The sequence below is a fragment of the Centrocercus urophasianus genome, unplaced genomic scaffold, assembly GCF_019232065.1.
Source record: "Centrocercus urophasianus isolate 14NV4802_14NV808 unplaced genomic scaffold, USGS_Curo_1.0 seq_58, whole genome shotgun sequence".
Taxonomy (NCBI): Eukaryota; Metazoa; Chordata; class Aves; order Galliformes; family Phasianidae; genus Centrocercus; species Centrocercus urophasianus.
This window is the reverse complement of record NW_024885177.1, coordinates 224,544-293,392: the sequence shown is the minus strand read 5'-3', so window position 1 is coordinate 293,392 and position 68,849 is coordinate 224,544. Positions and strand designations below refer to the sequence as shown.

The 68,849-nt window shown below is 45.3% G+C and overlaps 5 protein-coding genes across 6 annotated transcripts in view; 2 read left to right on the top strand and 3 right to left on the bottom strand.

The window, feature by feature from the left end:
- Nucleotides 1–2,141: 2,141 nt before the first annotated feature.
- On the bottom strand, nt 2,142–5,454 carry PCNA (proliferating cell nuclear antigen). Its single transcript, XM_042836140.1, has 6 exons — nt 4,891–5,454; nt 4,234–4,331; nt 3,805–3,872; nt 3,492–3,686; nt 3,075–3,198; nt 2,142–2,690 (listed from the first exon to the last, which is right to left on the bottom strand). The coding sequence occupies exons 1-6, from the start codon at nt 5,109–5,111 to the stop codon at nt 2,608–2,610; spliced, it is 789 nt and encodes a 262-aa protein (XP_042692074.1). The 5' UTR covers nt 5,112–5,454; the 3' UTR covers nt 2,142–2,607.
- Nucleotides 5,455–5,721: 267 nt separating this feature from the next.
- Nucleotides 5,722–25,227, top strand: CDS2 (CDP-diacylglycerol synthase 2). The gene is made up of 13 exons (XM_042836139.1): nt 5,722–5,824; nt 13,593–13,735; nt 14,652–14,748; nt 14,867–14,964; nt 15,641–15,780; nt 16,129–16,187; nt 16,907–16,989; nt 18,199–18,286; nt 18,487–18,555; nt 19,289–19,441; nt 19,737–19,856; nt 20,504–20,607; nt 21,231–25,227. The coding sequence occupies exons 1-13, from the start codon at nt 5,774–5,776 to the stop codon at nt 21,358–21,360; spliced, it is 1,335 nt and encodes a 444-aa protein (XP_042692073.1). The 5' UTR covers nt 5,722–5,773; the 3' UTR covers nt 21,361–25,227.
- Nucleotides 25,228–27,183: 1,956 nt separating this feature from the next.
- ARHGAP25 (Rho GTPase activating protein 25) lies at nt 27,184–44,726 on the top strand. 2 transcript variants are annotated; one of them, XM_042836138.1, is made up of 11 exons: nt 27,184–27,582; nt 31,242–31,435; nt 33,591–33,660; nt 34,032–34,151; nt 35,197–35,404; nt 36,924–37,056; nt 37,491–37,564; nt 38,088–38,209; nt 38,439–38,644; nt 39,273–39,853; nt 40,609–44,726. In XM_042836138.1, the coding sequence occupies exons 1-11, from the start codon at nt 27,522–27,524 to the stop codon at nt 40,817–40,819; spliced, it is 1,980 nt and encodes a 659-aa protein (XP_042692072.1). In that variant the 5' UTR covers nt 27,184–27,521; the 3' UTR covers nt 40,820–44,726. The 2 variants fall into 2 exon arrangements, with proteins under 2 accessions (XP_042692072.1, XP_042692071.1); XM_042836137.1 differs by having other exon boundaries at nt 27,185–27,582; nt 33,573–33,660.
- Nucleotides 44,727–51,172: 6,446 nt separating this feature from the next.
- BMP10 (bone morphogenetic protein 10) lies at nt 51,173–57,099 on the bottom strand. Its single transcript, XM_042836225.1, has 2 exons — nt 56,656–57,099; nt 51,173–53,324 (listed from the first exon to the last, which is right to left on the bottom strand). The coding sequence occupies exons 1-2, from the start codon at nt 56,987–56,989 to the stop codon at nt 52,381–52,383; spliced, it is 1,278 nt and encodes a 425-aa protein (XP_042692159.1). The 5' UTR covers nt 56,990–57,099; the 3' UTR covers nt 51,173–52,380.
- Nucleotides 57,100–68,196: 11,097 nt separating this feature from the next.
- GKN2 (gastrokine 2) overlaps nt 68,197–68,849 on the bottom strand; it is a 3,496-nt gene continuing 2,843 nt past the window's right edge. Inside the window, exon 6 of the mRNA XM_042836201.1 lies at nt 68,197–68,446. Within this exon, the coding sequence (XP_042692135.1) occupies nt 68,358–68,446 (89 nt within the window). The 3' untranslated portion in view covers nt 68,197–68,357. The remainder of the gene's footprint in view (nt 68,447–68,849) is intronic.

The following is a 68,849-nucleotide window of genomic DNA, read 5'->3' as shown; positions in this document are numbered from 1 at the left end:
CTGGCGCTGAGGGGCGGCAGCAGGAGGGCTGAGGGAGCTGTGGGCAGGCAGTGCGGGCACATCTGCTCCATGCAATCCGCTGTGCGTTGCCCTGCGCGTAAAAGGAAGCACTGGGTATCGCTGAGCTGCAGACAGCACAGCCCTCAGTCACTCAGACACATCTAACAGGCAAACCAGAGCCAAACGGTATTAAAAGCACCTGTATTAATTGGGAGGAATCACAGCTGGGATTCACTCCATCCAACTGCTCCCAGAAAAGCAGCCGAGGGTGGTTGCAATTCCTGCAAGTCAACACAACATGCACTGATCTGCCACCCGAAAATTGATTTCTCCTGAAATTGCCAAGGATCCTCCATCTCCTACTTTTCCTCAATCAGACATTTTTGCAAACAAAGGCCTCAAAAGTTTCCCTCTTCCAACAGAGAGAAACAAACAGCATTTTACTGCACCTCCCCATTTATTTTTAAGAGGGAGCAGCTGTTGGTTTTTCAGCACTGTTGTGGCAACGGCAACGTGAATATTCATACATTAAGCTGATGCAAGGGTTTAGCAGAAGGCACAGCCACAACTCAGAAGTGCACAGATGATGCTGAAAGGTGTTTCCTACTATGAGAAACAACTCAATCTCATTGCTACAGCAATAAGTAATGAAACCATGTGGCTTATTTTTATTTATGGGTAGAACAGCAGACATAGGAGGTCAGTGACCCCCACTGCAGCAGGAGGCGGCACAAGAAGCTATTTGCTTCTAATGCAGCACATCACTGACATTGAATCCTCCTGACTGCCATCGTGGGTGTTTAATTCCCCTCTGAAGCACTTAATTGCACTTGGTAGTACAACAGTAACCCAGTGTGAGCAGCATTACATTTGGGGTTAAAAAACCCATCCCTCCTATGGACAATTCCCATGCACAACTGAGCTGCTGCTGCAGTTTTGGGCCAGCTGTTGCTGTCAGGCGTTTCCTGAAGGTCAGCAACATCAACACTAAGAGAATAAAAGTGGCGCACTCAGATACGAGGAAGCTCAATATGAGATCTAAGACACTGTCCACAGAAAAAGATGTGCTGCCGAAAGCTTAGAATGAAAGGCACGAGGAATTCCCACCAGCAGCCTGTGAGCAGGAGCTGCTCTGTGAGCAGCCCTGTCATTCTGACACAGCAGAACTGGTTTCCTGATCAGCACTGCCACCCTGCAAAGGTCTTCTGCTCCACCAGCGTTACCCAGCTGCCCTGCTTGGGGCACTTTGCACACAGGACATTGTGGATGATCACTGGAAACAAGCACCTTCTATAAGAACAATGAACACAGTATTAAGACTGCAAGTACTCAATACTGATCAAGCCAACAAATTGCTCCTGTGTTTATCTTCATTTGTGGTGGAGTCACTGAGGATGAAGGGCAAGGATTTAGGTGGATAGTAGCAACGTAGTTACTGAATAAAAACACTTTACTCAGAACTTCTCAAACCCAACTTCCACCATCAAACCACAAAGCACACTGCAAACTTGGCATCTCCATGAACGGTAACTTAAGTAAAACATTCTCCACGTAGGTGACTGCAGCACATTTGCCACACGTGGGGCAGACACAAGAACAGAACTCATGCAGAGCTGCTGAGGAATGGCTTAACATCAAGAGAGCACTAACAGCAGAGCCGAAAGCAAGACTTTCCAGCCCAGGTTTAAGGCACTATGGCACCACAGCATTTGTCTTCATACTGACTTCATTGAAAGCACGGGTGGCAGCCCCAGGATCAGTCCATGCTGGAACAGCTGAGTCTCCAATATGCAAATCTTGTTTACTTTAAGGAAAACATTTCACAAATCTGTTCCACTGGAACAGGTTGCCCAAGGAGGCTGTGATGCCCCATCCCTGCAGGCATTCGAGGCCAGGCTGGATGTGGCTCTGGGCAGCCTGGGCTGCTGGTTGGCGACCTGCACACAGCAGGGGGTTGGAAATGGATGAGCGCTGTGCTCCTTTGCAACCCAGGGCATTCTGTGACTCTAAACCTCACTAGCTTAAAGCAGCATCACCGATGAATTAGTTAACTGAGGTTTCCTATCTCCTTCAATTCAATGCTTTAACAGAGGGACTGTACACCAGCACCTTTTGACAAAGCAGTGATTGATCTGCTCACACTGAAGTAGGATAAAACCATGAAGTCATTTTTTATTTCCACATTTTAGTTAGAATACCAGCTTCAAAAATAAATGAAGGGGAAAATAAACTTGTGGCATACTTAAACAGCAACCCTAACCAACTACAGTTCCACAGGTGAAAATCTAGGAACCATCTTTACTGAAATTAAATATTGCACTCCTTTAACACACGTTAAGAGGAGTATTTCACCTAAAGACAGCATCTAAAAAATTATTGCAAGTATAGGCATAGGCTAGAAAAAAAATTCCTATTTCAAATGACATCAGTATAGCAAAACAAGTTGAAAAATATTTACAGAGATATCTACAGAACATCCTTAACAGTGCTGACTCGATGCTGCAATGCACTGACATTTCTAGTAACGTGGAAGACAGCAGACTTCCTTCTCCAAGCTGGTTGTGCACCCCAAGAGCTGAGCAGATCTCCCCCTCAGTCCCAGTGCAGTTAAGAGCCTTCTTGCTGGTCTTCAATCTTTGGAGCCAGGTAGTATTTTAAATGTCCCATATCAGCGATCTTGTACTCCACAACTGGCAAAGACAAAAGGGCATTCAGAAGTTCTACATAAAAGCAGTTAAATACATTCCTAATAGAGTCTGGATAGTGGCAGGACCAGGGGGAATGGTTTTAAACTGAGACACGGGAGGTTGAGGTTGGATATCAGGAGGAAGTTTTTCACACAGGTGGTGAGGCACTGGAACAGGTTGCCCAAGGAGGCTGTGGATGCCCCATCCCTGCAGGCATTCGAGGCCAGGCTGGATGTGGCTCTGGGCAGCCTGGGCTGCTGGTTGGCGACCTGCACACAGCAGGGGTTGGGACCAGATGAGCACTGTGGGCCTTTGCAATCCAGTCCATTCTATGATTCTAAGGGAGATTCTTTTACAAGGTTTTCAAGAAGAGCTGCTTCTACTTACCCAGAGGAACATCTGCAGACATGCTGAGTGTTACTGTAGGTGACAGGGGGGTGGCTTTGGTAAAAAAGTTCAAATACCTCAGAGCAAAAGTCAACTGGACTGGCTCATTCATTTCTATTGTAACCTGGAACAACATCAGCCAGATCAAAGTTTGGTAAACGCAAGTTGCAGTGAGTTTCCCCAAACTTCTCAAATCAGCATCACAGACCTGGACACCTCATGCACAGTTCTAGTCTCCGCTCTGCTCCATGCAGGGCTGCTTCAAACCCCACAGCTAAGAAAGTGCCAGCAATGATTCACTGACTCTGTTCTATACATCAGAGAAATACTGGATCCAGTGATCTACTTTAGCCCCAGTCACATCAGTAGAAACCTCAGCACAGAAGACACCACAGTAACCATTAACATTCAACTTACAGCTTCTTCCTCTTTGTCCACGTTACTGGTCTGTGACAGCTTGATGTTTCCATTTCCTAACTCTCCATTAGCTGAAAATTTCACACCGTCTTTTGCACAGGAGATGACAACAGCATCACCAATGTGGCTGAGGTCTCTACAGATGCGTGCAAATTCAGCAGAAGGCATTTTCACAACACAACTGTATTCTTGTTCCTGGAAAAGTAGTGATAAACTTATACCAAGGAGCTTTAAAACTTTTGAATTCTAGGTTTGTACATGAGGAAAGCATGCTGTCCTAAGAGTGTGTGCAGTCATTCAAACAACTACTTACTGGAATTCCAAGCTGTTCCACATCGAGATCCATAAGCTTCATCTCATAATCAGAAACCTTTTCCTGATCTAAGGAAACAAAGCAGTTTTGACCAAGTGTTTCAGAGAAGTTATCACCTCGAGTTTAAATTTTGCCCAGTTTTTCTTCCAAAAGAACAAGGCCTTAATTATGACAACAGGATTCACCTTACTTGGTGACCTAAAGAGCCTTCTGGATGCTACTAAAGGAACGCAGGCTGCCAAGATGAACCTGTAAGCACTTTTACATAGCTCAGGGATGAGTATTAGGTAGATTTCTATACCTCCAAAGCATTTTAAGTATTTATATACCATGCAATTCCTCCCACTCTTCACAACAACCATGCACTGCTTGGTCTATGAAGATTGCCTTTGTTTTCTGGTAGCACACAGTGTCACAAATACCACTCACTTGGTGCTTCAAACACGAGAGCCAACGTATCCGCATTGTCTTCTGCCCTAAGAGTTATGATGTCTTCATTTCCAGCACACTTCAGTATTTTAGACATGCTAGGGGACAAAAGGCAAACCACTACAGATTACAGAGCACGAACACCCTCCCATAACCTACCAGCGTTAAAACACACCTAACGTATCTGAAATCACAGAACTTGCATGTTTTCCGTTATTCCTACACGTTACCACTAAACCCTTCTAGGTGCCCGCTGCCTCCAAGCTCTGCGCCTGCTGCACAGACTTTAGCATTGAGTAGAAGCTGCAGACAGGTAAAAGGAGCCGGGCCGGGGCGTGCAGTGAGCGCCGGGGGGGGGCGGGGCGGCAGCGCCATTTTTCCCCGCCAAACTTTCCCGCCACAGCGCGGCGCGCGCCCAGAGCCGGCAGTGACGTCACGGCTGCCGGCGGGCGCCGCGAAAAACGGCGCGAGAGCTGTGAGGAGAAAGGGGGAGGGGCGGGGGGGCCTGGAAGCGGAGCCGAGCACAAAAAAACCGCTTCCACACCGCGTGAGGCCCAAACCGCACATCTTCCCCTTATATCCCCCCGCCCCAGTAGGGCTCGCTCCCTTCAATGCTTGAGGCCGGGTCCGGCCCCTGCGCGGTCCCACCGCCATTACCTGTTGAGGTTGACGCCCATGGCGATGTTACGGTCGCAGCGGTAGGTGTCGAAGCCCTCAGAACGCAGCGTGAGCTGCACCAAAGAAACGTGCGAGGAGTCCATGCTCTGCAGGCTGATGCCGCCTGATCCTAGGTCCCAGCACGCCTCGGTGATGAGGTCTTTCAGGGCCTCCAGCACCCGCTTGAGCACCGAGCCCTGCACAAGCCGCGCCTCAAACATCCTGGCGGCAGCAGCGAAAACAACCACGACACAGAGCAGGACACGGCCGCCAACTGCAGTAGCCCGCCAAAGTCACCCTTATATAACCTACGCCCCGCCCACCGCCGCACCGAAGTCAATCGCAGCTCTCCCCTCTCGCTCTGCGATGCCCTACCCACGCTCATGTGACAGATGCTCACCTCTCCGGCCAATCGCGACGCCGTTTCTACACCTTAATCCCGCTTCCTAACGCCAATGGAACCAATCAACACACGTGTTATACAGCACCGCCCCCAGCACCGCCCCGCCTCGCCGTGAAGCTATGGCGGTGGGGCCTGCGAGGCCTGACAGGAACTCCGAGCCTGAGCGAACACCGAGAGGAATTCCCTCTCTGAAACAAAATCGACACGACTCAGGCAGCGCCCATGCAAGGCGCTCTCCGGCCTGCTCCTCCCACCCTGCGCTCAGGGCCGTTTTCCCTGCTCCACCACCAGCTGCGCACCCGCGCCCACCCATCACAGCGGCGGCCGCCTCGCATCCGGGTACACATGGGCGTGGCTTAGTCCCGCCCCCCGTGGCCATTCTGCGGCTGTGATTGGCGGGCTGCTCCCGGTCCTTTCCCTGTCGCTGGCTGCGGAGGGCGCGCAGCGGCGGCGGTGCGCGGAGCAGAGCTGCGGGTCGGGATGAGCGAGCTGCGGCAGCGGCTGTGCGGGGAGCGGGAGCCCGAGGAGAAGGTGGGTAACGGCTGTGGCATGGCGAAGCCTTCTGCTGAGGCGTGGCGATGCAGCGGGCCGGGCCTCGGTTCTGGGGGCTGAGTGGGAACCCCTGGGGCGGCCGGCGGGAAGCGGAGGCCCGGGTCGGGTGCAGCTCCTCGGGGGCAGTTCCTCGGGTGCAGGGCGATTCCACGCTCGGCAGCATTTCGTAGAGCATCCCGAGCTGCAACGGCCCGCGGGGCTACTCCTTCAGCAGAAATAGCAGTGGTTTAATGGGATTTAACGGCGATGGTTTGCTGAGGATCGGCCGTGGAGGGGAAATCTGATGGTTTTCCTGTAGCGTCCGCTCTGCTTCGGCCACAAACGCGATGCTCGGAACTTGGCATCGCCCACAGGAGCTGCGATGTCCCATCACGGAGGTGCCCGAGGCTGGTGGGGGGCACCCAGCACACTGGAGGGAGCTCTCAGGTCCCTTCCAGCCCAACCGTGCTGTGATTCCGTGGTTCTGCGATCTTTAAGGACCTTTCCAACTCAAACCTACATTATCCCATGGCTGTTTGATCTTTCAGGACCTCCCCAGCCCACTCCATGTTTTTTTGATCTTTAAATATCCTTCCAACCCAAACCCAAGCCCTGTGATCTTTAAGGAGAGTTCTGACCTGAACCATTTCAGTTTTAGAGCCTTTAAGCTCCCTTCCCACCCCAGCCATGCTGTGATCCTCTGCTTTGCTCATGTCTTACTCAAGTGTAAAGGAACAAGAGGAATAAGCAGTCCAAAAAAAGTTTCTCTATGCAGATTATAACCACAAAATCACAACTGGAGGAAAAAGTAGTTCTTTGCTGCTTTCCGGTTCAATGCAGGTGTTTTGGGGCAGCCCAATGCTTGCCCTTAGCAGCACTGTGTTGACATGATTCCTCTGCTGATGCATGAAGTATTCAGAGAAGCAAGAAATCCTCATGCAAAAGTCTCTTCTTCAATCAAAATGTTACATTTAATGTTGCTAAATATTACATTTAACACTGTTTTAAATGCCAGGCTAACACCTGTTGGGAGTTGTGTTTGAGTAAACTTGCTGGTTCCGATGTGCTTAGAGTGGGTGTTGGAATGGAGAGTACAGGCAGCATCAAGAATGGATTTCCTTCACGTAGATCTGAGGCTTTGCCTTTTTTTGGCTCTAACAGCTATCCAACATCCAGATCTCCATAAAATCCCTATTTCATTGCTGTGCCCAGAGCAAAACTTAACCTCTGGGTAAGTGCATTTGTATCCCTCAGAAGTGACTTTGCAGCAGAAAATCTTCAGGGACTTTTATATTCCAGAACTTTGGTGGGAGTTGGAAGGTGTCCCTCAGAAGCCTGAGAGTACAGTGCTGCTTCACTGGCATGCAAACAAACTCCCTCAGCCAAGCTGCGATCTCTTTAGCTGCTTGTGATGTGTTCCTAAGGAAGGTCAGAGGGCCGCTATTTTGAGTACAATCCTGTTTTCTTCAGGCAAGTACGCTTTTTAAACACATTGAGCCTCCTAAAGGGCTTCCTAATATTGCCTTGGAGTTGATAACTTGAAGTGTCCTTAGGAGGGAGCGTAATATCTGTGTCATGCTGCTCAGCTTAAAGGAGTTGCAAGGGAAAAAAAAAAAGATGTTTTCAGCTAGTGAAGAGCAGCTCCTTGGAGGTGCTGAGCATGATGTCTCCTAACAATAGCAGGCAGCTGCAGGAGGCAGAGAATTTCCCCAAACCGCTACAGCAAGCCTGGTAGGAGGTTACCTGGTAACAGCAGTACTGTATTAGAAATACTGTACAGCACTGCACTTCCTATGGCAGTATGCTTCCATGGCAGGCTTGTCTTCCATGACATCAAACTGCTGCGTTTTAGAGCTTGGTAATGTCTGGCAGAGGCTGGGAATAATGGTGGATATAAAGCCAACACAGCAGAATTTCGTGTGCTTTGTGTGCCCAATGCTGGTATTGCTGTCAGGAGAGGAGATCCCTGTTTCTGCTTTGTCATTCTGTTGGCATTGCCACAGAAACTAATTCAGCCATGCATATTGTATTGTACAGAAACCTATCCGCTGAAAAGAACTCTCAGCTTCTTGATAGGAACAAGTTAAAAGGAGATGTAAATGTCCAGGCTGGTTTGAAGAGTAGACTTGGAAAGTTGTGTTTTCGACTCGTTTTCACTTTGCGCCGTTTTGATCACGGAAAGGAGGAGGGTGGTTTCACTTTCTGGTCCCATAACCCTTGCACAGTGTCACAGCTTTGATGCTGTCCTCCCCTTTGATGCGGCACAATGCGTGTAGCTGGAAGTGCTGCTGCGGTTGAGACTGTCATGCAAGAACGTTTTAAAATCAGTTTTGTAGAGCTGTTGTGCAGTCTTTGTTTCAATACAAACAAGGCAAACCTCTGTTTGATGAGTGAACTCCATCTGATCTCTCCAGTTAAAAAAGCAGGGAAACTTGTGCTTGGTGCCCATTCTTTTTGCACAAACAGGTGCTGTTAACTGTTGCCATTAATGTTGTTGGGAGATGATTGATACAAGTTCTGTTTCTTGTTACTAGATAAACACTTTGCAGACGGGTTCCTTTGCATGGCAGACCCATGCTTTGTGTAAAACTGAAGTTCGGAGCCTTCTCTGCTGTGTTGTGCACATCCCATGAAATCACATTTCTATCTTCCAATTTTCAGATTGAATTGCGAAGGTGTAAAAGAAAATTGTTTCTTTTCAATTCATTCAAATGCACGAATGGAGCCCCAAACACTTCTGCCCTTCTGATGGCATTCTAAGATCACTCTTCAGCAGTGACTTGGGAACAGAAGGTTTTCCCATTCCTTTTTTTCTCTTCTTGTGATAGGACGTGGCAGTGGTGGCTGCCTGAAATCCAGAGAGGATCTCGACATCATTCCCATGGAAGAGCAGAGGGCAGGGCTATTTAGAGGCAGGCTTATCTGGGCTGCAGCTCACACCCTTACGTCACTTCTGGTTGTGTTTACCCACCTCTTTGTCACAGGCAGTGGCAGTGTCTTGCTGGAAAATGCTGTCTCTTTTCAGAGGGTGGGAGCTGCAAAAGGCAATCAGTGCAGAAGCGTTTTTCTGTACTGGTCCATGCAGGTGGATTTCTTGGGCAGTGTTTGGATACGGTGTTCCACCCACAGCTGCCAGGGATGCTCATTTCTTGTAAAATAGTGAGTGCAAGGAGTGTTGCTTTGATGGCACAAGGCCTTGAGGAGCAAGAGCAAAAGGTTTCCCTACTTAGGAAAAGGTTCAATGAAGAGGACTTTTGTTCTTTTTCATGGCTCAACCCAGCAGTGGACTGATGAGGTGACTTCTTGTCTGGCTACATCTGTTTTGTGTTATGAAAGGCAATGGGCTCTGCTGTCCAAGCCTGGTGATTGTTGCACTTCCAGGCATTTTGCAAGCTTTCCCTTGTGGTCAAAAGTGTTCTAAAGATGCTGAGCGTTGGAATGCCAGTGCTGAGGGTGAGGGGCTGTGTGCTGGGAGGGCTGCAGGAGCTCCGGGTTTGGCTCAGGGCGGGGTGCAGGATGCAGAGAAACAGCGGTGCAGGAGCCCTGCTGCATTATGGTAGCCATGTCTTCAGAAGTCTGTTAATTTACGTTTGTTGGAATTACACTTAAGTAGACTGGGCTGAGTCCTGCCTTTGATTGCTTCAAATAAAGCCAGCAGGAGTGATGGGTAGAGGATGAGTAGAGGAATGGGAACAAGATGGCATCACAGGCAGCAAATTAACTGAACTGGTAAGATGTTTTTCGGGTTAGGTCTTGGAAAAACATGTCTAACTCTGAAGGAATTGAGGGTCAGAAGCCATCAGCCATTGCAGGCTCTCATTTCGGAGGACAAAAATAGACTTTTCCTGTACTAACCTTCTGATGCAAATAGAGTGCGTGTTGGTGCAGAGCTGTTTGTTCTCTCTCTCATTTCTCACAGCTCTTCCAAATAAGAGATCAAAATGTTTGTGTGCAGACGTGGCTCCGAGGTGGGGCAGAGCTGCTTTCAGACAACGGATCCCAGAGGTGTTTGGGAGATTTATGTCTTGTTTCTGTCTCTGCAGGGATGGTGAGGGCTCAATGAATGCCGTGATAGGAGAGTGATGTCACGTAGAGCCAGGAGAACCCAGCACTGAAGCCTCCAAAACACCCCTTCAAGTGTTACAAGGGAGGAGGCAGGTTGTGTTCTTAACAGTAGGAAGTTCTGGGGGAATGCCAGAAGTAACAACCTATTTTTGTGCTCTTTTGTATACAGTAGCTTCTCCAAAGGACACAAAGCCTGCTGCATTTACCTTTCTTGATTTCCTGGAATATACAGAGCCCAGAGTGTGTGCTGAGCTGGGGACCAGGCAGAGGATTAGCCAGATGAGTCACAGGGATGTGCAACTCTACATCAATCATATTCGCTGACACTGAGCTCAGGTTCTTCTGTCAGACAGCTGTTCTGCTAAATGCAAACTATGCATACCTCTGATCACATCCCGCTGGCAAGCTGAGCTTGCTTGTGTTCAAAATAAAGTGAGTGGCTTTGGGAACATGAGATGGCAGGGGGTGTTTTCTTACTTCTTTCAGCCTCTGTGCAAACATTTACCCTTTTTTGATGTTATCTGCTACTGGTCTCAGCGTATAAGCATGCCCTAATTTCTGTGCGTGCTTTCCACTGGAGCTTGTTTTTTTGGGGGGATGGGGAAGGGAGTCCCATATCAACATAGATGAAAACTGACCTTCATCACTGAGTTTTGTTTTGGTTTTGGGACAAGATCCAGCAGGCACCAACTTGGTGGGTGTTTTGATGGAGGAACGTGAGAAACTTGGATTTAATTGCTCTGAGGACAAGTGCACAGCATGACAATTCAAGCACGTTCCTGGACCTGCCCAGGACGTGAGATGCTTTGTGCCCCAGCCAGTATTCTTTTCTCTCATGGTGTACTGGCACTTTCCATCACTGTGTTTTGTTAGCATGGCGGAAAGTCTAAATAAAGCAGTGCTTTGCTTCAAGGAAGGTGCACAAAGAATAGAATTTCTTCAACTAATTTAATCTACCAGCACTGAATACTGAACTGTATCTCTGTACTGGGCAGAAAATGTTTGGCAGGGAGATAGCTCACTTGTTTCTATGGCAACTGAGATCATGTCACGGATACTTGGGGGGGAAAAAAAAGTGCTGCTGCATGAAAACCCTTTGGAAATGTGAACACAAATTTCATATCTCTTGCTTACAGGAGTTAAGCTGTTTAAGGCAAATTATGACAACTCACTTCTCCACGATTCTTATCTTTAGGGTGGTAAAATATTTGTCCACAAACGTTTTATCCCTGCATTATTTATTCTCCTGTTTCTTAAGGAACTTTTCAGTGTCTGAGTTGATGAATTGAATGAGTGCTGGGCTTGTCTGTGGTGCTGGCCAAGCAGATCTGCACCTAAGAGGTCTCTTAAAGGTTCAAGGAGAGAGCACAGGCCAGTGGTTATGGAAGGAGATGTCAGGATGTCTGGGTTAACTCACTCCAAGTAGGCTTGTGTTTCAGTTGCAGAAATAGGAGAGAACAGCACAGAAGAGGCATCAGGAACATGACAGGAAACCATCTATTAGACACAGCTTCCCTGAAGCGCTGGTTGTGCCAGCATTACTGCACTCTTTGTTTGCAGTCTATGGCTTGAAGCAGCCCAGACCCACTCCTCGCAGTCACAACCTCTTCATGGAAGCATCAACTCTGTAATGAGCTTAAATTTTCGCTCTGCCCATCCTAACAGCTGCTAGCTTGGCTCTTTGCAGTGTCCCATTCTTCTGTCCCTTGAGCTATGCAGTTGCTTTTATCCTTCCTATTCTTGGCCAGGAGTGAAAGAGAAAAAGGCATCCGTGCTCTTTCCCTTTCTTTTGGTCCCTGAGCACGTTGTGAAACTTTTGATCCTCTGCACCACAGACAAGGAACAATTTGCCTGCAGTGCTAGTGCTTTGGGAATAAGATGCAGGAATGTTGGCTTGGGTCTGCATTCTCATTTCAGCATTTAGTTCTTTTATCGCATTGCCATTGACTTGTGCAATTTGGTAAATACTTGGACTGCATTAGGATTCTACTTAAGATTTTTGATTTTAGCTTGCACAGATAATGGCTGTTCCTCTAAGTACCTAAGCACTTCCATACTCATTTAAATGGAATCGGTCACTTCATTTTTCTTTCCTAGATCCCTATTCCTAAAGGTAATTTAGAAGTCCAGAAGGAGAAACTGAACTAAAGCCAAGCTGTATTTCCTCATCCCCTCACGAGGGCAGGGAGAAGTGTTTGTTTTAGCTCTCCTCCTTGTCCTCAGCCCATGGGAATGGGAAGCTGCAAGCACAGAGCCCAGCAAGGAGGAGGCACAGCGGGATGTGATGGGTGCAGTGCTGGCTCTTCGCATGCCCGCGGAAGCACCATTGTATTTTTAGCTGCCTCCATCTGACAGCCTGTAGCTGTCCTGTCTGTTCTAAGAACCTGGCCTGCAGCCACTGCTACCTTACAGCTGGGGAGCAATTATCCTTTCCTGCCTTAACTAAGAGAAATGCCACTCAAGTCTCATTGCTCCGGTGAACTACAAATACTCTCTTGATTTGGATACAGCAAACCACTCCCAGCATTTATTTTGGTGGGGTCTCTGCTTTCTGATTATGGGAGAGCCCAGAGGGCTGCAGCATTCCAAAAGGATGAGGTTGTGTTGTTTGCAGAACCCCCAGCACTTGGCTTCCTCCTGTTTTTTTCCTCCTCTTTTTCCAGGAGTTTAAAGTAGGTCTGAAGCCAAATGCCCTGGACTCCACCTGCTCATTGCTCCCCAGGGCTTGGCATTTTCCTTCCTTGCTTCAAGGAGCAGAATGCTGAAGTGAGGGGCAAAACATGCCTTTTTGGGTCTGTCCTCTGTTCCTGATCTGGGCTAGAGGATAAACTGCTCGGGAGGGGGAGGTTGCTTGTAATCTTTTTTCTACCACTGGTCTTCAGTAACCTCTTGCCTCACCTTTATTTGTTTACCCTCATATGCAGGACTTTGTGCTGGGCTCTGGAGCAATAATACAGGGTGCAGGGGCAGCAGGTGCTGCCTCTTTCCTCTACACGTTTCTCCTGTGGCCAGAGAGGATGGCTGGGCCTGAGTGATAAGCCATGTTCTTCCTCTTCAACTTTCTGAGGATGGGCTTGGAGTTATTTTTAGTGTCCATGTATTAAGTTAGCACTTGAAAAGTCTGTCTGGAAGCCTTGAGCCTGTCTACTTGGAGGCCTTTCTTTCTGTCTAATTTGGGCAATGCTGCATTCTTGGAGATGTGCCTGGGGATTGAGAGACCTTGTAAAAATTCCTGCTAACAAGCTCATGTCGCTTGTGCACTTGCTGTATTTGAGATGCTTCTTAATCAACTGCAAAGCGTTTTTAACTGTTCAGAGGAAATGGATCCTTTCCTGTAGTCACTGCTGAGGATGCCAAAGAGTAAAGTGCATTGTGGAATCACCTAAAATGTGTAATGTTCATGCTTTAGGTGACTGTTTTCCTGTCCTCTTCCTCCCCTGTTTGCAGAAGCAGAATGGCACTAGGCATTGCATCCTGGGGACTGCTGAGTTTCTTCACTCACACAGTCATGGGTTTGGAAGGGATCTTGCAGCTCCCCACCTTTCTTGTGGGATGGTTGCCCCCACCAGTTCAGGCTGCCCCAGGTTCCATCCAGCCTGGCCTTGGGCATCTCCAGGGATGGGGCACCCATAGCTCCTTCTGTGGGCCAAATTCATCGTTGTCACTGTACCTAGCAAAGCTTTTCTCTCTCTTTAAATTGCAGGAATCAGAATCTGAGAACAAGCTGGATGGAGAGACCGCATCAGACAGCGAAAGCAAGTCTGAATTTGGAGGATCGCCCCCTGTGCCAACATCAGATGACACTCCAGAGGTCCTGAACAGGGCTCTCTCCAACCTGTCCTCAAGGTAGCCCCCACTCAGCATTGTTCTGCTCTGCTGCCAGTGCCCCTGCATTTACCATGTGGCTTTCCAAGCCCTGGAAGTGTGGTGATGGCTGCAGGAAGCTGAATGAGCAGCTCCTGGTAGTGCTGCTTTCTCCCTCTCTCACATGCAAACAGGAAGGTGTCTCTGAGGCCACAGGCAGCAGAAAGTGATGGTAACATTAGCAAGGCTAGCAGAGTGCAGTGCTCAGGGCTGCTCTGTGTGGGATCAGGGCAGAGGAGCGCTGCAGGAGGACAGCATCACTGCCTGCTTGGTCTTGACAGGTGAAGGTGAGGAGGCTTTGGTGAGGCTGACGACATTGTGTTCAGCTTTGACATCACTCTCAGCACTCAGCTGTGATGGCTTTTAACCACTAGTGTGACCTACTTGTGTAGGAGTGCATGGGGAAAAATGTGCTGGTAAGGACAAGATTTGAGAAGAAGCTGGGAATATATTCTGCAGGCTGCTTTGGGGCACAGGAAAAAGCATCTCTCTCAGGTGTTCTCAGAGAATGGGAGATGCTCAAGGCAAGATTTGTTCGACAGTAACAAGGGTACAACATGCCAAAGCCTGTGCTTCTGGAAAAAGATCTGCAGGGTTTGGTAATGATTCCTAGCTTGTCTAGGGTGTGGGAAACCTGCAGTAGAACAGGAACAGATGCCCTGCCTCTTTCAGTGTCTTTTGACTAATATTTTCTACATTTAGTGGTTTTCAGTCTTCCCTGCTAAGAACTAAGCTGTAACCTTGCAGCTGTTGCAGCCAGGCTTTGATCAGTAGAACAAGGTCTGAGGTTTCCAGGGCTCAGTGTCCTGCTTTCATGATATGCAGAGAACAGAAGTGCCATCCTGCTTCCTTACTTTGTTTTGGCTTTCTCTAACTTCTTTCTTTCTCTGTGACCTAGATGGAAGAATTGGTGGGTAAGAGGCATCCTCACCCTGGCAATGATCACCTTCTTCTTCATCATCATCTACTTGGGACCCATGGTCTTAATGACAATAGTAAGTGTTCACAGCAACAGAGGAGAAAGTTGCTGACTCCTATTGTGGAAAATATTTTCTATTTTTGAGGAAGGAGGTGTTTCAACCTCTTACATCTTGCTGCTGTCTCGTTGTGCAGGTGATGTGTGTCCAGATCAAATGTTTCCACGAGATTATCACTATTGGCTATAATGTGTATCACTCATATGACCTGCCTTGGTTCAGGACACTCAGCTGGTGAGTAGGGAGACTACTCCTCTCCCAGTGTTTGTGTGCAGCTTTACCCCATTGCAGACAGGTAGCTCCAAACTGGAGACCAGGGGATTGCCGTGTTGGCCAGTGTAATATGTTAGCAGCACTTGTAAGGGAAAAGCCTTCTCTAAATTGTGATCTATTTTGGTAGAACTTGTGCTGATAAAATTTATCCCATTGTTTGTGAAGCATGAATGTTTGACAGTCACCACTAAGTGACAGACATGGTTGCTGGGATGGGTGTTTGTAGGTGATTGTGAAGCAGGGCTGAACGTTGAGAAGCTCTGGCTGCCAGAGGGAAGCTGGGGAGAGAGCAGGAGCAGTGCTTTTAGGGTGCATGGGTGGTGCTTTTGGCATGCAGGAGTTCACAGAGGCCTGTTGAGGAGTGCCACCTAAAGGCAGGTGCTCTTTGTGCATCAGAAGGCCAATACAATCAAACCATAAAATCCATTGCAGAGTGGAGCTGAGTGATGCTGCCACTACTTTATTTCTCACCATTTAGAAATGTCACCTTCATTTAAAGTTCTGCCCATCGCTTGCATGGTGATGGCTCTTTGCAGTGTATAAGAGCAATGTAAAGACTTTGGAAATGCAGAGCCACCTTCTGTGTTCTCTGGGAGCTTTTTAGGGTCCTGCTAACAAGCATCTGCCTTCTCCACAGGTACTTCTTACTCTGTGTTAACTACTTTTTCTATGGTGAGACTGTGACAGATTATTTCTTCACCCTGGTTCAGAGGGAGGAGCCCCTGCGAATCCTCAGCAAATACCACCGCTTCATTTCTTTCGCCCTCTACTTAACAGGTAGAGACCACATTTTCTGCTTTTAAACCTGACTGGGCTGGAACTGTGAAATCTGCTTGAACTACTCTTGCCCTGAGCATTGTATACAACTCAATATCTATAGCAAATTATTTCTGTTCTTAGTGACGCTGTAACTTGACTGCTTAGTGACGTTGTAACCACAGGGTGACAAGTCCCTTAAATGAGGCTCTGTAGAATAAAACTCCCTAAACTCTATGAGACAGTTAGGCTTGATGTTTAACTATACAAGTATAATTTGTAGGTAACTGTGCCATCTCTTTGGGGGGGGGAAATACTTATTGTTGAAGAAATGTTTCCTCCATTCACTCTTTTTCTGTCTTTCACCAGGTTTCTGCATGTTTGTCTTGAGCCTGGTAAAGAAGCACTATCGCCTCCAGTTTTACATGGTATGGTTAAACAGGGGTTGGCTGCCCCCACTTGGAGGCAGAATGGAAACTGACTGCTTGAAAATGTTATGTAGATAAATACTTGCTTCTGTGCTGGCTGTGTGCTGTAATGCTGCCCCAAAGGAAAGTTGCTGTGAGCAGAATGTAGATTTGGGGAGATAATCTGACAAGATTTCCCTCCAGTCGTGAATTCTCTCTACACTGAAGGATGCTCTTAAGAAACTTTCTGCAAGCTGAGATGACAGCATTTGACTCTTGTGTTGAGGGTAGATTGCCACTGGGGTTGACTGGCTATGTTTCCCTTTTCCCAGATATCAAAGAAATCGCTCCTTTTGGCCATCATTGTGGTTAATTTTGCTTTCCAGTTTAATCAGCACACAGAGAAAGAGCTTGGATATCTATCAACCTTTTGCTTCTCAGCTAGTCAGAAGGCTGAGTGAGATATATGGGAGAGGAAAGGGCTAAAGAGCACTTGGTCTGGCAGAACTCTACCCAATGAAGTTCAGCTCTGGGCTTGAGATGAAGATGCCATAAATCTCTAGGGGTGGCTGTTCCCTGTTCCTCATGCCTCTTGGTGTTTCTTATGGTGAAGGTGCATGCTAGCACATGTGCATGAGCTGTTCTCAGTCTGAGAGGTAGCTAACAGCATCTGATTTCTGCCAGCGGTGTGTGAGCAGTGTCTCAAGGCAGGCTGGACTGCATGCTGTCTTCTCTTCCAGTTTGGATGGACCCATGTGACCTTGCTAATTGTTGTTACCCAGTCGCACCTCATCATTCACAACCTGTTTGAAGGAATGATATGGTGAGTTGCTGTGTGTTCTAAGTTGCTTTGACTTCTGCAGCCTCATATAGATTATCACAGAATCATGGAATGATTTGGGTTGGAAGGGACCCTTAAAGATCATCTTGTTCCAACCCCTCTGCTGTGAATGGGAACATCTTTCCCTAGATCAGGTTGCTTAAAATGCTGTCCAAACATTTGAACACTTCCAATGACAAGGCACCCATAAGTTCTCTGAGCAACCTGTTCTGATGTCTCACCATCCTCATGTAAAATATTTCCTCCATACATCTACTCTTACTCAGTTAAAAATTTTGTCCTGTCACTATAAGCCCTGGTAAAAAGTTTTTCTCCATCTTTCTTGTAAGCCCCTTTATATACTGTGAGGCCATAATAAGGTCTTTCTGGAACTTCTTACCACATTTTGAGTTAAAAACTTGTATTATTATTATGTTTCTTAACAAATGACCAAGGACGAAGTGCTTCCTGTTCAGAATAGAAAAACAAAATATTGAGCAATTCCTCGGGTACTTAGGACTTGCTTTGTGCAGAGAGCTGTATGAAAGCATCTGCAAATTGTGGTGCATGGACATCTCAGGCAGTGCTTGGCCCATTTCGGTGCCTTCTCTGCCCACTCATATTTAGCAAATGGACAGGAGAGTGCTGCTAAGCACTTGGTTGTGGGCAGCGCTGCCAGAATAGTGCTAAAAGCATCAATGTGAAAGAAAGGAGATTGCAACCTGCTGCCTTTCCCAGCTTACTCCAGCTGCTGTGCAGATGGGAAGCCCTGTTCAGGATGGGGCTCTCTCTCTCTATCTTCCCCAGACCAGCAGTGCCAGGAACTAATTTTGGCTGCTCTGAAGATTGCATGTTCCTATGCGCTCCTCAGCCAGCCCAGAGTGCTTTGTGAGCAGCCTGCTTACAGCTGAAGTGCAGCCTTTCTGGGGGAAAAGAAGGCAGCTACCTAACAGCATGCCACGTGTGACAAAAGAAAATGTGCTTAAAGCAATCTGTTCTGGGTACACAATGCGCTCTTGAGTCCAGAGCACTGGAGTAACCTCTGAGATTGTCCTGAGAGCTTCAAGTCATTGCTCCTAACGTGTGAGATTGGATAGGGAGGAATTCATGTAATAGTCCTGCAAAACAATTTAAGAGGCAGCTGCCTGCTTAGTTAAGCCTTGGACGTGTCTGGTTTGACACTTCAAATGGATTTGCTCTTCCCCCATGTAGGTTCATCGTCCCGATTTCCTGTGTGATCTGCAATGACATCATGGCATACATGTTTGGGTTCTTCTTTGGCCGCACCCCGCTAATCAAGGTTTGTAATTCTTTGGTGAACAAAAGATGCGTTTTAGCTTCTTCAGATATTAATCCTGTGTTCCCTGATCTCCAGTTTTATGGCTTTTTAGAAGTCTGAAGCAAGCCTCCAAATGAAACTTGGTGTGTGCCCCAGTCTGTGTTGCCGTGAGCATAGGTGCACAGGTTGTAATGATCCCCTTCTTTCTCTCCCTCTGGCAGCTGTCCCCGAAGAAGACCTGGGAGGGTTTTATTGGAGGGTTTTTTGCCACCGTTTTGTTTGGATTACTGGTAAGTAGCAATCATGCTGCTTGTTTCTTTGGCTTCCATATGTAAGGTGACAGAGTTTTGGCTAAAAAGTGCACACAAACTTTAAACTCTACTGGCTCTTCTCAGAAAATTTACCTTTTTCCTACTGACCTGGATTTGAGCTGGTCTATGGTTCTGTATTGCACTGTGTGCAGATCCTGCTGGTGGAGCAGGACGCTGCAGGAAGTTTTCAGTCCCCATCAGACCCTGTGACACATCCATTTCTTTAGTTATCCTAGAAACATTCTCTCTTGTATCTTGAAGGGGAGAGACTACAGCATTTCCACAGATGCTGTACACATTTGGGTACAGCCAAAGCATCGGGGGCTGCTGTTGGATAAATGCCTGTTTCAAAGGCTGTGTGGGGAACTCGCTGCTCTTGGAATATTTGTACCTGGTTTTGTGTCGATCTGTGTGTGTGGTTGCATCCCTCTGCTCAGCCAAATAGTGCTACCTGTCTCAGTTTGTTTGAGAAGGGCTCTGATTACTGGTTGTTGAACGGAGGCGGTTACTACACAGAAATGCTTACCAACTCTGCCTTCAGCCCATTACTGTTCTCGGGAAAGTAATCTTCTTAGCGAAGCTGGCAGCGCAGCTCTCTCCTCACCATGTCTCCTTGAGTGGCCTTTTCCCTTAAGAGCCCCTCTGCCTCATTGCTGAGGAAGATGTTAATCATAATTTCTCATACTGCATCTTTATTTCTCTCCTTTTCAAGCTGTCCTATGTGATGTCTGGGTATCGGTGCTTCACTTGTCCAGTGGAGTTCAACAATGACACCAACAGCTTCACAGTGGACTGTGAGCCATCAGAGCTGTTCCAGCTACAGGAGTACAACATCCCCTTGGTGCTGCAGTCTGTGGTGGGATGGGTAGGACTCTATTTATTGAGGCCTTAGGAACGTGAGGAACATGAGAAAAAGAAATTAGGGCTTTATTTTGGTGCAATTCAAGGGATGGTGGTACATCCAGAAAATGGGGGGAATTCAGTGGTGCTCCATTTGGATTGAAAACCCAATGCAACTATTCCAAGTCTGGTGGGACGTGAATGCATTTGAAAAGCAGCTGGCCTAGAGCATGGTGAAGAGAGAAAGATGGGAGCAAGTGAGCAGTGCTATTCTTAGGTGGAAATCCTTCTCTGACATGTTGGCTTTTATTCCCTTGCAGAAGACAGTCCGGATGTACCCCTTCCAAATCCACAGCATTGCACTGTCTACTTTTGCCTCCCTTATTGGGCCATTTGGAGGCTTCTTTGCTAGCGGATTTAAGAGAGCCTTCAAAATCAAGGTGAGGATATGCACTGTCATTTGCAGTAGATAATGTAAAGACTGAACAGTTACTGCCACTCTAAACAGTCTCTCCATGAAGGCAAGTAGGGAGCTTTGGGAAGGGAGAGAATGTTTATTCAGTAACAAACAGAGCAGTGGGGCATGATTCAGTTTTATGGTTTTTTTGTTTGTTTGTTTTAATTTTATTAAATGGATGTGGGGAGAGACCTTAAAATTTCAACTGCAATATTCTAGACACTGCTTTGGTGCTGAACTGGAGGTAGATGAATAAAGCATCCTGACTCAGTCAGGATATTTCGCAGTCTGAGGCTTGCCTTGATGTCTTGCAGGCTGGTTTTAGATACAATCAGTCTCTGTGCAGCTAAGATAAAGGCAGGACACATTTGCAAATGATAAAGATTGGCCTTCCTTGACCTCTGAGTGACGGATCTGAGTTAAGCCTTGATGTTGTCAGGCACTGATGGCTTTCATAAAGGAGAAACTTTTAGAACCAGGGGAGAGATCAAGCAAAATTTCTTCTTAGTCTGACTTTTGCCTTCTGGGAAGAATTAGAAGAGGGGTATGAGAGTGGCACATAAATATACTTAAATAAATACAGGTAATGGACATCTGAAACTTTAATGTAATTCTTTCTGCTTTGCGCAGGACTTTGCCAACACAATTCCAGGGCATGGAGGTATCATGGATCGCTTTGACTGTCAGTATCTGATGGCTACCTTTGTGAACGTGTACATTGCAAGCTTTATCAGGTATTTATTGCTGTCCAGTGAAGTCTGGGGACCTACTCAAACTCAAGTGACATGCAGTACAGGTTTGCAATATGAGACCATTGATATTCCTGTGAGATAAATATCTAAAAATACAAGACAAAGAAAGAGAAGGAAGAGGAGCTTGAAAAGGGAAGCATCTTCCAAAACAATCACATCGAGCTGAAAACACAATCAGTTTCCTAAGCTCTGTTACTCCAGTCCTCTTGCATGTCCCTTCTGCATTCCTGTGAATCTTGAGCAGGGTTTCCCCTGAGCTGATCAAGCAGCAAAATTCTAGTTCTGCTGCAGTATACAGATGTTCCAGAATAGAAGAAAGCCCAGGGATGCACAGAAACTGTACTGAAGGAGATGAGGAACTGAGTTCACGTGAGTGTTTTTATTCTAGAGGAGGAGCATCTATTAGTAGCACAAAATCCAGCGCCCTATTGAAACAGATTAGGTTTGGTTGTTGTTGGTTTTGTTTACAGCTCAGCATGCTGTCTCTTTTGAATCCGTTTCCCCATCTCCAAATTGGATTTCCTGGGCAAAAATATTGTGAATGAATAGGCATTTGGGTTCCCAGAGCACTGAGACTCACTGATAACGATGCTTTTGTGTTTCAGAGGTCCTAACCCGAGCAAACTGATCCAGCAGTTCTTAACCTTGAGGCCAGACCAGCAGCTGCACATCTTCAACACGCTAAAAGCACACCTGGTTGACAAGGGAGTGTTAGTTGGCTCAGAGGATGCATAGACAGCCATGTGATTTGGAACAGGACTGAGAACAGACAAGCCTCCCCATGGAAATTCCTGGCTTGCCTGATTTAAGACAATAACAAGGCCTCATTTCACTGTAACTTTTCTTCCTTTCTTGGTAAATATTTGCATTTGTGTTGTTGTTTTTTTTAAATACATAATAATATATTTATATAGCTTTGGTTCAAATGAGCAAATCTGAATTTGTAGCTGGAAAGGAATGAAGACTTGGAAGAGTTGGTGAAGTAAGAGGGTACAGCTGTCCTTGTGGTCAGTTCTTAATCATCGATGCAGACGTGGGCAGAGCTTTTCGTGAGAGTGGTTTTATGCAGGAATACAGTGTAGTGTCCATACAGCCAGCTCTGCCAGCGGGGAAAGATGAAGCCATACAGCTCCCCTGGGTGCTGTGCCAGGCTGTGTTTGTGATGGCAGCTCTGGAGACCTTAACTTTCTCCAGTGGTGACTGTGAATGTTCATTTTCCTAGAAGGTCACATACACACATGCCTATGTGCAGCCCCTTGGAGATTCTGCACAGCAAGCACAAGGCTCAATTGGTTGGAAGAGGACCTTGTACTAATCCAGCAATAGTTCCTCTGCCCAGTCTGGCATGTGTCTCCCTTGTCACTTGCTGTTTCTGCCAGTGCTTCTCACATTCTCCTCTTCTAGCTGATATTTTGGCTAATAAGATCTTTTTTAACCTATTAAATTGGAAATTAACTGGGGGTAAGGAATTAAGAAGCTGGTAGTTGCTCATGGGAATGTGGGAGGTTCAGATTGCTTCAAAACTGCATTGAGTAAAAAGGTTTTAAAGAACATCTAAGCTTTCATTGAGTAAATCTTGCCAAGTAAAAACAACCTTGTAAATAACTTGGTTTGTTTTTCCTCACAACTTTAAGAAACATCAAACCACACTTTTTTTTTTCTTTTTTTTTTTTCTTTCCATTTCTTGATGGTTGGAAACGCTACACTGGGACATTTTACCCAACTTGGTTTTGTTTCTGAAACGTGCAGGTTGGGCTCCAGCATCACACAGGTGCTGCCAGCTGGATATTTCATTTTTCTTTCAGGGATCATGGCTGTTTGTTACTTGAGTTCTAGATGTTGTGCTGCTGAGCTTTACCATGGTCTGTGTTGCATTTCAGCCTGGGCTCATTTACCTGCAGGCTTCTGTCCTGCTTCGCTTAATGCATCTTGTCTTCAACAGGTTGCACTCAACAGTTGGAGGTTTTATCAAACTATTTTCCTTTATTTTGTCACACGCTTTAATTATTTTAAAGAGCCTAAAAATTGTAAAACTCATTTTCTCTTTTTGTGACCAGATAGTGAAAATATCCCCGACTTATTCTAGGTCTTATGCAGTGTTCTCATGGAGAAGGTGACTGATTTTACTTTCATAATTTGTGCACAAGAGAGAGAAACTTTTCCTTATTTTAACCCAGAGAGCAAGTGTCAGGTAAAGATAATACAGAAGTACGTTGTTTTTTTCAAATAATTGCTGTCATAAACCTTACACAGAGACACTCCCCCCATGTGGATGACTTGTACGTGCTGCAAACCAGCAAGGCATCAGCAGGAAGTAAAACAGCTGCAGCTTTCATGCTCGTGTCATATTCTGATTCTGCTCTTGCTTTCGATCGCCCTGAAAGAGTGGGCAGGAGAGCACAGATGTGCTCCTGTAAATACATGAGTAGGACCCAGTCTCTCTCTTACTTCTGTACAACTCTGCGTTGTAAATTCTGCTTCATCTCCCTAAACAGGAGCTGTGGGGCAGAGGCTTGTGCCCATTGCACTGCAAATACAGGTGTTGATCAAGAGCGTGCGCTGTGGAGAAGGAAGGACTGTTTCCACAGCAGTGCTGGCAAAGCTGCCATCTTCTGGCAGGGTCAGGGCTGATGTTTGGGGTCAGTTCAGGATTGTGTTTCATTAACGCCAACAGCAAAGATGCTTCCCTAGATCAGCTGTGGAGCCTGATCTGATCCAGCCTCAATCAGGCAGGGATTTATTTTGTGTTGACTTGGAAGATGTTGTTCCAGCATCTAAAGCCCTGCATTAGAAAATCAGAGGAGAGAATCAAAGTGCTTCCATCTTGCTTTGCACAGAGAGTAAATTTGGGCTGCATTTTGCTATGATTTATGTGAAATTAGGGAGACCAGGTGAGGGCATTTGAATTGGGAATAGGTGTGGAAGCCACAGGGTGTTGCACAGTCTCCAAAAGCAGCTTTCCCTGTGGTCACACAAGCTGGTGCTCTCCTGGATTCTCACTGCCTGATGGCAACACCTGCCAGAATCCCTTATACTGTGTTGTTGGGGCTGAAGTCTGTCCTCAGAAGATACAGTGTTGATAGATATCACAAAAGTGTACTGCTCTTTATAGCCATGCATTTTTCACACTGGTCTCTAGTCTCCTGCTCATCTTGCTTTAAGCCTTTCGTCCATCTTTAGTCGTAATTAGTGGGGCAAAAAGCCCAAATCTTCGTGCATGCTTTTGGTTTGAAGTAGCATTTGGGCGTTTTTGGCGGTGCAGTGCTGCGCGTGGACACTGGAGGGCAAAGCAGCTGCGCTCATGGCTGCGTGTTGCTCGGAGAGGAGCAGCGCTGCTGTGTGAGTGGCTTTCTGCTGAGCTCAGCTTTCTCCTTCCTTCCTCCCCAGCAGTGCAGAGGATGAGCGTAAAGCTACGCGGAAATGGCGCGCTCAAGTTCAGTTATAACTGAATGGGGCTGCTGCTTCATTTGGGAAATGGAGGAGGAAATGAGAGAGGTGGAGGGTGGTTAGGGGATCTGCAGGCTGGTCTGGTTGAGTAACAGTGGTGAGCATAGCAGCTGTGGCTGGTAAAACCACTTGGTTTCTGCACCGCTGGTGGGAGTGCAGGAGGTGGCTCTGGTGTAGGGGATAATGCTGTCCAGCTCCTAGGGACAGCACTGCTGTTTTGGGGCAGGATTCTGTGGGGTTGCCCCACCACTCCTGCCTGGGAATGGCTTTAGTTTGCTGACCATGTTTCAAGCTATTGCACAGTAGTTTTGCTCTCGGTGAGCTCCATAGGTGGAGCTGTTCCTCCTCTTGGGCAGCAGAGCAGCAAGAGTGAACTCCAGGCATCCACGGTGGTTATCTAGTGAAGAGCATCGGATGGTGGTGCGCTCTGCAGCATTGATGGGCTGTGTGGTTGAGCACTGGGTGAGTTCGGGTGAATCTGCTTCTCTGAGCCTGGCTGTAGGCTGAATGAGCTTCCAGCTCAGCTGCATTCTCAGTGTGAGCGGCAGTGAAACACTGACACCTAGTTGTGGTGTTACATCCTGTTCCCACCTCTGTGCTATTTAAGTCTTGGTGGTGATGGGCTCGGGGGCTTGCTGATGCTGACCTGGAGGGGTCTTTATGTGGCTCACAAAGGCTGCAAATCCCACAGCATCAGCCAGCTCTTGGTGCCAGGTTGGGGACTGCCAGTGTCAGAGGTGTCCGGGTGCGTTCGACGGCAATGCGTGTCCCCATCCCTCCTCCTCTTCCTCCTCTGACCAATTGGTCCCGTAGGAGGAAGGCAGAGCACTGTGGTGCCATCCCTGCACCTCATCCAGACCTCTCTGCCTCACAGAAAGCATCGTGTGAAGGCTCCTGTGGTTCTGCCCTTTGCACCCATCCCCAGCTGCGTTCTGGCTCCTGTAGTGGTTGTGTGCTCCTATTCTCCAGACCTGACCTGGGCATTCCTCCATCTGCTTCTTTCTCTGTGCATCGTTCTTTCAGTTCATGTTTTAGCTACACATGTAGAGTTGCCTTTCTTTGACAGGATGTCCGAATGTGATATATTGTATATTTTAAAGTATTTACCCTATTTATATACTGTATGTTACTGTTAAATAAATATAAGTTCCACTATCTGTAGTGGAGTTTTATTCAGCGCTGCTAAGAGAGATCCTGCTTTCCTCACAACAGACTGATCTGCCTCTCCAATAACTTTCCTATTCCCCATTTCTTGCTTTCCTTCCCAGGGTGCTGTGGGGGGGGAGCTGCCATCAAATCACAGCCCCATCCCATAAAGGCTGAAGGAAGCATTGCCATGTGCTGCACATCCACTCGTTTTGCCCTAAGGCTTTGACTGGGAATGCTGGAATTTCATTTTGCATCAATTATTGCTTCATTTCAGCCATTTCTATTGACTTGTTTGGGTCAGGAGGGCAGAATCCTTCTGTGTACCCCTGCAAAACACCCTATTTTTAGCTCTGCTGTTATTTTGTCTGTTGTTTGACTTATCAACTAACCTAAACCATGCAATCAACAGCTTGCTTCCTGTCATGCTGTCTGCATATTCTGAGTCAAATTCATCCTCCAGCAACACCAAAATATATTCTTCTCTCTAGCAAACCTGCAAAATTGACTCTAAAGCTCCAAATCTTCTGCTGTGATACATCTTCCATGGAGGATTTGCATGGATAGAAAGGAATTTGCTGAACAGCCCTGTGCAGTATTCATATGGAACAACTGCACATGTTAACAAGAGGTCTTGAAACATCCCTCGGTATTGAATCTCGGGGAAATGGGCTGAAATCTCCCTTCTCTTGCATGTTGACAGATTTCATTGAACTGAACAGCCCAAAGTGGGCTGAATTCCCAGTGCACATCCTGGTGTTCTGTACCTACAGGGATGGAAAGCCTCAATCCAGAGCTGTCTGTGCTGTGAGCAGCATTCATGCAATGCTCCTTCCAGACCTATTTCTGATGCACCCAACAGATCCTAAGGAGAAAAAAAAAAAGAAAAAAAAGAAAAAAAAAAAAGAGAGAAACAAACAAAACCAAGTCCTGAGGCATTCCCAAATCTGGAGCATTTTGATACCTGGTGGGACCTGGCAGCAGGGTGGCTCTGTGTGTCTGTGTGCTGCCTGCAGGCTCAGAGCGTTGGGCTGAATTGCACAGGTTTGGGTTGAAGCACTTGCTGTGCTGTTTCCTTTCCGGAGGGAGGGAGGTGCAGCTTCCTGTTCACACGGGGCTTCTGTAAAAAAACAGATTGAAAAGCAAAAAAAGAAGTAAAAAATCAAAGCGCATGACTCCACGACTCCCTTATGCTCCCATTGCTTTCTACAGATAATATTAAGAGGAGGAAAAAATGATGCTCTACATTCTGGGCTCTCTGAGCTCAGCAGAAGCTGAGCTGGCTTCAGCTGTTAATTCATTTTTCAGAATTTAACCCAAATTTCCTGATCTGGCTGTAAAATCAGGCTCCATCTCCTTTCTCGAGGGTGAATTCCTCCTGGATTGAGGCCCTGATGGCAGCTGTGTGCAGCTCAGTGCACCCTGGGTGGGCCAATGGGGATGTGACAGCACAGAACTGATGGCTGCATCCTCTTTCACCCCAGCTCCCCATGCTGCTCGTTCTGCTTCTCCTTGGGGCAACTTCCCCCTCTTACAGGGCCCCATACAGGAGGAGATGGAGGTTGCAGCCCCCCGTCATCCCCTTCTGCCCCAACACCCACAGCGTTTCCCCAAGCAGCAGCTCCATTTTGCAGGCACCACTGTTGCAAACCAGGTGCAAAAACCCTAAACCACCTTTGAGTCATAGAATCACAGCATGGTTGGGTTGGAAGGGACCTTACAGCCCACCCAGCCCCACCTCCTACCGTGGGCTGATTCCCCCCACCAGCTCAGCATGCTCAGGGCTCCATCCGCAGCCTTGGGGCACCTCCAGGGAAATGACCCTCTTGTCACCTGGGGATGCAGTCAGACATTGAAGGACGCTATTCTGCAGCTGTGGTTGCTTTGCTCTGCTGCCCAGCAGTGCATTTCCCAGAACCCTGTGCTGGGCTTTGCTGCTGCGCCGAGTTCAGCCACTTCCCCAAATTCAGCCAACTGCAGCCCTGGGCTCCTGGTGCGGGTTGGGGCCACAGCACTGCGTCCCCACGCAAAGTGGAGCAAAAATTAAGGCAAAAGCAGTGCCTTGGCAAGAGGGGGAAGCAAGGCAAGAGCTTGGCGGGGCAGGAAAGGACTTTTATGGGGTTGCTTGCAGAGGAGGGAGGAGGAAGTAGGTTGGCAAAGCAGCCGTCAGCGGGCCCTCGCGCTGCGTTGGGGGATCAGACCCCTGGCAAAGAGGAGCCACGGGGCCATCCGAGCTCCTCTTCAGCACTTCTCCTAAGCTGCCCCCCCCCGGAGACCCAACGCCAAACCCTTTCTGATCCACGATGTCCCTCAAGCTGCCACGGAACTGGGATTTCCACCTGAAAATGGATGCTGCCAAAATAGGTACCGTGAGTGCTTCTTTCTGCCATTCTTCAGCCTTTTTGGGGTCTGCGGGGTGCTTGCGTTCAAGCCCTGCAGCCATTGCAGCTGCAGCCCAAACCCAAACCCCTTCTGGGTGTCGGCATGGGGACGTGGCCCTGGTGGCTGTGTTGGAGACAGCACATGGTTTGCAAATGATCGGCGAGAAATGCTTTGCAAGAATCTCTTCGCAAGAATTGCTTTGCGAAGCTGCACTGCTGTGCAGTGGGAACACAGCTGGGGTGGCCCTATGGGGTTGGGGACAGAGGGACTGGCAGCATGGAGCTGCTGCCCACTGGAAATACAGGTTTTGAGCCATTTGCTCCTTTTGCTCAAAGCCCATTTGCTCGTTTTGCTGAGCAGGTCTTGCAGGAGGTGGAGCGGTGCAGGTGGAGGAAGCATCCTCGCTCTTTCTCAGGTTTCTTCTCCCACCTGACGTCACCAATTTCCTCTCACCAGAGGTGAAAAGCCCCGTGTGGCTTTGCTGAATACTTTCCTGACTGCTCCCAGGCTTTGCACAGCTCCCATCCACTGTGAGATCCATTGCAGCACGAAAACCACTTTGAAATATTCTGAGGATTTTTCCTTAGGAGGAAGAGCCCCCCATGTTGGGCTGTATGGCCAAAATATCACAGCATTTGGGTCAAACAGCCAAGGAGAAGAGTTTAGAGGTGAAGAAGGAATTCATGAGTGTGTGCAGGCAGCAAAGCAGAGGTTCTTAATGGTGCCAAAACATGGCCAAGGTGCACTTTGGTAGCTTCATTAACCAAGCAGTCTCTGCAGTTCTGAGTTCATCCTAGATTGCACATCAGCTTGCAAGCTCATCTTGGCTGTGTTTTCTTGCAAAGGCTGTTGGGACTTTTATCTGAAGCCTGTTTGGCTGAGGCTGCCAAGCATTGCTCTGCACATGGCCCTGGTCACCTAAAGGTGCTCTGCAACACAAGGTGTGTGTGCAGGACCTGGGAGCTCAGCTCCTTGCAGTGACTCTCATCGCACTTTGGGGTACCTGCTCCTCTGTCTGCAGGGATGTGACTCACGGGTGGAAAATCATCTCAAATGAATCACCATTGCCTTTGCTGGATCCTCCTGGCTCTGTGCACTTCCCTCTGCATGTCACCAGTGGTGACCACAGCTTTAAGAGCCCTGGGACGGAGTGCTGAGTGCTGAGTGCTGTGTGCTTCCCCATGCTGAGATGAACACACACAGTTTATTTCCATTAAAGAGAAAGCTTCGTTTGCAATTCTCATTGTAAAACCTACTGTAGAATGTTTGCTTCTGCTGGGTTTCATTGCACGTCCCCAACATTCCCTCCAATGGGAATGCTTGCACGAGATGAGGATTTGGAGCAGGGACCAATGGTGATGCGGCACTGCAGTGGCACCTGCTGCAATGCCCCCTGCAAATGGCACTTTGGCAGAGCTCCTCTCTGCAGTGCCCAGGCTGGAGGAGGAGAGAGGCTGTTCTGGGGGAAACATTCAGCTTCGGAGGCGGTTACTGCAGGAAATGCTTTGGGGAGTGCAGTGTTTGCTCTCAGCAAACTCTTTCCTACCAGGGATGAAGGGCTGCAAACGCTGAGCCACCTTGGAAATAACTTTACCTCAACCCCACTGACCACAGGAGGTAGAAATATGGAAAAGTGGTCAGTGAGGGACCCACAGCCCTGGTATCTCTGGTTTTGTTTAAACTGAGGACTTTCTACTGGGCAAAAAATAGCAACACTGCTTGCAAAGCCAAGCTCTCCGCAGCAGCTCCCATTGCACACCTCTGTGTGAACTCTGCGGCCAAAGACTGCTCATGCAGTGGGTACAAACAAGCCTGCAAAGCTCTCTTTTGTACTTAAGTCAGCCCAGAGCACAGGCAGAGCGAAAATACACCTGCATGCATCATGCTCACGTATGTGAGGGATCATGGCAGGGCCCCACATGATAGCATGTCTGGTGTTTAGGAAGAGCTGATGAGAAAGCAAAGGGAACACAGTGTACTGCACTGTTCTATCTGCATCAGGGAAGAAGGATGAAAATAGGAACAAATTGTATCTCCAGCAAGGTCTGGGCTATTTTAGCTCAGCAATTTAAGCAGTGTAGCAGCAGCAGCGAGGTCACTGCCTTGACGCAGAGCAGAGCACTGATGCTGTGGTGATGGGCCGAGAGATTGAAATCATCAAAGAAGGGTAATCAAAAGTTCCCTTCTTCATAGAAGAGATGATTTTTCCTTACAATGCAGTACCTGAGCTGGGGAAGATCAATAGAGCTGGTGGATGGAGACAGCTCAGTTGGGATAACAGCATCACCCTGAACACCACTGCATCCCAAATTCCTATCAGCTCAGCTATGAGCATGGACCCAAAACTCACTGCCCAGGAGAGGGTGGCAAATCCCTTTCAAAGGTCCCTGCTCACAGTGTCCCACGTCAGCACCCAATGAGATACGAGTGGCACCTTCACCAAGCATTGGATGCTGATGTTTGGATTCACCATGCTTCTTTGGAAATGGATTTGCAATACTGTGGTGAGCTTGGAGTGCCCCATCCATGCTGAGCTCTGGAGGATGACGGCAGAACTCAGTGGAGCTTTTTGCTCCAGGGGATTTTGGAAGGGGAAGTAGGGCACAATCCTGATCTGCATCATCCCTGATGGATTTGCTAACCACACAGTGATAAATGCAAAATATTTTGCAGCTTCATGCTCCTCACGGGTGCCTATGTAGCTGCAATCCCAAATACCACCAGGCTGCAACGGCTAAGTGTTAATTTTCCATTTTTTAAAGCTTATCTTTTGCACAAGGCCAAGGAATCCCCCAGCACTGGCAGCTCTTGCTTTTGCAGCTCTGCTGACCAACTCAAGGGGGAAAGCATACACTTGGGTTCAGAGCACTGGCTCAGCCACAGCTTCCCTTTATCACCATCACCATTAGCTTTAGCAGGGGACATGTCAGAAGTCACCATGTGCAGAGCAGAGAAATTGAATTCCCCTGCAGTCACACACTTGGTTCCATCCTAAATGCTCCCCCCACTGGGCACTGGGGTCCTACAGTGCAGAGTAAAACCCTGCCAGAAATGATTCTTCCTGAGGCATTTGCTAGCAAAAATAAGAAGCTTTTATAGAGGGGCCATGTGCTGATCCATGGCACAAGATGCATGGGAAACATCCATGCAATAGGAGATGGGGGCACCGCAGTAGGAGATGGGACAGCAGCAAATCCCCCCTTGCAGCCTTGGAAATTTCCAGTCTCACTGCAGGAGTGCATCCCCTTTAGCAACATCATACAAAAGGCAAAACTTCATTTTCCAGGCAGTTTTGTTGCTGGTTTGCATTTTTTTGGGCCAGGCTGGATCACTCTGATCTCACAGCTGCAGCCTGTTTGGGGTGGGGATAAGAAAACACACACTGCCATTAGGGAGAAAGAAAAAAAAAAAGAGAGAAAAAAAGAAAAAGCTTATGATTTTCTTCTCGCTTGCAAGACAATGACTCCCACGCAGGAAAAAGGAAGCACTGGCTGATAGATACTGCAGCCACTTCCTTTACAATTAGCCAGCCAGTTTGCTGGGTGCAAGCAGAGGGGCTGAGAGCTCCCGCTGCTTGAATTGGGCTGGTGCCTCCATCCCCTCCATCCCCTCATCCCCCAATCCTGTCCCCATCCCCACAGCCCGCTCCAGGAGTGTGATGAGCGGTGAGGCCGTGACCCCCCAGCCTGGCCCCCCCAGCGCCATGGAGCGGCCACTGAAGCTGGGTTGGCTGAAGAAGCAGCGCTCCATCGTCAAGAACTGGCAGCAGCGCTACTTCGTGCTGCGGGGCCAACAGCTCTACTACTACAAGGATGAGGATGACACCAAGCCGCAGGTAGGCTGGGGACTTGCTTTGCTCTTTGGGGATGGGGCTGGAGTTTGGTTTTAAAGAGGGTTTGTTGCCTTGGGGTGGTAACAATGATGGGATATCCTCATAAGGATCTTCGTCCATGTGCTGAAATTTGTATGGTGCCCACAGGCATCGCCTGTCCTCCAGGACAACAGACGTAGGCCAGGGAGACGTGGCAGCGCTGTGTTTGGGATGAGCACATAGGGTACGTGAGATTGGACCCATCTCATGGGGTGCTTGTAGGAGAAAGCAAGCAATCTTTTGGTCTTGAGACAGCCCTGACAGACCTCGTGGCTGGGGTGGGAGATGGAGTGAGGGGCTCCTCTGAGGAGAGAGATGAGGAAAGGAAATCTTTCTCCAGCCCTTCAGTTCACATCCTATCCTGGCAGGGGGCTGGGCCACGTGGATGGGGTTTGTTCCTTGGCCCTCTTCCACCCTGCACAGCTGCAGGAAACCTGTCCACTGCCTGCTCCTTTCAGAGCTAGAAAGTTGCTGTGTTTGGATGGTTTTTGGATCTCCAAGAGATCACAGCATGCACATAACCCTGTGCACAATGCCTGCAATCCCTACTGCGGCACGATTTAGGTGTCTGTACCCAATGTCCCCAGCCTTGCCAGCCACACCAGTGTTTGGGTCTCTTATGGGGCTGCGATGAACCCTCTGTGGTACCCACCCAAACCATTGCTCAGGGGATGTGTTGGAATACAATTGCTGGGAGGAAATCAGCTTGTTTTCCCGATGTTTGTGGATAATTTCAACCGTGTTCTCCACACTGTGAGAATTTTCACCACCATCTTTTGCTTGTTCTGGGGGAAAGAGCTTCCTTTTTGCCAGAAAAGATGTTCAGTGTGCAAACTGGTGCCAGCAGCAAAAACAATTCCAAGCTAACACAATTCCAAAGGGGAAAATGATCAGCAGAGCCTGGGGTGAAACAAGGGGCAGACGTGACGGGACAGATACCCTGTTTATGGCTTTTTCCCCTCTCAGAGGTGTTTGGGAAGAGCTGTTTCCCCAGCTCTAAATAGAAATGTAGAAACTGAAAGTGCTGTATCAAAGCTGATTGCTGCTTTCAGCAGCCCTCCCCATCAGCACACCTCGCTTCAAACTGTTCCCACTAACATTCAGCTTAATGCCACCATGTCTGGGGCTCTTGGAGAGCTGATGGTTGAATCCTCGCTGCCCATAGGAACCCAACAGCTTTCAGAAGCCTGAAATTAGGGAGAAACATCACTATTTCTGTCCCTGTAGGCTGCCAATGCTGACTCATACACCCGCTCCATCCCACGCGCCTTGTCTGCTCCCCACCCATCCCCTCCCACAGTGACCAAGCTGTTGGCTCTGTTCATTTGTGAAAGGAAGAACCAAAGGAAACAGCTGCTTTCTGCTTTGCTTTTCTTTTTTTTCCTTTCTTTTTCTCAATTTTCTTCTTTTTTCTCTGCCCCTCTCCTGTAAACTTTTTCTGTTTTGTTTTTAAGTGGCACTGTGTTACATGAAGAAATTTCCTGTTCCAGTGCAGCAAAAAGAGGCTCTCTATGCACTGTCACGTCCCTTCTCCTTTGCACTTTCTTCCTCTATCCCCAACAGGGGTTAAAAAAACATGAGAAAGGAGGAAAACATGAGAGGGGAGGAAAAAACAGAAGAGGAAATCAAACAGTGTTCTCATTCTGAAAATAACTTCAACAGAAAAACTGGCATTTAAGGAGTTATTGCTTGAAGTCATTTTTAGGAAATACACACATATGTATTTATATATATATATATATATATGCATCCTTTATGAAGTTATTTTGAGGATATATATATGTATATATAAAGGAGTTGCCATCCCAGGAGATGTTCAGGAAAAGAGTAGATGTGCCACTTGGGGACGTGGTTTAGTGGGCATGGTGGGGGTTTGTTGGGGTTGGACTGGATGATCTTGTGTTTTCTTCCAACCTTAATGATTATATATATAGATATATATACACACATTTATTTTTAATGAGAAAAACTGCAATGAAAAACTCAGTTTCTGCAATCTGTCTCAAACAAGGGAGTCTGATGCCCAGGACTGACACTACCTCGTGTCACCTCTCAGAGGTGGGACGTGGGGATTGGCAGCTCCTGCTCTGCTTGGTCCTAGGGCTGCCTGTCTCTCCAGGGAAGCACCATCAAGGAGGTGGCTAGCAACCCAGAGGAAGGAGGGAAATTTATCTTTGAAATTATCCCAGGTGAGAATGCTTCCTTCTGTTTCATTGCATGCTTGTTGGGATGGACTGATGGCCCCAAACCATTTGGGCAGGTCATTGTGCCTGCCCTTTTCCTCCCATTTCTTTTCAACACCTCCCCCAGCACTGCATAAAAAAACAGTGTCTTCCTTTCAACATCCATGTGCTGGAACATCCCATGTTGTCACATTAAGCACTTTCTGTTCCCTTCTTAAAGCTTCGGCGAGGCTGAAACATTAGAGAGCTGCTTCCTTTCTCAGCCAAGCAGATGTTATTAGGGAAACCAGGAGCCAAAAATATTCAGCAAAGACAAGAAGAATTTGCCATTCCTACCCCAACCTTCACTATACATGGTCTATAAATGCTTTTTGCAGGGCTCTCTGGAGACCAGAGCCGGGCTGGGCAGGATACCTGTGTGCTCATGGCCAGCTCCCAGTCCGACATGGAGGAATGGGTTAAATCCATCCGACGGGTGCTGGGTTCAACCTCAGGAGGTAACAGGCAGTGGGATCAGCCCTTGGAGGGGTGGTTTCATAGCATCTCACACTCCATGCTGCTGCTGAGCAAGGGTTTCAAAGCTGGGCTCCTAATTCCAAGAAAATGGGACATGCAATGCTTTAGAGACCTTCCTTGAGGCTGGACCTCATGGTGTTAGTCTGCTGCAGAGTTAAGCAAATGGCCATCAGATTTCCCTGCTGCTTTCAACCTCTTTTGGGAGCCTCTTCATTGCCCCGTTGACTCCAGAAATTGTCATTCTTGAGAACAACTCCAATTCCTTCCTACTGAAGGATCCTATTCCTAGCTCCCCTTCCCACTCAATCCATTCTATGGTCAGTGACATTCAATGAATCATTGATAAGCCACTGAAAAAAAGTCTCACCTTCTCCCTGCCACTTTTCCTTCTTTGCTTTTCCCTTTGCCTTTCTCTGCCTGGTCCTCCTTCCTCCATTCTCTCTGCAGACTCTGCCTTGGGCACACCATCACCTGCCCCATGTGATAGATCCCCACTCGTGGTCAGGGAGGGATCAGACAAAACCCATCAGAAGAACACACCTTGAAATTGCCACCGTGGGCAACGCCCACAAAAGAAGCAGCAAAGCTCACTCCAGCCACTCTTCAGTGCACTGAGAGGGAAAGGGGAGGTTCAGGTTGGGTGTTAGGAACAATTTCTTCTCTAAAAGAGTGGCAGGGCACTGGCACAGGCTGCCCAGGGAGGTGGTCAGGAGCTGTGGAGATGTGGCACGTGGGGACATGGACAATAATGGGGATGGGTTGGGGTTGGACTTGGAGACCCTGGTGATCTTTGCAACCTTAATAATTCCATAATTATACAGTTTAATCATTTTGGGAATATAATTGTTTGGAGGATGTCCCATTTTGCTATTATTTCTCTGGGAGCAGTTCCCTTCGCACCTCAGCTTGCACAGCTTTTGGGAGCTCTCACTTTTAGGAAGAAGTGCTGCTGTCCCTTTTGCACATACCACTGAGCACCTCAAGCAAAGCTGTTGGGCTCCTCTAACCCCAGTGTCTTCTTCCTAGCGGTGTTTGGCCAACGCTTGGCAGAGACCATGGCCTACGAGCAGAAGTTTGGGCAGCACCAGGTGCCCATCCTGGTGCAGAAATGTGCTGAGTTCATCCGGGAGCACGGGGTGAATGAAGAGGGCATCTTCCGCCTCCCCGGCCAGGACAACCTGGTGAAGCAGCTCAGGGATGCTTTTGATGCTGGGGAAAGGCCATCATTTGACAGGTAATGTTGATTCCCTATTTTCTGCTCAGCTTGCACACCAAAATCTGGGGAAAAGTGGCCTCTCCCCCCTGCAGGAACTCAGCAGTGCACTGATGGAGACTTGGGGCCAGCAGAAGGGTTCAGCACACAGAGAGGGGCTCAGCAGAAACCCTTCGAAAGGGTTATTATGAGAGATGGATCTGTGGGAGGAGTTTAGGGACACCAGAGATCCACACAATGAGTGTTGTTCCAGACAGCAAAGAAGGCAAAGGGAAAAGCCTACAAAGCACATCAGCTAAGGACAGAGGTTTGGGGAAAGAAGAGCAAGAAGAGGAGTGCAAATATGTTCAGAGAATACCCTAAACCTCACAGAAGTAATTTCTTACCCTGACAGCCCATTGGCTGCTTTTCCCACAGAGAAATAAGAGAGGGATTTTGGCTGCTCAAAAGCTGCTTTCTCCCAAATCCCTTCCTCTGCCGGGCTGAGAAGGAAAAGCAAATCCCCTAAAGCCAAGAGAGCCCCCTGGTGCTGCCTATAACCCCCAGGGAGTCTCTGGGGAGAGGTGTTTGCTGCTTTCGAAGCATAACAATCCCAGCCCTTCATTTTGCAGCTGAGTATTTCTTGCCTTCTGTGTCCCCGACACACTGTGTCCTGTTACAACCTGTAGGGGGGTCATAGGAAGGTGAAGCTTTTATTTTTTTGCATAATGGTGTTTTGCAGCAAGGGAAGTTGGCACTGCTCCTTGTACCCTGCCACGTTAACCCTACAGGGCTCAGATGAGCATCACTGCAGCACCTCCTGTGCACTTCACATAAAATATATCTTCAGCAAGGCCAGTAAAGGGGTTTCCAGAAAGGTGAATACTGCAAGGTGCTGAGTTTGCAGCCAGTTTGGGTTTGCACTGGCACACACAAAGCACAGCATGACTGCGGGGGGAGCCTTGGAAAACTGTTGGTAAAGCCCAGGCATCCAGGATATCTATTGGTAAGCCCTACAAAAATATGGCTCTGAAAAAATTCCTCTGTGATTCTGTGGGTTCGTTTAAAAACCCCAACCAATCCTAAAAATAAATGAGCTGGGAGATTTTTGCTAGAGGTTTATAAGAGTTTAAGCAACTTCAAGGTAGGTCAAATGAGAGACTTACTGTCTTGACAGTATCCTTTTGACATAATGTAAACTACATGGTATGCAAAGCTGCAAACATCTGGCCCAGCAGAACATCTTCAGTAATTGCTGTTAATCTTCCAAACCCCAGGCAATGCAGAGTGGGGAGCTCCTGCCAAACCTGTGAATGCCTGCAGACTGGGTTTGCATGCAAAATTCAGCACAGGTTGAGGATGTGCAGCAGGGAGAATCTTCACCAAGCAGATTATTCGGCGAAGTGGGGCCATTCCCTGACTTGGGGTGCCCTGTGAGCTGCTACTGGCTTTTTGTTTTTCCCTGTTTATAGTTCTGCAGCTCATGCATCTATACACAAAGCATGGAGCAGGGCAGGGATTGCTCGCTGGCTGGGTTTGGGTCTCACCTGTGGCTTTGCAGGGACACGGATGTGCACACTGTGGCCTCTCTGTTCAAGCTGTACCTACGGGAGCTTCCTGAGCCAGTTGTGCCGTGGATACAGTATGAAGATTTCCTGCTCTGTGGCCAGATGCTGGACGTGGACCAGAAAAAGGTACAGAAGTGCATTCGTTTCTCTCCTTCTGGACTTAAAATCAAAGCTTAGGTTTCCATAGCAGATCTAAGGCATGACAGCAGCTTCTGCAGCTGCTGTCCTGTGGTGGAAGGCTCCAGGTAGCAGCAAGGATGGGAGCAGGGGTGTGGGTGGGAGTCAGATGAGTGAAATGCAATGAGAGCTGCCCTGTCCTAATGCTGTGTTTGGGTGGAAAAGCAAGAAGGTACTCGTGGGCACTGCTCCTATGCGCATGAAAATGAGACAGAGAGCATCCCCTGTCTGTGCTGGGTCTCCCTAAGAAATGGCATGGCCACAGTTGCAAGCAAATGCCAGGAGGTGACACCACACAGGGATGGCTGGAGCAACACAGAGCCTCTCTTCAACCCATGTACACCCGTGCATCTTCACAAAGCTGTTCCTTAACTTGCATTTAGGGGCATCAGGACCTCCTGAAGCAGCTGTCTCTTCTTCCCAGAGACAACTACAACCTTCTCAGCTACATCTGCAGGTCAGTCCTTTGCATCAGATACAAACAGCTCCAGTTAGATGGTGAGGAGGAATATCACCCTAAAGACAGGCTGACTCACCATCAGCCACTAGATCCTGACTTTTAAGAGAGTTTCCACCATTGGGCTGAACATCTCAAAGATATCTGAGTGTGAATGCATACGAACTCACTTATGAACTCCTGAGAATATAAACCAGCATAGCTTTTTTTTAACACAAAGCTTTGCATAATGAAGCAGCCAGCTTTCACCCTGAGTGATGTGTGATTTTTCTCTGGTTGTTAAATACTGGATGGATTTTTCCCCTTTTTTCTGTTTTTTTGGGGTGTGTGTTGGCCATCACATGGTGGTTTTCTTACTGCCACCAACAAGACCCAGCTCCAGCATACATTTGTAAGGCACTTACGTTCTTCTATGCTTGGGAATTAGAGGATGAGAACAGAGTAATTGGATATCTAAGGTATCTAAGGCTTTTGTACAGTCTTCTTTCTCTGATTGGAAATGCTTGCCCTTGGGTCCTGATAGGTTTCTGTACGAAGTACAGCTGAACTCCGGCGTCAACAAGATGAGTGTGGATAACCTGGCAACAGTGATTGGAGTGAACCTCATCAGACCCAAGATAGAGGATCCTGCAACTATTATGAGAGGTGAAAGTGACTCCTGGAATAACTGATGTCTATTTAGTATACTGAAGTACAAATTTGCACCCACAAACTTGAAAATTAAAAACCTGAAATTAAATATTTTCTAACCTCAGAAATTGTGTATTCCCTCCAAGGATTTCATGCAATTCAGGAATTTGGTGAATTTTGCTTAGAGAGGTGTGAAATACTTAGAAAAACAAATGAAACTCAGAGAGTCTCTGATTTCTTCCAGGCACGCTGCCAATCCAGAAAGTGATGACCGTGATGATCAGCAACCATGCAGACCTCTTTCCCCCATCCAAGGACGTGCCGCCCTCCCCAACAACCCAACAGAATGACAAGAAAGCCCCCATCCTGCGCAGCTCCGTGGGCTGGGACTCTGCAGAGGACTCCACATTGCCCAGGGCAGAGAGCTCAGTCCAAAGGCAAATGGCAAGGGTAGGTCCTTGGGGAATAAAACAGGAGCCCAATAAATGGCTGGTTAATGACTGCGGGATCAAATGGGTCAGCAAGCCGTATGAGGGCTTGCTATTTATAGGATAAAGAACCGTAACTGTCATCCCTGGAAACAGATCTGGAAAACAAGCTCTTTCCTCTGGAAAACTTACTGTTCTTGGAAAAATGGTTCTTTTACCTAAAGTTTTTTTAGTTAAAAGGCAGAAGAGATGAAGCTTTTTCCGTTTGTGTTGGTGATGTGAAAACATTGAGGGGTAAAGTCTTTTGTCAGAAGGAAATAACCTCAGCAGAGAACTCTTCTTAAAGGAAAACGCAATGTAATCCAAAATGGAGTCACGGAGTGCCTTGGGTTGGGAGAGACCTCAAAGCCCACCCAGTTTCAACCCCTGCCAGTTTCAACTGGTTGCCCCCAAGCAGATCAGGTTGCCCATCCACAACTTCTCTGGGAGCAGTGCCAGGGCCTTACCAGCTGGTAAATGCCAATTCTTATGGACAAGCTGTGGCCATTCCTGCTGTGTGAGTCAACGTGCCCTTTGTCAATATTGAGGTCTCTGCAGTCACTGCCCACAAACAAAATGAGAGATCCTAATGCTTCCACTCTGTTTTGCAGAAAGACAACCCAAGTGCCAGCTGTGCTCCTGGGCTGGCTGTGAGCTCACGTGCACCCAGCGAAGATACTGGCGTGCAACCATCCAAAGATACACTGGGAATGTGGAAAATGCAAGCAAGGAAAAGGACTCAGACTTTACCTAACAGAAAATCCTTCCTGACTGCTGCATCTCCAGGGGAGAAAGGCAGCAATGACAGGAACGACATATTTAACAATGACTTTTGGAAAGGCTCCACACAGAGCAACCCACGTTCTGTGCTCACTGAAGGACATAAGAGAACGTTATCTCATGATCTTTTCAAGCTGCTTGATCTTCACCGGGCTTCAACTTATGACGTGCCCACCTCCCATGTGGAAAGCAGCAGCTCCAGCCCCAGTCCTGCCAGCAGCTGCTCTGATAAGGAATTCCAGCCCTGCCTCAGCCCCTGCCATCAGCCCCAGGAGCCAACCAGCCCTGCCAGCAGCCCTTCTGAGGTGTTCCAGCCTGCTCCAGAGAGCATGGAGCCCCTGCAAAACATGGTCCTGAAGCTGCAGAGAGAAATGGATGCGCAAAAAGAGACTTACGAAGAGCAGATTAAAAGGTAACGTGCTGCCATGCGCTGCTCCAAGGGTTGGTAACATCTTTATTGCAGCAGCAGAACTGCATAGGATTATTTACCAGCAATACCCTACAGCATATAACTGCAATGACTAAGGAAAAAATACAGCATTATAGTACATTATCTCAAATTCAATTCTGTGTGCTGTGCTCTCATGACTTAGTAGTGTGTTACTGCATTGTTGACATTCTGTAGTTCTTATTACATCATTGTATGCTACTATAATATTTTTGCAATAATTACATAGTCGTATTTATCATTATTATACTATTATAGAATCATAGAACTGTTTGAGTTGGAAGAGACCCCAAAAGGTCATCTCCTCCAAACCCCTGCAATGAACAGTGACACCCACAGCTCGATCGGTTGCTCAGAGCATGTCCAGCCTGACTTTGGGTGTCTCCATGGATCAGCGTGCACCACATCTCTGGCAACCTGTGCTAGTGCCTCATTGCCCTCGTTGCACTATCCAGAATTCAATAGCAGTATTATTACTGCATGCAATGGTTGTAGCCATCACTGTAACTACAGCTTCACATACTGTTATCATATCATTATATACCACAGATGTTGATTTCTTGCACTGATGCACGCAGTGATGATCAGGGGATCAGGACAGCACCTCCTCTAGCTTGCTTTACTGCTTAACAGCAGAGAGGTCAGAGTTCTGGAGAGTCAAACTCTCACTTCTCATCTCTCTTCTGCTCCAAACCTTTGTGTTCTGTTTCTGTCTGCAGCCTCGAGAAGGAAAACTACGACGTTTGGGCCAAAGTGGTGAGGCTGAACAAGGACATTGAAAGGGAGAAGAAGAAGTCTGAGGAGCTGGAGCTGAAGCTGAAGAACATGGAGCGCTTGCAGGAGGACTTGGAGAAGAAAAACAAGATGCTTGAGGAGGAGATAAAAACCATTGCTAAATCCAGGAGTAAAAGTGATGCCAAAACCAACTAGGAGATGACATCCAGCTGTGCACAAACATAAAATGCAGCTGCACGAATCCAAAGGAATTGCCAAGCAGGACCTGAGTCAGGGACTTGCGTGTCCAGTGCCCGGCAACTGGCTGTGGGCTTGTGTGGAGGAAGGAGCCTGGAATTTAGAGGCTGGTTTATGCTCTGAAACAGGAAATTTCCAAAATACTGTTTAGCTTTTTCTTGTGTGTTTTTTCAAGTCCTCTTTCAGCTGCTCAAGTTACCTGTAGAACAGGCCGATACCTCGTGCTGCTCAATCAGAACATCTTGCACACAAAAACCCCAAAGCAACGAGAGTCCTTCCTGCCAGCCAGCTGGCTCTGTATTGGAGACACCACCAGTGCTTCTGAGTGGAACAGAACATCCCTAAATCCTGGAGCTGGGAAGATGGAAAACCCCCAAAGTCTTGGGTGGCACAGCCCATCTCACAGCATGCCTGGAAGCTGGGCTGCAAATGCTGTCAGCAACACAACCGAGACATTTGCATCAACATATGCACTTGGTTATTGCTCTTATAGAGCAAGAGAAGCCCAGACAGCTTGTTGTGTCCATCAAGAAACCTCGTGCCCCATCCCTTGTTGTGCTGTGCAAGACTCATTGATAACAAGGCTCCAGCTGTGAAATCACAAAAAACACAACTTCTTCAGTTAAATTGCTCTTCACGCATTTAAACTTGCTGATTCTTACAGCCATATGTATATAAACCCAGCATGGTCGCTGTTGAGGCTTTGGAGTTTCACACACCCGTACATGGAGCTCTCTATCTTTCATTATTTCATCAGGATTCTCTTGGCCCCTTGATGAAACCAGGAAACCTGGGTTTGCAACCCAGTGATGATGCTGGGTCTCTGCCCATCACTTGCTGCCATTGGCATGAGGACTAATCAACATGGCTAATTGTAAACGTGTTGCTTTGGCTGCTTGCTTTTGCACTGCCTGCCACTGAGTCTCCACGTTGCTGCTGAAGCTTTTGTTGTAGGAAAAATAGAACAAGACCCTGAAACCTCATTGATATTTAGAAGGGTGACCCACAACACACAGCCTTGGCCCAGCCAGGGTACAGAAAGGGGATCATCAGGAGTTATCAACAAAGACTTGTAGGACTAAATGCACTCTTTTGTGCCAACCACAATGGAGTTAATGCAAATGGATTGCTGTTTCTGAGGACTTGAAGTGAAAGTTCAGCTCCAGACGGGCTGCAGAACTGCTTGGCAGAGATCTGCAAAGAAAAGAGGACTGAAGAGAGAAAGAGATGCAAAAGAGACTGTGAAAAGAGAAAGATGGGAGTGGGAAAGTGTTTGTAGAGAATAAAAGCCATTATTGGGTACGTAGCACTTGCTGTGGGGGAGTTCTGTAGCCCTGAAGCTGACAACTCCTCAAGCTCAAGCTCAGACATAGTGCATGTATTGAATCTGTCCTTGCTCAGCCATGGTTGGAAAATCCAGGTGAAGAAAATGTGTGTAAGAGTCGAGCTGCATTTAGGAGCCTGACCCATAAACAGAACATTCCCATGAACTCAGACCTCAGAACTCAGACTGGTGGAGTGGGTTGATGGTTGGACCAGGTGATCTTAGATGTCTTTTCCAACATTCCTGGTTCTGTGATCTAGTCATGAGGCCTGGGAATCATTTGGGGAGATGTTTCTCCATCAGGTCCAGGAGAAACATTGTGAGCATTGGGCTGGAAATGCCACACGCTCTTTTCTGTGCAGATCAAAAGTGTGAAGAGGCAAATAATTCCTCCACGGCCCACAGCAAAGCATGATGACGTGGGAAGGCTTGGCTGCAGCTCAGAATGCTGTGATTAGGACAAGTGCACATTAATTTAGTATAAACTGTGCATTCCCCCATTTCCGTTGCAGATAGGCAAAATAACCTCTATCAAACCACAGCTGTTTCTGAGGAGCAGAGTAGCTTCTTTGAAGATATTCTGCCCATTAAAATGTGGAATGTTTATAGTGGTCATATTTAAAAGATAGACTTTCCAATGGAGGTCAGGTGGCCTGGAAATTCCTAAGTGCATGGGGGGAGCGAGCAGCTTCTGAGAGCAGCATGGGCATCATGTGAGCTGATGGGTTCTGTGGGATAAAAAAAACTGTTTTGGTTTGTTTTTTGGGGGGGTTTTTTTTTGGAGAGAGAGAGATAGCAATGGGTTTAGAGAAGCGTGGGTCTGCCCATGACTGACATATAGAAACAGCCCCATGGGTACACCTCTCCACTCAAAGCCTGAACGTTGGCCGTGCCCAAGTCCTGCTCTGGATGTAATGCACTTCCAGATCTTCTGCTGTAGACAGCAGGACATGAGGTTCTCTGAAAACTGACTGATGTATGACCTATGCTTCAGAGCTGCTACTGTCACATAAAAATACATTATTTTTATTTACAAGAGAATAAATAATAATCCCTGTACGCAGATCAGTCTGGTCCTGGGCATCATAGAGTTAGAAAGTTGCATCACCAGAAAGGCTTTTTCAGGCCCTTAGCCATCACACTGCACAGCCACAGGGGATAAAAGCATCCCCTACAAGACAGTGGGAAAGCTTGTGAGATAGCCTAAAAAACACCCATGGGATTTTTCTTTCTCTGTAAGAAAGAAACTTCCAAATTAAAGCAACTAAACCCACAGATCTGAATGCACCTCAATCTACTAAATCATATAATTATAAGGGTTGGAAAAGACCTCTAAGATCTCAAGTCCAACCCAACCCATCCCCACCATGCCCACTAACCATGTCCCCAAGTGTCACATCTCCACCACCTCGCTGGGCAATAAGTGTCAACGCATCACCACTCTAAGATTTTTTTCCTATATCATGCATTATGGAGCGGAGATGTGACTTCTTATATGACATATTTTAGCCCTGCTCTCATTGTCTAGCATTCTTTACACTGTAGCAAAAATCTGTTTTGCTTTTCTTTGGGATTTATTGCATTCATTTAGTAATTCACTTTGTTGTATCCTGGCATTTAGTAGGCGTGAGAGGCAAGAAAGTAAAATTATCCTTCCCACACTCTTCCTGCTGGATCCCAAGCCAGTCACGCTTATGCTGACTTGTCCCCTCATATTTTATCAAAATCACATTTTTGGCATGATAGTAACTTTCCTTTTTTGGCTTGGCTACTGCAGAAAATAGCAAGTTGCAGTGGGAGGCGAGGTAGACGTGTGGGAAATGTGTCCAGCCATTCTTTAGGATGGCTTGTGCAAAGGAAAGGAAAGCAGTGAGAACATGTTGTTCTCTCCAGGAATGAGAGACCATTGTATGTCCTTCCTGCACATACTTGATACCTCCAAAGCAAGTTGATTTTAAGAAGAAGGCAGCTCTTAATTTCAGCCAAATACACAGCCTGAGTGATGCGAAGTTGGGTGCAGTTTTCCTGACTGTTAGGCTCAACCTTCAGCACACAGCAAATCCACCAAGATGAAAACCCCAATAAGCAGAGAGCTCAGCAAGGAGGCAGCATCTTATTTACCCCCTGTGTGAGAGGCTTCCAAAAAAGCCATTTTTCATGCATAGCCCTGCCCAAAAGGGTGCCTAGGTGCCATCAACACCTTCTGAAAATTTGCTTTATCGCATATAAAAACACAACATGATATTTCAGCCCTCTTCACACCACACACTGTTAACAGGAACTGGGAACAGAGAAACGTTCCTTTAATGTCGTCAGCTGGCCGTGATGCTGTTTGCCACGTCCAGGGAGATATTTCCAAATGAGAGCATTTTGGAAGCAGCCAGAGAGGTGAGGACAGACTTTGACCTCTTGTTAAAGAAGTTGAGATTGGTTTGGCATCTGCTTCCCAAGCATGTGAGACGACGATTTTTTGCTCTTTCCACAGAAGTATTGCCTTGTTTCCTTCCTCAGCTTCCTCAGTGACAAGGACCAAGCACCCCAAGGACAGTTAGAATCATAGGAAAAGTAGAATCACAGAATGACTTGGGTTGGAAGGGACCTCGAAGATCCTCCAGTTCCAACCCCACTGCCATGGGCTGGGTTGCCAACCACCAAATCAGGTACCTGATCAGGTTGCCCCATCCAGCCTGGCCTTGAGCACCTTCGGGGATGGGTATCCACATCCCTTGATCTGTTCCCAACACAACAGCTTCAGACAATACCTGTGAGCAAAATGTCAACTGTCCGTGGAAACTGTGGTGCTTCCACACACATACGTGGAGTGGGAGAATCCTTATTTCTCACTGACTTGTTGCTATCCACTGTGAACAAGTCTGAAATGTGGATAAATAGCATTTACAGGCTGCACAGTATACAGGCTTACAAACTCACTGTTGCCATGGGACTGGATCTTTCCCCTAGCTGGCAGTGGGAGGAAGTTGGCTTAGGGTCAAGGATGGCGCAAGAAGTTACAAAAAAGCTCCAGGAGATTAAATTGCTGTCATCCACTCAGACCTGCTTCTGCTCACTCAAATATAAAGCTTTGCTAATAATGGCAAGCGGAATTGCTTTTAGGAATAAATCATAGAAAAACCTCCATTCCATTATATCAGGATACTCAGAAATCCCATTCAGGAACACCAACCAAGGCAAAGCCCCCCCAGCATCCCATCAAAACATGGAGCCATGGGCATCTACACTGTCTTTTTAGGACACTGACGTCGCGCTCAAGAGATTAGAATGCTTTTTGCTTGACCTTCCACATACCATAGCAGTCCATCCATTTAAGGTACCTGCCAACCAAAGCCGTTCTATGAATCTATGATCCTATTTTATCTTGGATGCCAGTGAGCGAGGAGCCCATTGCCATTAAGCTGAGCCTGCATCAGTGCAAGTCTTGCAGTGGTTTGGCCAGGAAAGGCAAAGAAGGTTGCAGCAGATGACTCAATGCTCAACGTATGAGTAAAAATCATGAGTTCTTCTGCCTTGACAAAAGTCAGATTTTTGTTTTCCAACACAGAAGTCTTTGAAAATGTTTGCACCATGCAGAACCAGAGCCAGATGCGCAAGTCTTGGATCCCAACATCTATAAATATTTGGAATAATAACTAGCTTGCCAGACTTGCGAGACAACCCTTCCTGCCTGTCCTGGAGCTCGTTAGCCCCCCCCAGGCTGTGCCAGGAGATGCATGCCCTGTTAAGCACAGCCTGAGCTTGTAGCTCAGGGCACGTTGCTTATCTATATTGCATTAATAAGGGTGGACAGAGGAAGCACAAGACATGCAATCTATATTATTAAGCTAAATCTGTTTTCAGCCTTGATTGGCAAAGGGGGGTGAAAAAAAGCAATGCAAGCTGGAGAAATCCCAGGGAGAAAGCTGAGTGTGTCACTGCTTTTCCAGCAAGAATGATTTCAAAATTGATGCAAGCTTATAAATGAAATTCTAAAAGGAATTTGGACTGAAGTGGTGCCATGCTACTTTGTGCCTACTCCAGCAGCAACCAGCTGGTGTAAGCCAAAATAAACCACTGCAATGTCTCCACTGCTAGATCAGCCCTTGGCACCCCTAAATGTGCCTCAGCTTCCCAGGGACCCCCACTCCCATTTTTGGAGGAGTTTAAATTGGGATGTCCCAGGGTAGATCTGGTGCAGAGCAAGCACAACAAGCAATAATAAGTATTATAAGTAGAAATGCTAGGAAGAAATCATTTTTCCTACAGGAAAATATTCATTCTGCACAGCTCAGCTGGGTAACAGTAAAGGCCATAGGGCTCCCTGTATCAGGATCCAAAGCCAAGCATCTAAAATCTGGCAATGGTATAAGTATATTCAGTATTGCACAACAATTAGTTTCATTTTCCCACCTTTGCATTTCAACTCTGCCTGATTAGCCCAGTGGTGACAGCTCAGGAAATGGATTCCACCAAATCTCACAACAACTGATCTGAAATGCTGTAATCTACAGGGCGATAAGGAGTTGCTATAGCAAAGCCAACATAAACCTGAGTGCTATGGAAGGTTGGGTTGTTGTTTAGCTCTGTTGCTAGTTAGCAAGCTGTGCCTGATTCCAGGGACCACCCTGTGTTTAAACCTTCTCACTTCACACGTATCTTTTCAGCACCATCCTGGACAGCATCAGCTGCACGGAGCTGAAGGACGTTGGGAGCTCTGCATCACGTTGAGCATCCCTTGGCCCAAAGTCACTGTGGGCAGCAGCTCCTGCAAAATGTGGTTGTGCTGATGTTGGATTCATGGTATGCATTTGCTCCTTTAAAATCAAACACTGCATATTGTTTTCGTTGGTCCTATCTCATAGAAAATTTGTAGTATTTGGAGCTAGGGAGAAAAAAAATGCACTTCTTTTCCAGCAGCATTGCTCTGTGTCACGGAAATCCATTCCTCTCATATCATTTCCTTTATTGCAACCATGTTGATTGCTTTTATCCCCCGCATTTCCTTTGTTTACTTAAAAAATGCAATCAAAGGTCCCGCAAAGCCCTTGCAATGCCGAGCAGGGGGCTGATCAATTTGCCTCGCACACAGAATCGTGTTGGGCACACATCCAGCAGTGTTAAACAAGCATGCTAATTTCCTATTCCCAATGTATGCTCATTTATTTGGATGTGATTTATCACCCTTGGTGATATATTATTACAGCACACACATTAACAAGTCTGCTTCTGAGTTTGTCCTTTCCAAAAAGTAGCTCCATTTGCAGGAGTAATGCAGCTGTATCCTGAAGGGTTTTGTTAGCAATCTGCTCAATGGAAGGGGCTGGATGCAGACAATTTCACAGGTCTTTGCTGGCTGAAATTCTGCTTTCACTGATGCCCAAAGTGAGGCAGTACAGTCAGTTGGCATGCATTTAGCATGCACCTGAAAGCAAATGTGCTTTGTTGCTGCAGGAGCTCTTAGCAAGACCTCAGCATGTATCACCATCCACTATTCATCTTCTTGATAAGGGTATCAAAAGGTGGAGTTTTTCCTCTGTTTCCATCCAGGAAAAGCAGCAGTAACTCTAACAGCTGCTCTCTCCACAACTTTTGGTTGTGTTTCCCCAGCAAGATGCTCCTGTGCACGCACAGCAGGCACACTACGTGCTTCACGTCCTACTCCCCAGGGAACAGCTTGCAGCGATGCAGGCTTAGAAAACACGTGTCTGATCTGAGCAATAGTGGGTGGGCAGTGCTGAGGGTCATGAGGAAGAGCAAGGCAATGGGTGGATGAAGGAAAGGGAGGCAGGGCACTCACCAGCTGGATTTGTTCCCAAGGTCTTGAGGTCATTTGGAAGCATCTCCTTCTATTGGGACGTGCAGGAGAGATGTAACACTGACAAACCTGCCTGCCCACTGGAAATTACTGGCTTTGGGCTTTACAGAAAGGGAGGATCTCTGCTTTCTTTGTTTTTTTGTTTTGGTTTGGTTTTTGGTTGTTTTTTTCTCTTTTTTTTTTCATGCATGTTTCTATTTCATTGGGCTTGGAGAGTAAAGCATAAAATCTTAAAATCACTGAGGTTGGAAAATGCCACTAAGATCATCAAGTTCAACTGTCAACAGAATGGCCTAGGTTGGAAGGGACCTTAAAGATCATTGACTTCCAACCCCTGTGGCTTTTTCTTTTCATTGAAAAGATGATTTTAAGAAGCTCACCACAGCAGTAGTTTTTATAGTCTGTTTTCATTAGGAATGTTAGGCCACAAACTCAAGTCCTCATTGGGTTATGGCTGTGCCAATGCTATGAGTGCTTTGCATGGCAGCTTGTTAACTTGTGGCCACAAATCAGTTTCATTATGGCTGAAGGAGGTTCAGGATGTGTGTATTTGGGCTTTCATCTGACTGTATTTAGACATCCACACTCTAGAAATGAGAGAAAAGCCACATTATTTCTACCTTAGTCTTAGAAGTTTAGGGCAAAGCATGGGCCAACATTTGAGGCTCTCTGCAGCAATACCACCTCCTTGACCGCTCTTCACTCCTGATGTTGCCTGTGCCAGAAATGCACGTCTCCATCCAAAATGCCTGGGCCCAACAGTAATATTCAACAATAATATGCTCCATATAATAAACATCTTCTTCCAAGGGGTGTTGATAAGAATTTCCATTTTTAGTCGAGGGCAAACAAGCCATTCTGCCTTTATTTGTTGCTGTTGTAAATGAAGAAGGAGCAGAAGCTAATTTTGTAACTTTTCCTGTAAATAGTGCATTAATGAAGACAGATGGGTCAGCAATATAAACAAAACCTCTATCTCAAGCTAGTTTTGTTCTGGCTTTGTTTCCCAGCATAGTAAGCAACCCACCGCCACCCCAGTTCCCATCCTATTAACAGTGTTTGCACTCCAAATGTTGAACTGGGTTATAAGGAAGTTTAAATTAACCCTGGGCTGTAGTTCTTCAAATTCTTGAAGCAGATGTTCAAGTGCCAGGAAATCCTCCTTCTCTTTTTTTTTTACTGTTTTGTTCTGTTTTGCTTTTTTTAAATAAGTGATAGATTTTGTTGGCGTTTGACTTGGTGCAGAGGTTAGAAAATACTTCACTGAATCCCTTCCATTGGGCTGGTAGGTAATCCAGGCACCAAAATGCCAATGTAAAATGGACAATGCAGTATCTAGAGGTAGGGAGAAGAAGATGGGAGTAGGTTTGGCTGCAGCTTTTGATTGCTTTGAGAGATGGTTTTTCCTAAGTGACCTCAGTTTTGGGGAGACTGAACCTCATGGCTTTGGCTCCAAAGGTGCTCCAAAGGTCAATGGGCATTGGGAAGAGTTATAGGGTTAAAATGGTCATGCAAATGTTGAAGAAGTTTGGTTCCACATGCAGAGAGCTTAAGATAGAAATCATATCTATATTATATAGGTCATAAATGAAAGGAAGAGCACATTGCTACTTAAGGTGAAAAACAAACTCTTTTAGAAACAGAAGTCATGGTGCTAATGTGGATGAATAGGAGGAGAGAGGAAAGAGTAAAGAAACAAAGAAAAAGAAAGCATGCACTAGAATGCTCTTTCAGGGACTTGTCACCGATTTCCCCAGCACGTACAGCTTGATAGCACTGGCTCTTGTCATGCTCTCACCATGTTATTGTGAGTGTCATATCTATACAGACAGCTGTGTTGAAAGCCAAGCACTTCTGATTTCGCAGCCTTAATTTACTACTTAAGGAAAACACTTCATAAAACAAGTCTTCCAATTTTTCTGTGCTATTTTGCTTTATCTCTGCTGTCTAACTTCAGTAAATGTCTTTGCCTGTTTATTTTTAAAGGTAAAGTCAAAGTAAGGTTTTGCTAACAAAGCAGGAATGCAGGAATGCCTAACAGTCACACAGTAATAAATGAAATACCGTTCTCAATAGTTTTCATACCCAATTATGAAAAGCATAGTTGCAGCTGAAGGATTCAAGAGATGCTTAGTTTCCTCCTGAAACAACGTAATACCCAGGTATTATCTCAGGCTTCACCAGTTTTCAACACTACTTCTGTCTGAAATCACCAATCATGAAATCATTAGAGTTGGAAGGAACCTTTAAAGGTCATCTCATCCAATCCATGCTTGTTTTATTACAAAGAAAAATTGCTAATACCAAAAGATGGGCTGGCATGTAATCCCACACAGGTACTGTAGATATATCTGCTGATTTCTACTTGTGAATACATGTGCAGGTTTAATTACTGATAGAACTACATGGCTACCCACACTAGCACTGCAGTACTCTTGTATCTCATCTCCTCTATTAGAGCAATAAGAGAGTGCGAAGGCAGCCACTCTGATATGCTTTGTGGTCACTTGGAAATGTGTAATGGTAGAGGGTGGTTCTACTGGGTCATATTTTGTCTCTAAGGCATAGATCCTCTTAATTGGTGAGCAGAAGTGTTGGTGCTGTTCGATAAAGGACAGCAGTGCAGAAGCATGTTGGGTGGATCACTGCCACAGGAACAGTTGCAGAAAAGAGCCGATAAAAGCAAATGTCGGATTATCTCCCTAATGCTGGATTATCACTCCTAACAAGGTGAATGGTTTGTCCTGGCAAATGGCTTCATAAGAATTGAGGAGAGTTTTGAAAGCATTTGCGTGGTGACACTTCAACCATTGGCCGCGGCAGTTCGTGTCAGCAGAGGGAGATATCACACCTCCCCTGAATTCCTGCAGCGTGCCATTAAGGACAGACTGAGATTGCAGTGTGGCTGTAGGGAAAGGCCCGTGAGCAGTGCCAGCTACCTCGGGAGGAGTGAAGCAGTACAGACCCATGGCCCAGCTGCTACTGGGAACCACGCAGTGGTCACGGAGTGGGCAACACCGTACGCTCACCAGAATGCTGCTTAAATAAACACTGGGGTGAATAGTTCTGTAAGCAATGGAGATAGCCATGGGGTGCAGTTTTTACAAGTATCTAGGGCAGAAGAACATTGCCAATCCCAATCTCCACACAGCACAACTCAACAGAGAGAGTCCACATCCAGGAGGGTTGGTACAAGGTTTTATCCAAGTGGGGTTACATACAAGCACAAAAATAAAACGTTCTGTATTCTACATTATATTACAAAGGCAGGCAGTCAATAAATAGATCAATAAATTATGGGAAGCACAGAAGAGTATGTGTGAAAATAGGTGAGACTGGTTTTAGTTGGTGCATGATAAAATCTTTTGTGTTCATTCCCATGAAGTGTTAGAGTGATTCTTTCAAAGGCCCTTATCACTTCCAGTGAAGATAACTTTCCCTTAAAAGTGTAAAACAGATGCAGGGACAGTACAGTAGGCTCTGGTACAGGCTAAAGACTCAGCGTCACTTACACTTTCCCAAGAATCTGACAAATTTGCAGCTTAGTATAAATAAAGTGACGGGTCTATTGTTTCTCAGCTCCGACACCTTCTTATCACTGCGATTTGTTGCAGAAGAGTGGCGGAAACATTGGCATGTGACTCCATCATATAGCATTTAAGGGGGGGCAGTACCTTTATGAATTGACAACTTCAGCACATACACAAAGGAAAGATCCTCTCTATCTAGCTGGCACAATGGGGTTTCCTTTTCTGTCTATTTCTATGCAGACTAAATGCAATGCTATTCAGCCATTTGAATTGGGCAGTGTGGATGTATGGGACACAGCTTACTGGACTGGCTGGGGGGACCAGTTTCTAAGCTGGTATAAACTGGTATCGTTCTAAACCTTTTGTTGGGATTTCAGAGCTACAGAGATAAATTTTCAAAGAAATATCTGAGCATGTAAAGATCTTTATAAAGATTTTACACTGCAACTAAACAATCTAGGCATGTATTGCCCATAGCTTTAGTCGCTCTGGAAATCCCTACAGATGCCAATCACCATTTACAAGGCACAAAAAGATGCCTTTATTCCTGTGAATTTGAATGTGCCCCTTCTGGCATGAAGAGCCCACCCAAACAATCCAGTGATTTGCTCTATGCTCAGATATGAAGAAAGACAGTCATAATTTGAACAGAATAGCAAGAAGCAAGCAACAGAACAAAATATACATTCCCTACGGTCATATGACTTGCCCATTCCCCGTGACAGGAAACATACAATTATCTGTACATGCCTCATTAAATAACCTTATTAAATAGGAAATCCGAAATGTACAAATTTACAGACTGAATCATTAAATACTTCCCTTGTGCACTCCCCTGTGCATGTGTTCCCTGCTACTATCTGCAGCCACACTCTGATACCACCATGCCTTCGTATTTGAACTTGTAGGTGACCACCCCTGCATCCATGTAGAGAATTGAGATAGGATCGAGTTTGGTGGGCACGCAGCAGGCCTTGGAGGCTTTCTGGGGATTCTTCAAGTGAACCAAAGTCTGGACAATGGCATGTTTTGTTGGGGTGACGTGCTCTGTTAAGGGGTAGGCGCATACTCCATGGCACTCATAAGCTTCATATCCTGCTGGAGCGATGATCCAGGAATCCCAGCCAATCTCCTTGAAATCTATGTAGAGTGGAGTCTTTTTGCAGTAGTTGCCTTTTGCGTTCCTTCGGATTCGAGCAGTGGAGTCATAAATGATGTTGGAACGCATCTGGAGCAGAGCCTCCTCACCAGGGTGTCCATGGAAATTGCCAACCTCCAGGTTCTCCAAGTCCAGGAGCTGCTCATGGTCTATCATTTCATTCAGCTCTTGCTTCTCCTCTTTCTTATCGTTGCTTTGGTCATCAGAGAACACAATCAACAGGGGCACGTGCTTAGCCTCAGAGTTGATGTCGATATCGAGTTTCCCCTCTCCATTCTGCTCCTCCCCTTCCCTGCCCTCAATGTGAACCTCCAGCCGGTGCGTGGTCAGCCCTGCCCTTCGCCAACGCCTGATGGCTTCAGTCACCTCGAAGCTCTCCCACTCGCTGCTGGTGCCATAGATCTGTCTGGATGCCAGTGCCATGATCTTTCTTTCTTCTCCTACCCCCATATGGTCATTTTCCAGCACTTCAAAAATAGTGACCTTTCGGTCGAGCCCATCATAAAGCATTTGGTCCCTCTCCACCAAGGTGTAGAGCCTCAGCTCCGCCATGGTGATTTCTTCATGATGAGGGATGGAGACATTGAACAGAAGGGGATATTTCCGAACTCCTATGACACCAACAGGGTGGGAAGCAAGGTCTGGAAATAACAAAAATCAGGTATTTTAGAATGGTCAATATATCCAATAACACATGCACTGAATTTCACCTGACATGTTTTGCACTGCATGGTTTCAGTCCAACAGTTTCAGGAGAGTGTTTTCTCCATTGTCCTTGGAAAAAAAGCCCACAGCTTTATTATAGATATCTGAGGACAGTGAGATCCCACATAAGATAAAGATTGTAAATCTGGACTTACGGGTTTTCTTACTACTTTCATGGCTTCAAGGGCTTCCTAGTCACCTGGAAGGACTACCTGTTAAACATGCGGGGTCTAATACCAAAATGAAATAGCTTCTTGGTAATTATAAAAAAAATGAGACAAAAACAGTCAGTGTAGCAAAGGAAGGGAAGAAAGATATAGCACTGGAGTGAACATGAGATAGATGACACATTGGCTGCATATGCAAGAACAACAGTCTCTATCTGTGTCTGCTGTGTGTTTTCATGCTAGCAAGTATTTCCTTCTGCTGAAATATCCTCAGCAATGCAGAGCACCAAGCATGATAGAAGGAAAAGTTGCCTGAGAAGCTGTAAAGGCTCCAGGTTAGGAAGAGCAGGCAGTGAACATCCAATGTGAACCATCAGTCAATAGGAATGCTGCCACAGAGCCAGTGAGTTTCAAGCGAGCAGTCAGACAGCTGTACTCAGGCATTTTTGGCAGCTTTGGTTAATAAAACATAGAAGAAGCACACAGTATCTGCTAGTCATTCAGGCTGTCTGTCCTGCCTGCATTGCTTGTTTATACATAGCAGTATGCATTTCTTCATGCAATGTAGGAATCTTACAATCCTAATGATTGTATATTTGTTACTGAATTACTACGCTGTCTACTTGTAACTTAGAAGACAGACATAGAGACTACATGTAAACTTTCTGCAGAAGCAAACTGCTTGGGACCTGTTGCTATCTTCATCTCTGACTCCTCCAATTTTGATATCTTTGTAGAAAAAGGACACTGATAAAACTGCAAGCATTGGCCAAACTCCATCCATGCACTTAAGCAAGCAGCTCACTTAAGCACATGAATTTTCCTATGGCCATGAAGTAGGTTTTGAGGCGCCTGCCTTTCTTCTTTTTTCTATTTTTTTCTGCTTTAGCAATTCCATCGGTTCATAAATTAAAAAATAAGGAGCTTGCATCTCCCTACCCATCAATTGAAAAGACGGGAGCTGATTATATTCCTCACAGCATCAGCATAGGAATGCTGAGAGGTGAAAAACACTGCTATTCAAGCTTAACCATGCTTAACCATGATCTGTGATCTGAGTGGTCTTGTCCAACCTTAATGATTCTGTGAGATGCCAACCGTGAGAATTCTGTGAGAGTGGAGAAATATCACCTGGCCACTGAGAAAACAGGCACAGGGCAATCACTACACCACGGCTATGCAATATGTGACAAGCTGGGTCAGCACTAACAGGGCAAGAAAAGTGTTCATTTCTAAGTCAAGATGTGACTTTGCACTTCAACTACAAAGTCCATAAGCTGAGATAACTTTCTGCCACCAGTACATCCCTGGCAGGGTCAGGAAGGGTGATCTGAAATCCATAGGAAAATAGAAATTTCCTGAGGACATTCACTGATAGAGCACTGCAGTTCTGTTTGCAATACAGCATTATACTCAGATTCAGTTCCAGCTGTGCCTCATGTTACATTTCTATAATATCTTTATAGCAATTACAAATTTAATAAAGGGCTTAATGAATAGCAATGAAACTACCATTACCACCAATTTTCAGGTGAGCAAAAAAAAGTCTGTTTCTACTGCCTTGAAGGTTACATCTAATTAATTTCTATATTAAAAAAGAGTGATTTTGACATGAAATGGCTGATTCTTCATTTCATGGATTTTAAAGATATAAAGAAAACCCAAACAATTGTATAACCATGTGCTTGTGAAGCTGTGTTAACATCAGTAGTCCCAGTTCGCATCCTGCTGTTTGGGATCAGCAGAGCAGAGAGGAAAACCTAAATGATGGAAAGTTACACCAAACTTGCCCTATCTCACTACAGAATTTTTGCAGTGATGAAGAAGAGATGGAACATCACACAGAAGGGCACAGAGCTGTGAACCCTGGCAAAAAGCTCTGTTTGTTCCATTTTTGCTCATTTTGCCAGTGGAATGATTCCAGATTTACGTCACTAAACCACACTGTGTTGTATTGGTTGGCACGTTGTACTCGACAAATTTCACTGTGTTCATTTCTCCTGCATAGTGCACAGTGAGAAAAGAACAACAGGCATTCCTGCATATGTCTGCATTTATACTGAAATGAGTAACTGTTCACCCATGGTCTAGCTGGTTTGCCATCAACCATTCAATAAATTCTCCCACTCTGGAGGAAAGGATATGTAAAGGAGAATTAAATCACAAACCAGAAACACGTTGCCAGTAAAGAGTATCCAGGCCTGGCAGGACTGAGCAGAGTGATAAAAATGCATAATGGCTGTTCTACATTACGCAGGGTAGCATGGAGAAGTCTTGCAGCGATTTAATAGTTGCACGTATCTCTAAAGAGCTAAAAAGAATGGAAGCACTTGTACTTGCCAAGTGGAATGACTGGTATTTGAAAACCATTGGTTGAAAAACATTTTTAACATAAATCCCACATTGGTGCAAATGACTGTTAAGAAACTGTTGAATGTTATCACTGAAACTTATCTTGTCTTTGCTGAAATGAGGGGAAATGTTGAAACAGAAACATAGGGAACTATGTAAGGTCATGAATAAACTTCCTTTTTCTAATATAATTTTTAACATGAAATATCTTATTTCTCAAAAAGAAAAGTTAAGTGTGATACAAAATTCTACTTATTGTCTAGACCGTGCTCAGATATCAAAGGAAGAAAATGTTACAAATCTCACGGGGATCAAAAGTGGGAGGGTATTAACAGAAACCCACATTTTGTTTCACTCACAATCAGAAAATACTGCAACATTGAACAATATGTAAAATGATTTCTTGCCTTAAGTTCAAATAATACTATGAGTTTCCATTTGAAAATCAGACAGATAATAACAAACAAGTGTCATTCTGGGGACAGTGAAAACAATGCACTCAAATTACACTCTTAAACACTAGAGGAATGTCATATTTCGTTGAAAACTTGCAATCTCAAAAGCAAAGGACAAGGGATCCATCTCATAGCAAGCGACATTAGTACAAGCAGTATTAATTGTCTGTTGCTAACGGCACTCACTGAAAGGCCTTTACTCCCTATTGTGTGCTCAATGCTTACTTGACTGTATACGTGTATACATCACGTTGACTACCAGGTGACCATTTCTAGAGATGCACATATCTTACCTTCATTTTTGAAGCTCCTAATGATATTTGCAGACGGCATAGATGTCCTGTCAGTGGCAAACTTGTTGTACAGCTCTAGCATGTACTCTGGTGGGTCCACTTTGGCCGATTCGTGCAGAGGAATGTCGGAGAGGTTCAACGTCTTCAGGAACTCATTCTTCATATTCTGAAGCAATGTGTTGAAATCAACGCCATCCTGCTCGGACAGGAATTCATCAAAAAGAGGCTCGCCTTCCTCCAAGGAAGAGTGCTCCAAGCTCAGGATGGGACTGCAAGAGGCAAGGTGAACCAAGAGGCAGAGGCCAGCCCACAGCTGGAGCACTATGGAATCCATGGCTTCGCTCCGGCCTCTGACCGCACTCAACAAGCTCTAGCTCTCGTGTGGGCTAAGTGGCGGTTTTATCCCCTTGTGTCACAGAGAGATGACAAGTTTGGATTGAAACTTGTGATCCGTCCTCTCTCCCTTCCCCCTCCCCAAAGCCAGGTCTCAGTAATTGGATAGGGCTTGCTCTCTTCTATGGTCGCCTTGCCTCTCTTATCTTGTGTAGTGTAAGCTGTTCACCAGATTTGTTGCTATCTTGCAATCCCCTTTCCCTTAATGAGCTTTTTGTAAACATTCTGCTCTAGGACATGAGAAGATAGGACAAGTTTCTCCTTGGAGAGGAACTGCTCTTTCTGCCTCCTTCAGCGTGTATGAACAATTCCATCCATGCAGATATAGAGGAAACTTAAATTCGATAGAGCTTCTACTGAAATCTACGAATTTTGCACCAAGGACAAAGAATAATTCCTTTAGTGCGATCAGAACATTAGCACAGGTTGAGTGCTGGTGCTCAGTGCTGTGTGCCATACAAGTGCTCAGAAACAGAAAGAGTAAAGAAACCTTCACTTCCTTTCATATCTTATATACTTAGCAGGTAAGAATTCGTAATTCTTGATTTAGTTGTTGGAGAGTTTCTCTTTGCAAATACTAAGGGCTTTACCCAAAGAGCAAATCTAAACTGATCTGCTGATTTTTGCAAATCCTTCTTTTCCATTGTGGCTAAGCATATCCAGGTATTTGTTGCTTCATCCCTGCAACTTTCTTCCTTCACAAATATTCTGTATCTTCTTCAATATCTATCATATCTTTCTTCTTCAAGACCCATCACTCTTGCAAATGGCCTCAACTCCAGTTAATAGAATTAGATTAATACTCAACCCATGGCTGTTTAAATTTCTCCTGTGTTTTTTGTTTGTTCATTTGTTTGTTTTGTGGTTATCAATATCTTTGTGAAAATAACATGTGGTATTGATGTCACAGACATCAGTATGGCCTTTAACATTGTTTCATTAATCTTTTCCCCTTATAAATATGGGAAATTGATAAGAAAAGCAGAACAACTTATCAAGGTTACTACTACACTACACTGGAAGGAGATATTTGATATCTCTTCAGCCTTATCAAAGACTCATCTCTGAACATTGTGGCTTTCTGGAGCTAAGCTTAGAGAAACTTAGGGAAATTCTGGAGCTGAGGTCACTTATGTTAACTTAATAAGAAAAACACAATCTTCTTGCTTGTGATTCATCACCTGACTATGCTGAGCCAAGGTCCTATGGTCACAGAAATGGAAATTAACATTGAAAACTGTGAGAGAAGAGTGAGGGCGCACACAGTGCTCACTCTTCTGTGGCATAATTACTGTCTCCTGTATAGGAAGTTCTTCCAGTTGACTTCTCATCAGCAAATCAGCAGGTAGTAGATTTGCTGTAATATCTATAGAAATGGTTTAAAGAGGTCTTTTTTATGTTTAAACATTATTTTCTGAAGTGCACTAACTTCATATGAATACATATATTTATTTTTCCATGAAGAATGTACGCATGCTGGAAGAGCTCCTGCTTTTTGAAAGGCAACAGGTGCTGCATCTTCTCAGCACTTAGAGCCTTATCCTTAGTGCTTGTCCATATCTGGCTTTTCTCCTCAGACAAGCATAAATAATAGCTTGAATGCAAAGGCAAAAGCGTGCAGAGATATGCCTTTCAGAGCCTGTAGGCAATGGGATCTATAGCATTGCATGGCTTGATTCTTACAAGGTTTAGGGCTGAAAGCTTTGTGTTTAAAAGAAATTTCTGTGCATTTGTACCACTGATGTTTTTTAGCTCTCTCATGCTGGTGATTCTCAGGATTGTACCTGGCCATTAGAATCATAGAATCACAGAATCGTTAAGGTTGGAAAAGACCACTAAGATCATCTAGTCCGATCATCAACCCATCATCACTGTGTCCACTAAACCATTAATTACACACGGAGTCAACATCTCCTCTCACTTCTGTTATTCCTATGAACAGTTCCAGAGCCAGAAAGGTTTTACCAGGTGCTCATGAGAAGCACAATTACTGCTCAGACATTCCAATTGTCTTTGTATTTCCACTCTTGTTTTGATAACTCTGTGAACAACAGCATATTGAAGGGTAATTCAGCTAATGAAGAGGGAGTTTAATACATAACAGTATTCAGTTGTTATTCATTTTATAGCCTAAATGAACAGATTGCCCAGAGAATCTGTGGGGGCCCCATCCCTGGAGGTGCCCAAGGCCAGGCTGGATGGGGCCCTGGGCAGCCCGATCTGGTGGGAGGCACAAGCTCATGCCAGGCATTTGGAGCTGGGTGAGTTTGGGTTTCCTTCCAATCCAAGCCATTATGTGGTTCTGTGATTCTATGACCTTTAAGATCTCTCCCAACCCAACCATCCTATGATTCTATGGACTTTAATGACCCTTCCAACCCAAACCATTCTATGATTCCATGATATGAAGATCCTCTGTTATTAGGAATAAATGGCTTATCAGGCAGACAGAGTTATAGAAAGGTTTCTTGGTCATGTGTTCATTTCCCCAGCGAACTTGCACTTGCACCATGGGAAAATGCAGCTAATGAAAACATAAGCCTCAGCACTGATCCCTAAAGCATCAAGAACAACACTCTGCACATGCAGGGCACTGTTTAGAATCATAAGATTATTACAGTTGGAAAAAAACACTAAGCTCTTGAAGTCCAACCTCATGCCCGCTAACCATGTCACTCAGTGCCACATCTCCACACATCTCCAGGGACAGTAACTCCATCATCTTCCTGGGCACCTGTGCCAATACATCACTGAAAAGAAGGTTAGCCTAAAACCCAACCTGAATCTGCCCTGCTGCAGCTTAAGGCCATCACCTCTTTTCCTATCACAAGCAACTTGAGAGAAGAAGTCTGCACCCATCTTACTACAACCTCCTTCCAGGTTTAACTCATGTCATGCTCTTTGTGTCGGATCTGGCTTCTGGTGGAGGATTGGACACTGTCCATTCCTATGCCATGGTGAGAACCAAAGGGGAACATCATCCCTGAGCACAGAGAGTGGTCTGTTCCCACTTCCAGCATTGAGCTGGGGCAGGACCACAGGTGCGGCTGACACGGCCAAGGCTATGCAGCAACTCCTGGGAACAGCTCACTGTTGCAAAGGTCAGTCCTGAAGATTGCAGGGCTCCAAAATAGCCTCTAATCTCAGGCACCACGCAACTTCTTCCAAGCCAGTGCCTCCATGGCTTCTTCTGTCAAGAGGCAGCAGAAGAGCACGGGTTTGAGTAGGAATGTGTGAAGCTAGCTTAGTGCTGAAAGGCCAGAAAGCGAAGCAGGGCGCTACGAAGTGCCAAGGTCGACAATCTACCATGATTGAAAGGGCGTGATGCTCCTCTGGGAAAGGGGAAGTGAGAAGAAAGAATGTGAAGTGCTTTTTGACCATCCTCGTCCTTTCTTTGGCTGATTTTCAATACGGAAGCACACCTGCTCCCACCAACGCAGGCAGAGAGCTTTGGGATGTGGGATTTTTTCCAGGAAGGAGTGATTAACAGTTGCTCACGCGGGCTTTTGTGATGGAAATGGTTTCCCAGAGAACAAACAGAAAGCTTTCTAGTTAATTACCCATGTGTGATTTCGCCATGAGTAAACTCAGTCAGGTGGATTCGGTGAAGGTAAACTGTACCTTAACAAATTCTAATAACATTTTAAAGTCCATTTTTTAAAGACAAGGAAACTGAACAAACACTGGGCTTTTTCAGTATCCCGTGACCTCAAATCTTTACAGTTTTCATTTAAATTCATGCTTATTCGTCAAATCACAATTACATCTTTGCAGATGCAATATATAAGAAAAAACAAATTATGTCCCTCAGGAATGTGTATTATATACAAAGAAAAGAGATAGAGGAGAACAAAAGAGATGTATCCCTCTCTCATAACAGAAAATTGATCAAGCCACTTTCAGCCACACTTCCATTGCTGGAATTCGAAGTGCAATGCCCTGCTGCACCACGAGAAAATATCCACTCCTCTACTGTTCCTGCAAGAGATTTGCACTACAGCACAGAGCAACCTTTGTTTATTTGCAGAAATATTTGGGAAAAAAGAGTCAAGCTGAGAATGTCTTCTACATGACTCAGAGAGTTCTCATTCTCAGCCATGACTTCTTTTGCCCATAAGTAATTCATTATTAGTAAAAAAGAAAAAGGTATGTTTTTTAACTTAAGAGTGTCTCTGGTGACATAAATCAGCCCTTAAAAAGAGACAGACCTGAAAAAACCCACATATTTTCCCACCACACCATGTTTAGAGGTGTAACATATCTCTGACACAGCCCTTTTGATCCAATCTCAGCATTCATACTGAACCATGTGAAACATCTTGTTCAGAACTGTCAAAATTCCTATGGAACAAATCTTCAGCCTCTTCCAAAATCTGTACGAAGGCTGGGTTTGAGATTCAGAGCTACTCTCTAATCAAGACACCATAGACAAGAATGCCATTTGAGGGAAGTAGGAGAGTGATGCAAGCTAATGTGCTCTAGCAATCATCCCAATATGTGATCTGAAATTTTCCAAAATACTGCCGCGAAATTGTTACAAATACGCCCCACAATGGTCTCTGTCAGGAGATAGCTGTGGCATGAGGCAACTGTTGGACATGATATGGGAGATAAAGAAGAGTGTGACACTGACAGTGTGATGAGCTTGCAATGGAATAACTAAAATTAGTTTCCATTCCTGCATCTGCCCAAGTCATTGCTGTATGCCTCGGTTCATGGCTGCTCTGGATTTCCTCTCCATAAATGGGCAGCTCCCAGCAGTGCTTTGTTCTGGTTTCAGATGGCACTGGAAATTGAAAAGATAGAACTAAAAGAAAGAGTGGGGAGAGAGAAGTGTGTCAATACATTAAAACTGGAATGCTAGAAAGGGAAAGGAAGAGGGGAGGAAAGAGGGAGGGCAAAAAGGAAAGGAAGGGAAGGGAAGAAAGAAAAGAAAAGAAAAGAAAAGAAAAGAAAAGAAAAGAAAAGAAAAGAAAAGAAAAGAAAAGAAAAGAAAAGAAAAGAAAAGAAAAGAAAGGAAAAGAAAGGAAAAGAAAAGAAAAGAAAAGAAAAGGGAATAAGGAGAGTCACAGGGAAAGGAGTCCATCCCTGTGCATTTGCACTACTGCAACCTGCTCTGAGCCATGGGTCATTGGCCAGGAGGTGGGATGATAAACAGTGATAAGCAGAGATTCTTCAGCACAAAGCCTCAGCCACTGAAACAGAAAGAAGACTGAAAACAGCTGGACAGTGCTTTCTTGTCAGTGTCCTGCCAGTCAGATTCACTGTGAGCACATGGCCTTGTTGTCCAGGCTCCTCATGTCTGGAAAAGCATCCATTTTCCAGTGTAACTTGGGAATTCTTTATGTTTTGTTGGGAAATTTGGACTAGCATGCAGTCAACTATATAGCTCAGTCTTGTCATGAAGGAATGATATGGAAAATTCTTAGATCCTTACATGAGAAGGATTAAGTCCTTTGTTCTTGTGTCTGGTTCTGCATGTTTCAGCATTTGATTTTAATCTTTCCTTAAAATACAACAACACAAGTGATCAAAATTACATTAATGTGACTATTTCCAGCAGCACTATACTCAACATTGGCTTATATCCTGCAAGAGATGGCAGGCATCTCAAGAAATCTATTTGTCTCCACACCCCTTATCTGAGAATATGCAGATCTTCATCTGTGCATATCTGTGATTATGCCCTAATGATATTAAAAAGACCACTTGAAATTTAGTGCCTTTAAAGGTCACATCTTTTATTAATTTGTTCTTACAATTGAAATCCAATGGGACACGTTCAAAAATGCATATATCAATGTATATCAATATGTGAGATCTTCACAATGAAAGTGTATTGCAGGGCTAATTAACAGGCATGTTAACTGAATTATTATTGAATACCAGGAGTTTTGCCTCTGCTGCTTTCTTATCACATTTAACAGTGTAGCTTAATAGAAAAGGGCCAAGAGAAAGTTTTAATTTCGCATTGTTGAAATTCCTTCTCTCATCATCCAGATATTTGTTGGCGTTTTGGATTCATCTGGGTGTTAAACTTTGGGCAACCATCCGTGACATTGACAGAAGCAAAACTCCAGGACAAAACTCTGCAGAATTCTCCAGAGCTGTTCCTCTTTCTCAGCTGTGTTTGAAGAACAGCTTTCTTTAATAACAACTCCATTGAAATTTTCCCAAAGCCCTAAAAAGGCAAAGCTCTTGAGAGCAATGAGTAAATAATTCCTTTGTTTTAGAATTTTTGATCTTGAAGAATGAGTTTGAAGAAAATGGACTCCACTCATCAGAAATTATTTTGGTGACAACTTCGATTAATAACTCAAAATTGTTTAATTAACAACCTGACTACTAGGCAGAGCTGGAATATTTTCTGGTGGTTGGCTGATATCTCAGCATGAAATGGCTCTTACAAAGCCAACAGCTTGTAATCACATCAACGAAACACAAAGAAACATCAGACAAGCATGTCTAATGTTTATTCTGTTTATTTGATGTTAGGGTTGGAATAAAAGAAAAAAAGGGGGATTAAATTTTATGTGACAGTAGAAGAGACTAATCCACCTCAAAAACACTGCCAAAATACAGCCTTAAAAATTGAAGGAATTAAAATGTATGGTGTTTCAGATTCTGTAATTTGAGGATTGGAATTATACTGGATAATTTAGGATGGCCATCAGCCTCCCTCCCTTATATTTCTCACTCAGTTGAATACCAAATTTTGTCTTTTCTACCACGCTTCTGGTCGTTCCTCAATTTCATTCACGAAATCCCCACATTTAAGATTGCAGCTTGGACTGCACATCTCCCAGTTTTTCTCAGAGTGCCTTGGCAGATAGGAGTGTCTTTTGAAGCGCGGATGGCAGCTTATCTCATTGAGAGCATGGAACAAGCCCCTCGCAGTCCCTGGTGTTAAAGGGCTCTGCTTATCAGGAACGAGTGGCAGAGTGCTCTGGCTCAGCTCTCAGTGCATTGCACCCAGGGACACCACTTAATGTGACACTGTCAAACACCTCCCAGAGCGCTGAGGGCAGATTTCTCAATCAAGGAGTGTCCTTATGTGAAAACAGCCCCTTCTTCCTATGCGTGGGATGCAAAGGTTGGTGGCTACCACCGTTGGGTCAGTGTATCTGTGTGATACATCCGCTTCTCTATCCAACAAACAAGGGGGATAAGGAGGATGTGGGAGTGCTGGGGTTTCCCTCCTTACCTGTGGTCATGGTCAGGATGCTATTGGTGTGATTTATCTTTTGTTTGTTGCTGTACCTCTTTTCTGAAACAGGAAGGATTCAATTCAAACGGTGTCAACCTTTGCTACTTGTATTTCTATTATGATTTGAAATCTGATTAATGAACCCTCTGCAACTGTAATGCTTTATAAGAGAAAGGAATACGCATACATATATTAAAGAGATTTAATAACTAATATTATGAGATAGGAATTCATTTTATTTTATTTTTGTGTTGTGGTTTGCACCCCATTATTGTTTTCAATAGCTCAGTCAGATCAAGGTCTCACTTACTAACAACCTGGACTCCCACTGAAATACGGACAAAAAAGCGTAAGAATTGAGATTGCTGTAACAATTTGCCATCTAGTGGTCAACAAAAATCACATTCAGCTCTTACCTCAAGAAGAAAGCAAGAAGAAAACTCCTGGTATTCAATAATAATTCAGTTAACATGCCTGTTAGTTAGCATTACAATGGACCATCAAGATTGGGCTACATGCCTTGGAGTATCTGTTGTGGCCCATTGGCCAAGATATTTCCTTAAACAAAATGGAAAACCTTGGAAAATCAAACTCACGTCCTCTTTGGCCAATAATTTAAGATCTGAGTCCATAAAATTAGGACCTTGATTCTGAGCACATACATTCCCTTTAGTGAGATAACTCCTCTTTTATTCTTGCATATGGATGTTGCCATGTTGCTCTGTTGAAGCTTTTTTCCCCACTACTGTGCATCATTAGTACTAAAAGAGTGTGAAGACTCAGGAAAATGAGGGCAATTAGATTCACATCCTTCGCTTGCTGGCCCAGACAGCACAGTTCTTGTTTCAAGTAATGGGCTTAATTCTTCAGCCTATATGACTTCAAGAGAATTCAGTCCTATAAAGCGAAATTTGATGGTGATAGCTATTCCTCTTTGTTGCTTGATACAAAATGGAAGGTATTTTCTCATATAAAATCATAGAGTCCAACATCATAAACATCATTGAGTCCAACTCCTATAATTGACAATATCTACAGGAGAATCTGTCAATGCTCATTTTAGCAGTCTCTTTCATTTCATTGGTATTACTCACAGGAGTAGGAGTTTCTGGGTTAATCTCTGATTTTAAAATGGCCACAAATTGACCTTGAGAAGTCTTGTGTACTACTTACGGCATGGAAGTTCTCTATTAAATGAGTTCAGTGTTAAAAGAACCATAACGTGCAGCACAGGTGACCAGATAAACTGGTGTCCTTGGCAATGAGGAACCAGAGATGCTTCCTGCCCACTGATATAAAGGATCAAGAAAGGTTAATTGCAGCAGACATGGGGGTGTGACTGGAATGTGTGCTAATTCTGCCATCCCCAAATGCTTCACGTATTCTAGCTGCCTGTCAGTGTGTATCCAATGATACCACTGCTCAGATTCCAGGCATGCCTTTGAAAACTTTTTCGGCTTTTAAAAAGCTGGAAGCGAATAATCAGGATTATTAGATATTTCAACCTAGGATAAATGCTGTTTTAACACATAAATGCTGACAATGTGCATGCACATGCAGACGCACACTCGCCCAGGCATACTCCCAATGCATTTACTTCTACATATATTCTACACCTTTTATAGGAAGAGACTAGATGTAAAGCTCTTGGATAGATTTGATAACTTTTGAGATGGTAAGAGTCACATCGCAATAGTCTTCTCTAGACTCATTGCACCATACTCTTCTTTTTTAGTCTCCTTCTACCAATATTAGCATCTAAGGTTGTGCACTGTCTACTTTCCTCATTTTCATGGTAGATCTGGGTTCCAGTCCTGGTCGGATCACCAGAGCCCTTTACATATTCTCACACAGATATGCCAAACACTTGTGCTGTTTTCCAGGCGTTTATCTTATGCTTAAGGCTAGTCAGCCTCATGCACAATCAAATCTGCACATTAACCTTTGGCACTAGCACTCTCCTTTGTTGACTGTGAACGTAACTTTCCCATTGTTTCCGAGGGTGGTTGCTGGCTGCTCTCCACTTAGGAACTTCAGTGGGTTCTGTGCTCTATGGGTTCCTTTCATGGAAAGCAGTGGGAATTTTCCATCCATTCCAAACAAACGTCTTAGAATTCACAATATAAAAAAATCCTTTCAATAGACGACCCATATCTAACAAACTGTGATAGCAGATGCTGCATAATATTTAGAACACGTGCTTAAATTAAGTGCATAGTAAAAAGAAAGTTTTAATTTTCCATCAGATTATACATTCACTTCAGAACTTTGCTGTCAAGCTGTGGGTTTAAAGGTCAAAAACAGTTTCAGACTAAGGTTGTTTAAGGCAACCAATGGACCATATATATCTCAGGGATACTTCATCTCTTGTTGCTTTTACTTATTAGTCTTCTGCTGTACTCCAGCAACAACACCCATCATCCTGTAAAACTGTGAAGACAGATTAATTGTAGTATAAAATGGGTACACAGAACATATGGCAAATGGTGGCACAGTCAGCAGGAAACAGCACGGGCCAACTACAGTATCGAAAAGATATAATATCAACATCTTTTTCTCATGCATCTGTCCTTTTTTTTGCTTTCGTTCAGAAGTGGGTGTACATTTCTGTTTGTCCTGTGGTTACGGTTACCAAACTCTGAATTAATTTCCTCTGCTCTGCAGCCATTTCTTGTATGATCTTTGAAATCGATGATATTTTAGTGGTGCCAATAGGATTACATTCAAGGTCTAAATTGCACAGGATAGATTGCCCTTCACTTTCTCATCAGTAATATAAAGGCAGCAATTCATCCTTTATTTTGCCCATTTAGAAAAGTGTTCAGCATCTGTAATCAACTACACAAGAGAAGAATAGGACTTCCCAGAGCATTGCTCTGATTCTTTGGCCCTGCATCTCTTACGACTTTGTATAACTTTGTTGTTGTAACCAGACCTCATTTATGTGTCTGAGAACATCCTCCTTTAATCAATACAAGTGTAGTACACAGAGGGTTGCTTTAATGCCACTAATTTTAGTTATACTATTAGCAACAGGAGCAGTGTCAAAGGAGCATCACTACACTGCACAAAATGTTCAGTCATCAGTACTGCAGTTAGACAGAAAACCAAACTGCACTGACTAATTCTTTTTTAACAACTTAATGATAGAATTGTTTGTAATTTAGCATTTACATATATTATTTATAGAATATAATGATAGAATAATAAGATTTGCCTCTACGAATGCTCTATCAGTTTGTTCCTTTGGGATCTACATCAGTCTCAGGTGTAGTTGATGCCAGGTCACCATCCGTAGAGAAATAATGCAAAGTTATACACAGCATGAGATAATTAAAGCAATTATTTTCTACATTTGCAGAGCTCATCTGACTCAGAGGGGTTTGTGATGACTTTCGTGCCCTGTAACAGAAGAATAATACACAAGGAAGGGGTTGAAATGTGGTGGTTGTCACATGGAAAGAAGATTATGGCTTCCAATTTAGTTTTTTAAGGCCTTTGTTTTTAAAGAATATTTTCTCAGAAACTTGCAACACCGAGAAAAGTTTTGAAGGTCAAGACCCATATGAACACTCTTGATAAGCAGTGCTATCAAAGAGTGCTTTGAAGCTTTTGTGCCTCCTGTGCATCAGCCAAGAACATCACAAATATTTACTCCCTCCCTTTTTCTATCCATTCATTTTCTTGTTTCCTCAGTCCCTCTCTCCTTCCCACTAGCAAACATATATGAGTCAGTCCCTGAAGACCATGGGTGCTGGTGTCAATGGAAAGATCTTCAATGGAAAACCCATTCTTTTTCTCCATTAGCATGACCCACTGCCTATGTCATGTCACAGCCTAAGTGTACAAATGCACCAAAGCAAAACACATCTTTTCTGGAGGAAAATCTCTAGGAAGTCCTAGTTCTGTTCCACTTTCAAATGAAGAAAGAAGACAAAGCATTTGAATTACTACATTATCTTTATTTGTAGAGCATATGTTTGTTGCTTTCAAAGCTCAGGACAGGTAAATTGATTTTGTTTTCTTCCATTTTAAGAACATGTGTACCATCAGAGAAGCACATAGAGAAATGAGCCACTTCCAAGCAGAAGGACTGTCCAGATCAGTAGTTCTCTCTGAGTTTCTCACAGATGTTAAAGCCCAAAATGGATGGAATTCCTGCACTGGCACAGCCGTTGGAATTAGTCAGTGCTAAAACAAAAACAAAAAAATGAAAATATTTTCAGTGACGAGATTCCTGTGTCCACCAAGGAAGAGTCTGTTAAACACATAAACACAATCCCTAGTCATTGTTCAAGTCTCAGTGAATACTATAGAAAATTTTTATGGTGTAACACAAAGAAAGGAATTTAAGCCATTTTTATGGCTTTAAATCATCTTTCGGCTCCTCATTTCCAGTCACAGTATTCAGCAGGTATCACTGTGGGACCACCATACATACCATTGGATACAACTGAGTCCTCTGTGACACTAGACAAACCACTTTGGAACAGCTGTACTAGATATTCAGATGCCAAATGATGGCAAAACATGCTTTAATAGATTTTCCAAAGCATCCTGGAGCCTTACTCTTTCAATTTTGCCAGGCAGTTTA

What these genes read in the sequence shown, in the direction of transcription:
- BMP10 (XM_042836225.1), bottom strand. Translation starts at nt 56,989, where the DNA reads ATGGATTCCATAGTGCTCCAGCTGTGGGCTGGCCTCTGCCTCTTGGTT. An exon ending in TAGGAGCTTCAAAAATGAAG is followed by an intron (nt 53,325 to 56,655) that starts GTAAGATATGTG and finishes TGTTATTTCCAG; the next exon opens with ACCTTGCTTCCCACCCTGTT.
- CDS2 (XM_042836139.1), top strand. Translation starts at nt 5,774, where the DNA reads ATGAGCGAGCTGCGGCAGCGGCTGTGCGGGGAGCGGGAGCCCGAGGAG. An exon ending in CTGTTTGAAGGAATGATATG is followed by an intron (nt 16,990 to 18,198) that starts GTGAGTTGCTGT and finishes TCCCCCATGTAG; the next exon opens with GTTCATCGTCCCGATTTCCT. An exon ending in AGAGAGCCTTCAAAATCAAG is followed by an intron (nt 19,857 to 20,503) that starts GTGAGGATATGC and finishes TGCTTTGCGCAG; the next exon opens with GACTTTGCCAACACAATTCC.
- ARHGAP25 (XM_042836137.1), top strand. Translation starts at nt 27,522, where the DNA reads ATGTCCCTCAAGCTGCCACGGAACTGGGATTTCCACCTGAAAATGGAT. An exon ending in TATCTTTGAAATTATCCCAG is followed by an intron (nt 33,661 to 34,031) that starts GTGAGAATGCTT and finishes TGCTTTTTGCAG; the next exon opens with GGCTCTCTGGAGACCAGAGC. An exon ending in TCCAAAGGCAAATGGCAAGG is followed by an intron (nt 38,645 to 39,272) that starts GTAGGTCCTTGG and finishes TCTGTTTTGCAG; the next exon opens with AAAGACAACCCAAGTGCCAG.
- PCNA (XM_042836140.1), bottom strand. Translation starts at nt 5,111, where the DNA reads ATGTTTGAGGCGCGGCTTGTGCAGGGCTCGGTGCTCAAGCGGGTGCTG. An exon ending in TGGAACAGCTTGGAATTCCA is followed by an intron (nt 3,687 to 3,804) that starts GTAAGTAGTTGT and finishes CTACTTTTCCAG; the next exon opens with GAACAAGAATACAGTTGTGT. An exon ending in TGGACAAAGAGGAAGAAGCT is followed by an intron (nt 3,199 to 3,491) that starts GTAAGTTGAATG and finishes ATGTTGTTCCAG; the next exon opens with GTTACAATAGAAATGAATGA.